This window comes from Coptis chinensis, chromosome 1, assembly GCF_015680905.1.
Source record: "Coptis chinensis isolate HL-2020 chromosome 1, ASM1568090v1, whole genome shotgun sequence".
Lineage (NCBI taxonomy): Eukaryota > Viridiplantae > Streptophyta > Magnoliopsida > Ranunculales > Ranunculaceae > Coptis > Coptis chinensis.
Window position 1 is genome coordinate 78,894,718 of NC_141456.1, and position 69,991 is coordinate 78,964,708.

Here is a 69,991-nt window from a genome sequence, read left to right on the forward strand (position 1 = left end):
TAAGCATCCTCCTCCTCATCAAAGAGATGAGGTTCCTTCGCATCCTGCCAGGCCATTATAACTTGCCAAGCTTGCCGCCATTTATCATCTACTAATGCTAGCCTGTTAAGTGTTATTATGTCTGATGGGATGTACGGGGCGACCAAATGAGGCTGCACCTGCCATCCCGGCCAAGTCATAATTCGCAATGAGCGAACCACCCAATTGGTGGGTCTCATGACTTCAACCCTTTTCCAATCTGTGAATTGGGCACATAATACAGGTAAACAACTACGCATGATGCGGCTTACCAAAACAGGCATAAGAAGATACTTACGCCTCATGCTTTGGGCTCTCTTAAGACTAGCGACTAAAACTCGGGGAATGTCATATCGGCGACGTCCCTCAGCTAAAGCGAGGAAAATGTCACCAGCAAGATCTTGTTTTTGCGAGAAGTGAATCATTCCCCCAAAATATTCATCAGGATGAATAACATGGTGGTGCCTACGTTTAGGGATAGGCTACCAAGGGAAATGTTATATCGCCCTTGGTCCATTACTCGAAATACCCCTCCCCCATAATATTCATGGAAATATGTATAATCATAAAGGTATGCATTATCGGTCATATATCCCCATGTGTGAACAGGATCAGGTATTGGTAATCCTGAAACTAAAGCGACCACATGTTTATTGAATTCTAGTGTCGTGTCATCGACTACGACGGAGAATTCTTGTTCTCCATCCTTATTACAATAGAAACTAACGTGGTCGTAGAAATAAGCAGTAAGCTGTGCTGAACATGAGTCGTCATCACTTACCAGTAGATGGCGCCATCCTAATTGCAGGATCCTGTTTCGGAACCAATGTCCATAGGTCTTGGTTCCCAACACGTCTTCGAAAGACTGTCCAGGTATGACTATAGGAGATGTCATCTCAACTACTCTTCTGAACAGCTCTAAAAATCCTGGAACAACCCTCAGAAAATTGGAAATTTTTGTGTTTACGGAAGGCAGGGCGCAGGTGCGCTCCGCTTGGCGTAAGTGCTCGGTGTTTTTGAGTTCACGGTGTTTAGGCGCAAGTCGCTCAACTGAAGCGAAAGTCGCTTCGGGTGTTTTGGATTTACAGTGTTTGAGCGCGAGTGCACTTTGAGTAAAATTTTTGGTGTTTTTGGATTTACAGTGTTTGAGTGGCCGAAAAGCTCTCGAGTAAAATTTCTCGACAAATGTCTAGGGCGCAGGTGCTTCGTAAGTCTTTGAAGCGAAGTTTAAGAGGAAAAAGAAGGAAAAGCTTGGAGTGAAAGGTGAGGGATGATGGTGGGGTGTAGTGTGGTGTGAGTGTAGAATGAAGGGAGTTTAAATAGGTTCTGAGCTTCCAAAATGAATCGGCAAGTTGCCAAATTGTTTAAGGCAATTTCCGGAAATAGAAAATTTCCAAACTTGAAAACGGAAACAAACCATATTTTTTATTTTATAACAACACTCATATCTTTTATACTGGATTTAGAATAGTAACTTCTAAACTCTCCTAGGTTTCATGCTACCACCACACATAATCATAGATATGCCGATATCGGCCAAATTCTCAACCTTTACTCCAAGACAACCTTACAGAAGATGATCATATAACGAATTATGCTCGGTATAAATATTACCACCCCAAAACAATTCGGGAAGGTGGGATTAATGATAAAAACACGCATAATTTGAAAATAACCAATTATATAAAAAATAAAATTTAAATCCAAACAACATAAAACAAACACATTAATATTTAAATTTAAAAACTGAATTAAAATCCAACTAATAAAACAATAAAAACAATGAAATAACAGCGAACACAAACTGATGGTGAACACCTAGCCATGTGATGAAGATGGACCCTGAGATGGAGATTGGTTCTGGGATGAAGAATGGCTTGAGCCATCTGTCCTTCGGTGACAACGCTCATGCCTCTCAGACTCGGCTGAAACAGAATCCTCCACGGGTGGCATCCGTCGTAGCATCTCTATTCGGAACAAGCGGCCACTTCCATCTCAGATCCCGAAGATCGCGATAATCGGGCTTGGTGATGCTGGTGGATAGTCTCCATGTTAGACAAGATATCTTCCTGACCACTTTCGAGCATTTCAACTCTCGTCTGAAGGTTTGTTTGCTTATTTCGAACTACAATCTGTTTATCTTGGATATCTTCACAAATACCATAAACGCAACGCAAGCCAGTTTGCAACACTTGCATACGTTCTAAATTAGAACTACAACTATCTAATGCATCATCATCCAGACATGTCATATCCTCCCTTTCATCCTCCAACTCAACCACATTTCCTTCAAACAACGGCCAAGTCTCTTGGATGCAATCCGTATAGATACTTGCATTAGAATGCAATTTGATCTTAATAGGAGCAGATTTTGCGACAGCTCTAAATGAGAGTATGATCTTAGTGATCAATACGAGAAGAGGCGCAATGCTCTTTCCCACTCCTCTAATCACATTAAAAATTAAATCAAGGATGCAGAAATTATACTTATTCGTTTGCAAAATCCAGAGAACGTGCAGACATTGCAGATCGATATCGCTGACTTTGTCTTTCCCGAGGACGTTCCTACCAATCTACTGAGCTACAGCCAGTTGATTGGTTCTCAGGGTTGACTGGCGGACGCAATGAGATCTCGGATTGTATTCACCCTCCACGACAGTATCTTTCATCAAAGCAGGAACTCCAGTATACTGCGATTCCTAAATGGTGGCTTCTGGGTTGCTTCCAGGCATAACGCCTAACAGCTCAGCCAACAACTGTCTCGTTACTTCCCTCCTCGTTCCTGCTACCTTAATGAAAATCCTATCCCCTCCATTCTCGCTTCTTATAAAACTATTCTACCAAATCATAGTGATAGAACTCCTCAGTCGAGTACCACAGTCCATTCCAATCCTTCCTAATCATCTCCGCGTCGTAAAATGGCACTAAGCGGTCGGCAGCAAACGCGTGCTCCGACAAAATTCTTCGTCGTAGCGCCATTGAAGTTTTTGAAACAACCAATGGTTTTGTAGATGGTGGAGGAGGCGAGTTTGATGTAAAACAACCTAAAACACTGGTGGTGGCGATGGTGGGTACGGTGGCAGGTTGGCTTGAATTGGTGGCTGTTTTCGGTGGTGTGGAAAATTTGTTTGAGAGGACTCGGCTGTTGGTTACAATGGGCGTGGTGTAGATAGGTGTGTTTTTGGGAAGGAAGGAGACGCACAGACATATGGTAGACCCAATTCCGAGGTCTGAGTCAAAAGATACGGCCTCCTCATTCCTACTACCTTTCCGAGCCGGTCGTTTTGACATAAGGTAGACCCAATTCCGAGGTCTGAGTCCAAAGATACGGCCTTCTAAGTTCTGGCGACTTGTGTCTTTGTTTTTTACCAAGGTTGACTTTGACTTTTTAGCTTTGACCGGGCTTTAGAAAGGCTTTGTCTTCTTGAATCTTGGCCTTTAATCACAGAACTCCTCAGCAACCGACCTTTGCTCCTTTATCTCGCTAAAGTGGCATATTTCTACACATAATGGACTTTGAAACCTGAAATGCATAAAAACACGTAATCAGTATTAACTCTTAATTATTACTCACATAATTGGTCTAAAAGTATGACTGTTACAGGGTTAAAACTACAGTTTTTGGCTCTTATCACCCTACAACTGTAGAAGTTCCAGTATGGACACCTAGATGGAAAACGACTAAAAATAACACAAAGACTAATAATCCTTTTGAACCTTATGCTAAATATAAAGATAAACCACTGTATCCCCAGAGACTAGTTATGTCTAAAAAGGACGAGAATTTTGATGAGATTAGGGAAGTGTTTAAAAATCTGACTATAAACCTACCTTTTCTAGATGCTATAAAAAGTCTACCTGGACAAGCTAAGTTTCTAAAAGAGTTGTGCACCAAGAAGAGGAAAACCAACATACCCAATGAAGCCTTCTTAACTGAACAATATCCCTTTTTATCTGAACATAACGAAATTGTTAAGTACAAGGACCCTAGTCGTCCTACTGTACAATACACCTTAGGCGATACCTTCATAACAACTGCTTTATTAGACCTGGGAGCGAGTGTTAACTTATTCCCTTTTTATTTATATAAACAACTAGGTTTAACAAAACTTTAACCAACCAAAATGACTTTGCAGTTAGCCCATCGTTTTATTAAGTATCTCAAAGGTGTCGTTGAAAACATTCTCATTAAAGTTCAGGATTTTTACTATCCAGCCGACTTTGTTATTCTCGACATAGAAGTTGCTCATGATTCCATTCCCATCATCTTAGGGCGTCTTTTCGTGGCAACCGCCAATGCCCAAATCAATTGTTGGGATGGCTCAATGACTCTTTTTTTTGGGTATCTTTCTATGGAAGTTAACATGTTTAGACAAAAGCAGGGACAATTAGGTTTGCCTGTAGAAGGAGAAGTGAAGTCCATTGAGAGTTTTGTACTTCACATTAGTGTGGCTGATGCTTTAGTCCCCACACTAGTAGATACCTCTCTTATGAAAGAAGACAAGGATCAGAATTTCTACTCACTACACGTAGATAACATCGAGGAAGATTTCCTACGACTCTTTTGCAACCCTTCTTTGCTACCTCGCGAGTCCCCTCCTATTGACATCCATTCATCTCTTGACGCCATGACGGAAGAAAAATTTTTCACCCTCTATCCCAGTGATTCTTCTTACCCACCTATTGAGGAATGTCTTGCATATCTCAAGGCCTCTGATGATATAGGACTAAGAACACTAGTTAAGCACCATTCACCCACCTCATATCCTCATGTCACTCATTCACCTTCCATCACGAATGTTCCTCTCCCTTTACCTTTTCAAAGAACCATTGAGTTTGTACTTGACCTTCTTGTTTCTCCTATGCTTCATAACTTTCTAAACCCTTTTGATGAAGAAGTAACACCCAAGGACAAGCCACCTGACACTTTTTTATTTTTTCCATTCCTTCCTTCTCAAAATTATCCACATCCCACGTATCTTCCATAACCATCCATTTTCTCACGTTCATTCACTTGGCCTCCCTTTCGTAGGAGGAAAAAGAAGAAATTGTATGCTCGATTAGGTTCTATATCCATCAGAATTCCTTCCCATTCCACTAAGCCCCGTCATAGAAAATTTTGGTGCTTGATTCTGTTTGATGGTGAATTCCGTGTTAACTATTTATGGAAAGATCCACAATTATTTAGATTATTGATATGTGGTAAAATGCATGTTAATACATATATATCACATTAAGTCTAGGGAATCTGACTTTAAAAGACCCAAGTTTTTGTACAATACCACCTTTCTAGAGTATAGGCCAAACAAAAATTTTCAAACTTAAAAAGTTTTCCAATTTTGTTTGGGGGTGGTGTATTTTGGTATTTCATTTTAAAACGTTTTGCCACCCATTGCCTGTCATGTTTACTCCAATTTAGTTAGTACGTAACAGTTTAGTTGTGCTTCATGTTATCATATCATCTTTATAATATTTCTGTTACAGATACTGCCAATTTTTACCACGTTTCTATGGTAAATTCTTTCCTTATCTCTTTACACTTTGAGGACAAAACGTTCGATTGTTTGGGGGTGGGATAAAAACATTTGCAAAAATTAGGCACTTTTAGGATGTAAATTACGCACTTTTCTTTATAAAATATTAAAAATCATAAATATTGTTTATACTAGGCACTTAGTGATAATAGTATTGTTCCCTTCTCCATGATGATATTAGTCTAGAAATCTCACGTAGTACTTGAATTAGGATTTAATTTTTGAAACTTAGATTAATACGTAGGTAATAGTCATTGCATCTTTTCACGAACATCTTGCATGAGCATCTTTGATTGTACTTGGCAGTAATTTTCTGAGACCTAGGTTAGAGTACTTAATACATATCCTGTGAGCATCTAGCCTAAAGCCTCATAAGAGTGAAATATCTGAGTGATGACACAAGGGAGAAGTCAAATCCGAGTAGAGAAATCACACATCCACTTGTTTGATCACCACACCATATCCTAAGCGAGAATTTAGGTTCTCTTTGGATTGATATAGCCAGAAATTCACACCTATATGAAATTTATTATCCGCTAGTTGCCCCACTGAACCTTTCATTAGCCTTTTCACAAACCACAAATCCTTTACCTAATAAAACAGAATAAAAAATAAAATCAACCTACCTATCTGGATAAGTCTGAGAAATAGGATAAGTGAAGAAAAGAGAAGAGAAAAACCTGTGTAAATAAAAATTAGTTAGTTGCTTTAGAAAAGAAAAAAAAAAAAAGTTTTCATCCAAAGAAAATAAAAGAAAAATATAATATAATAAAAGGAGTCAAAAAGCCAAAATAAAAAGGCTAAGGATGGAAACAAAGTGTAGAAGCAAAAAAACAATGTTTTCTCTAGTTACATAATATGAAGACCCTATTTTCTCAGACTTGTCTTTTTGAATATCCATTTCCTTCCTTCTTTAACCAACACATACTCCCTGTACCACCTAATAAAGACCTCTAACTCAATTAGGAATAGGTTGGTGTGATAGTAAGTGGTAGATGTGTTTGATCGACCTCGGCTTCCTTGGATTGTCATTGAGATTGTAAGGAAACGTGTGCCCACTATATACTGGAGTTAGCAAACTTGAGTGGAAAAATCAGAGTGTTATATGTTTTGACACATTCCTTGTGAAAACCTACTTGGGAACGCTATCTAAAAGTTTCAGAAACGGACCTACCATTGCATTTCATATCATCGTTCATTATATAGTTGTTTATCTTAAAAGGATTTGATTATTATGCATATATTAGTTTAAGTTTTAGAATGATCATCCTTGTTTAAATACTAGTGAGATGTATAGATTCTGAGATAAAATTAGGGAACAATTACTATTATTTTTTAGTCATTGTAGTATAAATGAAGTTTGTGAGTACCTTCTCTAGAAAACTCTCACGAGGCTATAACTCGTCCACTAGGGAATTCTTAGTGGTTTAAGGCCTTATTGCATATGGTCAATACAGTCGCACTCAGTGAAACAAGACTAGTTAAAAATACATTTTTGGCCAATTATTTTAATTTCACATATTTGCTTGAGGACAAGCAAAATGCTGTTTAGGGGTGGTTTGATAAGAGCCCAAAACTGTAGTTTAAACCCTTTAATAGTATTTCTATTTAGCCAATTATGTTATTAATAATATAAGTTTATCACTAATTACGTGCTTTTGAGTATTTCAGGCTTCGGAGTTGAATAAATATAAATTTGTTACTAATTAGGCGCTAAAAGGAGTTAAAGTAATTGCTATGAAATTTCTATGAAGAAAGCCCAAATTTCATGGAGAAAAAGCCGTTAAAAAGCCCAAGTCAAAGCTGTTAAGTGAAAGTCAAACCGGATTAGAAAGCTGAAGAAAAGTCAATAGAACTTCAAAAAGCCATATCTTTGGACTCAGGCCTTGGATTTGGGCCCAGTTTATATCAAAATGACCGGCTCAGAAAGCTCTTTCTAATGGTTTAGACCTTGACTCAATCATAGTAGTATAAGTTGGTAAAAACTCACACTACAGTAATACGACCAGAATTGGAAGTCTTGGATTCAACAAATTGGGTTTTGGACTTGATTTATTGGTCCATAACCTCGCCTAAAAGCCCATGCACAAAATTGTAAATTTAACCCTCTCCTATATAAAGAGGGTTAAGACAAAACAAAACTTGGCTACTCCCCTCTTAGTTTAATTAAATTAGCTCTCTCTCTCTTTAGTATAACCTAATTTATGTTTTCTTTAGCCTAGCCACCATTACTTCAATCCAATTCAAGTTATTATTATGTTTTCTTTTTTTTATTTTAGTTTAATTAATTAAACCAATGATATTAGGCTAATCCCCATTAGAGGGAGTGATTATGTTGCCTAATGAGGAATAGATTGTTTAGTATAATTATTTAATTGTGTATGTATTTCAATGAGTTTAGTTTATTGTATGACTTCTAAAATAAGTATATAGTAAATTAAACTAGGGATTATTACAATTAAGTCGAGAGACTTGGTTGTAATAATCCTACATGCTAGTAATAATGATTATAGAGATATAGGTTGTTGCTAGGGATGATAAAGATTGAGACTTTAGGTTGAATCATTGCGTGAAAACCTAAATATGATCTCTTTTCAATGAATAATTTGATTCTTGCATGAAACTAGTTATTAGGTGGATTGATTACTCTTCTCTATAACTTTCTCTTCTATCAAAACCCTATTTTTATTAGTTTAGTTAATTTAGATTTACTTGAATCCATAGTATAATCATAGAATAGAAATCTCTCAACATAACATTACTCTCACCATTGTTTCTTTGTGTTAGATTAGTTGGATTCTATTTAGTCTTGGTAGTTTAGGAGTAGAACGAATCCTGACTCTTTATATATTACTTCATTATTATTTGAGAGTAGGAATATTGATCTAAGCACTTGTTTATGTGATTGATTATTTGTGTTTACGCATAGATAGTTAGTTTACTTAACTTTTACGTTTATCATGACCCATTCGGGGTAGTCGACCTTCCTAATGAAACCAACTTTTTTTAGATTTTTTACCTCTTCATTAATTGCTTTCTGGAACCTAAGGGATAACTTTCGAGGTCGTTGGCGAACTGGTTTTACGTTTGGGTTAATATTTAACTTATGACATATAATATTGGGATCAATTCCATGTACATCAATATACGACCAGCCAAAAACATCTTTATTTAATGATAAAAAGCTTACAAGTTATGCCTTGAGAGTAGGATCAAGGTTAGCTCCTACATAGACGAACTTGGGGGGGTCATCATCAGTTCCTAGGTTGACCTTTTCCTTCATTTCAATCTGAGTAGCCGCCTCAATGGGTTGAGCGACCTCTGGGGTCTTGGTCTCTTGCGGTGTCTCTTCAACTTGAAGGGGTAGGGGGACCTCTGGGGTCTGGACGTTTTTACCAAGCCCCCAGTGTTCTCTGTAGCGAGCTCACTGCGTGGGGTATTGGTCAAGGTCTTGGCCTCAGAGATGAAGTCTTATGCCAGCTTGGTTTTGGCGATCTCTCTTTTGTTTTTTAGTGAAGCCCCAACGAACTGGTTTTACGTTTGGGTTAATATTTAACTTATGACATATAATATTAGGATCAATTCCATGTACATCAATATACGACCAACCAAAAACATCTTTATTTAATGATAAAAAGCTTACAAGTTATGCCTTGAGAGTAGGATCAAGGTTAGCTCCTACATAGACGAACTTGGGGTCATCATCAGTTCCTAGGTTGACATTTTCCTTCATTTCACCGAGTAGCCTCGATGGGTTGAAGCGACCTCCTCGGGGTCTTGGTCTCTTGCGGTGTCTCTTCAACTTGAAGGGGTAGGGGGACCTCTGGGGTCTGGACGTTTTTTACCAAGCCCCTAGTGTTCTCTGTAGCGAGCTCAGTGCGTGGGGTATTGGTCAAGGTCTTGACCTCAGAGATGAAGTCTTATGCCAGCTTGGTTTTGGCGATCTCTCCTTTGTTTTTTAGTGAAGCCCCAACGGGTTTGCTAACTGAGTAGATCTGATTACAGTTGTGAGCGTCGAGCTAGTTACTTCGGAGCTCCATCATGCCTCTGGGGCCGGGGAAATGCAACACTTGATGAAGTGTTGACGGGACCGCTTGCATCTTGTGGATCCAATAGTGTCCTAGTATACCAGTATAGGACGAGTTGACATCCAGCACACTGAAGCGTGCGTTGATGCTGACCTTGTCTTCATGTGACCCCACCAAGATAGGTAGAATGATGTCACCTATTAGATCGGCTCATGATCCATTGAAGCCATAGAGGGGGGCTATTGGATTGACCATAACTGATTTGGGCAAGTTCATCTCCTTCAGAGTTCAATAGAATAGGATATCACATGAACTGCTTGGGTTGATCAGGACGCGTTTGACAATCCAGTCGCTGATTTTGGCGTGGACAACCAAGGCATCATTATGTGGGAGGCACACCTTGTTGAGGTCAGCTTGAGTGAAGGTGATGTCTCCTGAGATGTGGCCATTTGTGCGTGGGATGGGGGACGCTTGTGAGGAGAATTGGTAGACTTCCTGGAGGGCGCCTACTCGTCTCCTTTTCTCTTTGGAGGACGTGACCAAGTCATCTTGGAAAGTGATCATGTTGATGGTTCTGTTGTTGTCTCTGTCAGAGGAGTGCTGGCGACGCTCGTGACGTGATCGCTCATTTGAACGTCCTCTTGCATGAGAACGTGCTCTGTTGCTTGGGCATGGTGGAGTTCGGCTTCGCCTCTCCCTGCGAGCCATGAGTTTGTGACGTAGGTCGATATCAGGTATATCAGTATAATGTTTGATACGCCCTACCTCGATGAGGTCTTGAAGGTAGTACTTTGCCCCCGATATTCATTGGTCTCATGGCACTTTGCTTTATGGAAAGCGCAGTACGGCTTTCCTGGTTTGTCCTCTGGCCGCTTTACCTCAAGTCGGTAATAGGCCGTGTTTTTTATTTTTTCCAGTATGTAACTTGGAGATCTTGTAAGCACAGCGAACTCTCTTTTGGTTTGGTTTCGGGTGCTGGTCTACTGATCCTATTGCCTGGGTCACTTGTTGGAAGATAGGGCGTTATCTGAGATTGCAGCGACCTCGCCTGCTGCCTTCAACCGTTCTTTCTCGAGGCCTTCAAGCTTGATGTACTTCTCCACGTGTGCGTACATTTTGGCCAGCATTTCAGGGTGCTCTTTCATCAGCAACCTAGACAGATCAGTGTTTTTTCTGATCGCATTGGTGAAGGCCACTGTGGCAACGACTCCTTGAGGCCGCTCTCCATGGACAGTAGCTATGTCTTAAAACGTCCTAGGAAGGTGTGAATTGGTTCGTCACTCTTCTGAGACAATTGGAAGAGTAAATTGAGGTCGGCTATCTTACATCTGTTGAGGACGTACTGTTTTGCGAACTGGTTAGTGAGCTTTTCAAAGCTGTCTATTGACTTTGGTCCTAGCAAGTAGAACTAATCAAGAGCCTCGTCTTTTAAGCTTGCTGGGAACAAGCGACACTGCAGGTGGTCGAACCCCTGTGCACTGTAAAGTGCAAGGCTCTGAATCTAGCGAGCTACATGCTGACTAGGGCACGTGCTGCCGTCGTACATTGAGAACCGAGGCTGAATGAAATCTTAGGGAGGGTTTATTGAGTACCTCGAGCGTGAAAGGGGATGTCTGGTACGTCTTCAGCATCTTTTAGACAACCTGAGTGGCGTCCTTCTTCGTAGTGCTCTGTTCGATCTGCTGGGAGAGGCTGTTGATCTGCTGGTTGACCTCATTGATCCCGTCCTCAGCGATAACCCCGTTCGGGTTATGGGACTCGACCTGGGTTTTGAGAGCGGCGTTCTCTTGTCGGAGCTGGGTGATGCTGTCGTTCATGGCTTCCATCTGGGTAGCCATAGCCTTCAGTTGATCTTGGAGGTTTTCCATGCTTTGTGGGTTTGAGATTTTGTTAGAAGGTTTTTTGTTTGAAGGTTTGTGAACTCAAGAAATCGAGCCATAGACGGCGCCAATGTAAATGTTATGTTTCGTCTAACCTTACTAGAGTAGGCAATTTGGGGGAGATGGATTGGTTAATTGGGTTTGACCGAGTTTGTATGGACGAACTGCCTACGTATCAAGTTCTCTCTCTGGGGGAGAGAACTTGAATCAGGTTAGACGTAGTTCCTTATCCTCTTTATATAGGCAAGGGATTGCGCCTCCTGCTCACACGTCAGGTCAGATCTAGGTCTTCAGGTCACTCCCGAGCCATGATGGCGAGTTATTGTGAAGCGTGCTTGAAGCTCCGGTCTTGATGGTATTAATAAAGACATATGTTACTGACCGTTGAGATGAGTGAGAGTCTGGGAGATCGCTACCAAGAGAGGTCGTTCGTGTGACAAAGACTTCCGGGTCGGTTGATGTAACGCCCGTATTTTTAAATACGTATTTTTCTATTTATTAATTAATTAAATTATTTATTTAAAAATTCGTCGAACTGGACTCGGGATACGTGGGCCTGGTTTTGGGCCCGAGTCTGTGTTGGGCTTGGGTTTCGGACCCAAGTATATAAACACATTGTTCTGGAAAATAGGGTTCAGAGAATAATAGAATATTAAAAATGGAGGCAGAGATGAAAGCTGGATTTCTGGAGGGTGGAGTGCGACGGCTCGGACTCGGAGAAATTCGTAAGAGCTGTTCATACAGGTGAGTAGCTCTTTTGCTATTTCACCGGAATACAAAAACCGTTTTATTGTCCTATGGTTTCACTAATTTTACTGTTCATTACTTCGGCGTCTGTGAAAGATTGTTAAAACCTGTTGTATTTGACTTCGTGTCTTTGTATTATTTAACTTTGTTAAATTTCCTTTTTTGTAATTAAACTGTCGAACTGGGATACTGTGTCTATACTGCCGACATTGATATTGGTGTCAATACTTTTAGTTGAACTGTGGATTTGGTTGAAATTCGTTGGTTGATATTGGGCTTTCGAAGCTCTGTCGAAGCTTACACAGACGACAATGGCGTCAGCCACAGAAATTGTTTTGTTTGTTTTTAATTTCATCGGCTTGAATGGTTTGTTGGGTTATGTGTGTGGGGATGTCGAGTGAGGGCAGTGAAGCTTGGAGAAAGCTTGAGCCATCGTTAATGGCGTTACTGCCATTACTGGGCTACTGAAGGTTTTGAAATTTGGATTTATTTGGTTGTGTTTGAACTGTGTTTATGTATGGTGGGTTGATGGGATGATGTTTGGTGGTAGTGGGGATGGTTGGGGTTGTCGACTTGAGCTTGGAACAAGCTTTAATGGCGGCGGAAAGTTGGTTCCAGATCTAGTTTGGTGATGTCGGATTTAAAGATTTGAGGAATGTGTGTTTGTTAAAGAGGTAGGGGGGTTTTGAGGGGAGTAAAACCGCCTAGTTAAAAAATGGGTGGTGTGTGGAGGAGTGGTGGCCGGATTTTGGTGGCTGTTGGTGGTGTGAAGATGATGAACAGTAGATTTCGGTTGGATTTGGGCCTTGGGCTTAGCTAGTTTAATTGGTTGGGCCGGATTCTATTTTAGAGGGTTGGGCCCGATTATGTTCTAAAGTATTGGGCCAGTTCATTTCTATTTTTTTGTTTGGGCCCTTTTCCTATTAGTTGATAACTTGTTATGGGCCAGTTCTAATTTTTGTAATTGTGGGCCGGTTTTCTTTTATTTTTGGACCGAACCACTTAACTGTTTTTGGGCCCGTATCTAATATTGCTTGGGACCAGTCCATTGGACTTTAAATAGATCTATATGGGTCTTTCAACTTTTAAACTTTCGGGTTCTAAGGTTTGGGCTCGGCTAGTTGGGTCCGAACCGTTTCCGTAGTCATGAGCCCATGAACCATGGACCCTTGACCTTAGCCATGAACCATGGCTATGACCATGAACCTGTTGAACATAGAAACGACAGTTTGACTTTGACAATGACAGTTTGACTTTGACCAAGACCTGTTGACTTTGACCAGGACATGTTGACCTTTGACCATTGACGGTTGACTTTGACTTTGACCGTTGACCGTTGACTTTGACCGTTGACTAGGAAACGTTGACTTTTCTAGTTTTTCACACGTTTGTTTATATTCATTATCTAATTATGATTTGACGTGAGTAGTGTGTAAAGCATATATATATTGGCCTTTGATTGTGGATTGTAGATCAGATAATTGTGCTACATTTTATTTTGTAAATGGTATGGACAAATTAAATGTGGAAATGCTTTGTGGAAGTCGATATAAATCTAGTTGTCATTATCTAATTAAGATTTGACGTGAGTAGTATGTAAAGCATATATATGTTGGGATATATATATTAAATGGAATAGTTTTAGAGACATAAATGTATAAATACTCCATTATTATATATGTGAGATGCTACTATGAGGTAGCATAGTATTGGTGAATATTTGCCCACGGGAGTGTGGTATAGTGCAATAATATATTGGCACGTGAAAGTATGAAAGTGGTTATGAGATATAATTGAGATATTTCTAAATATTATGGCTTAGTGCAATAAGGTAATTGACCTGCACATGATATAGTGAATTTATTATGAGTCATTAATGTATGACACTTGAATAAATTACGTAACGAAAATCCTAGAACCTGACTACCACAACTCATGTGATTGGCCCTTCCGTTTGCTTAATCTTAATGGAATGGCCTTCGGCGCCCTCTTCCGCATTTCGGTTAAAATTTGAATGGCCCTCTGGCGAGTGAAATAATTGGCTTGATTATTCCGTTCGCAAAATAGAAACGATGACGCCATATTTTTATCTGCCGAATAGTGGCATTACTTACATAATTGCTTCCGTGTGAGGATTTACGGTGTCGCGCATCCCGCCGAGGTGGCTACGCATGAGTGGTTCATTATGTAAGGAGGCATGTGGATGTACATGTTCGGTGTTGGGTAGCGATTGTGGTAGCCATGGAAACTAGGTAAGACATAGATCTGACGTGATTTTTTGGGGACACACAAAGAAAGCCTTAAATAATCTAATTATGGTAATATGTTGGTTATTTGTTTAGTTAGAACCTAAAAGCTTCGATGGAGGAACTATCCGCCTTTATTTATTATCGTATAGGTTGTTGTGGTGGTTAGTGGGAAGTTAAAGCTACCTCGATGGAGGAACTACCCGCCTTTAGTTATTGAACTTAAGGATGTTGTATTAGTCGTTAAAAGTTAAAGGCCTCGGTGGAGGAACTAAGCTATTTATGGATTGTGTATATATATGTATATTATATGTTGTATTTTAGGACTACTCACACCAAAGATTGTTTATAATGCTTGACCGATTTGCATGTTTGCTTATCGGGTGTGTTCATTCAATGAACATAGTTGATAAGTTTTAATGAGGTTTAGTGTTGAAGAAGAGTGGTTCTTTGCTTGTGGTTTTTGCGTTAGCGTTATCTCTCGAGGATTTGTTTTGTTTTCCTTGAGGTGATCTAGAATTTTAGTCTAGACAATGTTTTTGTATTTCATTTGTAAATTTTATTAAAGAGTTATTGAAATGAGAGTTGTAACCTAATCTTATTTGTGAATATTTGTCATGAAGAAGACTTTTGTTTAAGTAAAAATTTTATTTTTTTATTATTCTCATTTTAAAAGTTTTTATGGGTTTTGGGAGTTGAGAGTCGTCCACCCCTGGAGATCGAAGACTTCGAAACAAATAATGTTTTTTCCCAATTCAGAATCGAAATTCGGGGGTGTGACAGCTTTGGTATCAAAGCATTTGTTAACGCGTGATTTTTTTAATACGATTTTTTCTATTTATTAATTATTTATTTATTTATTTTCAAAATTCATCGGATTGGACTCGGGATACGTGGGCCGGTTTTGGGCCCGAAGTCGGTTGGGCTTGGGTTTCGACCCAAGTATATAAACACATTTTTCTAGAAAATAGGGTTGAGAGAATAATTAAATATTAAAAATGGAGGCAGAGAGAGAGAGAGAGTCGGATTTCGAGATTTGAGCCGACGGTTCGGACGACGAAGGATTAGTTGAGTTCTAATACAAGTGAGTAGAGTTAACTCTCACCACTAATCAAAACTATGATTTTCATCGGTTTAGATTTTACTTAATTTTCTACCCAAATAAACTGTTTTGTGAGTAGTTTATCTTTTTCGTTTTCCCCAATATAGACCGATGAATCGACTTTAAAACCATGTTTTGTTCATCCTTCATTGTCTGCTCTTTTCTCTTCAAAGTTTATTCTTACTGTGAGTGGTTAGTCTTGGTTGTTTCTCGCATCCAGACACAGACCACATATTTGTTTACGGAAGAACCACCGTTCTATTTCTTTTCCTGACCGTTTTTGTTCTGATCAACCATGGATTTTTTATGTACATGTTTGATACACTGAAGAATTGTTAGTACCGCCTACACCAGTAGGTGGTGGGGAAGGGAGGCGCGAGCCCCTAACCTCCTCCTCTGCCAAAAACGCCATTTCGGCCATTACTGAGTTACTGAGTATTTTGATTGTTTTGTTTTTACTTTGTGTTTGAACTGTTTTGGTATATTGAGGGTTGTTGGTATGAGGTATGGTGGTGGTAGAGAGTTTGTGGGGGTTCGAAAACTCCCAAGAACAGTGATGGTGGTCGGATCTAACAAATTTTTGAAGTGTTTTCTAACTAAAAATCGGGGGTGCTTGGTGAAGCAAAGTGGTGGGGTTTTTCACCCACACCATTTTAAACGCCAGATAGATTGGTGTGTGAAGGTTTTTGGGGTGGCTGGAAGGAGCCGGTACATTCTTCGCGGAAGGGATGACCGAGAGCGATCCGATCCAAAGGTCCCGTGTCATTTATGTAGTTTTGGACTTAGGACTAATTAGTTGGGCCTTTAACCCTATTAGTTCGGTTGGGCGGTTTTGCAAGGTTTATGTGGGCTGGTCTAAAAATTTGAATTAGGTCGCATGGAATCTACTTAATTTTGAGATTTTCAATTGGGCGGATCGGTTATGGGCGGGTTAACCCTAAGTCAGTTTTTAGCCCGTCGCTAGGGCCGACCTGGTTTGAACTTTTAAATATGGATTGATTGGGTGAGGACCGGGTGGAATGACCACCAGGTTAGGACCGTTGACCGTTGGGTTATTTGTTGACCCGGATTATTTGGCCGACTTTGACCGGACTGACATTTTGACTTTGACCAGACTCTCATTGACTTTGACCGGAGACACGGCTGACTTTGACCAAGACTCCGCTGACCTTGGGAGCGATGTTTGACTTTTTAACCGTGACATGTGGACTTTGACTTTGACCATTGACGGTTGACTTTGATTGACCATTGACCATTGACTTTTGACCTTTGACTTTTGACCGTTGACTTTTTCCAGTTTTCACCTATTTGATTATATGGACACATATAGTAATAAAATCTTTGTGGGAAGCTAGTATATATTTGGTTGTCATTATCTAAGAAAGATTTGACATTGATGTTGTGTATTTTTGACACGCGACATGATATAATATCTTTGGGGTAGTTATATAAATCACGATATCTTGAGAAATGTATATACACTCCATTATTTTATATGTGAGATCTTAATATAGTATTGGTGAATGTTTGCCCGGGGAGTGTGGTGTAGTCTGATAAGATATTGGCGTGAAAGTATGAAACATGGTTATGAGATATATTGAGATATTTCTAGAGATTGTGGCTTAGTGCAATAAGGTAATTGACCGCGACGTGATATAATGGAATGTTTATGAGTCATTAATGTATGACACCGAATAAATTACGTGAACGAAAATCCTAGAACGACTACCACAACTCATGAGATTTGCCTTGTGTGGGCTTATGTGATATGATTGACCCATGTGTTGGGTGTATATATAAGATGTGATTGACCCATGTGTTTGGGCAATCGTGAAATTTATAGTGGCTTGATATATTCCGTTCAGCAAAATAGAACGATGATCGCGCAATAATATTTTATCTTAGAATAGTGGCGGTCTTACATAGATTTGGCTTCCGTGTGAGGATTTTACGGTGTCGCGGCATCCCGCCGGTGGTTACGCACGGAGTGGCTCATTATGTAAAAAGGGAGGCATGTGGATGTACATGTTAAGTTGGGTTTTGCGATTGTGGTAACCGAGGGAAACTAGGTAAGACATAGATACGACGTGATTTTAGGGACACGCAGAAAGAAAACCTTAATTAATATAATTATGGTAATATATTTGTTAATGATGTATCCGTAGATAGATGATTATATATAGTTTTGCGAAGGGTGGGTCAAATTAATTACTTGAAGCAGAGACGCGACCCACTCTCTGTGATTGAAAGCGAGGGAATGAGGCACGATATAATACGTTGTTTGGTTATTTGTTTAGTTTAACCTAAAGGCTCTCGATGGAGGAACTACATGCCTTATTTTTATTATGAGTATAGTTTGTTATGTGGTTAGTGGGAAGTTAAAAGGCCTCGAGGAACTACCCCTAGATTAATGTACTTAAGAATGTTGTATTAGTCGTTGAAAGTTAAAATTCGGTGGAGGAACTAACTGCATGGATTGTGTATATATATGTATATTATATGTTGTATTTTAGGACTACTCACACCAAAGATTGTTTATAATCTTGACCCGATTCATGTTTGCTTATCTAGGTGTGTTCGATTAAATGAACATAGTTGATAAGTCTTGACAGTTTAGTGTTGAAGAAGAAGGTTGTTGCTTGTGGTTTGTGGTTTGCATTAAGCGTTACATCTCCTTCATCGTTTGTTTTTCCCTCGGGTGATATAGCTTTTCGGTCTAGACAATGTTTTTGTATTCTCATTTGTATATTTTAATTAAAGAGTTATTGAAAAGAGATTTGTAACCTAATCTTAATTGGGAATTTTTGTAATGAAGAGGACTTATGTATAATTGAAATTTTTATTGGTTTTAATTATCCGTATATATTTTAAACCTGTTTATGGGTTTTGGAAGTGGAGAGTCGTCACACCTCTCGGAGTCGGGGACAAATAATGTTTTTCCCAAGAGATCGAAGGGGACAAATAATGTTTTTCCAATTCATCGAAATTGAGGTGTGACAGGTTAGTAATTTTGGTTAGCTTAGACTAGGGTGAGTCTAGGTGATTCTCGGATCGTGGTTTATGGGTAGTGTTTAAGAAGTTTTATTTTCAAAACTATTTCCGCTTAGTTGTTTTATTTGTTTTACAAAGAAAAAATGAAAGAGATATAAAAATAAAGAGAGTCAATATTTTTCTTGATTTGATTGTATGTGTAATGTGTATATTTATATTAGTTAGTTGTGGAGTGCATATGGAATGCTTTTATTTTTCCTTATCATATGAGGAGTGGTTATATGTGTAATATCTTAATTATTAATTGATTTGATCAAAATGATGTGTCTTTGCTATAATATTGTTTTATTGTTGGTGTTCATTTTCATGTGAAGTATGGATTAAGTGTGATAACATGTCCGTGAACTTTGTATTTGAGTGTTATGTTATTATTCAAAAATAATAAGATATTTAATCTATATTGAATGAGTTGTATTATCGATGGCTTTGTGGACGTCTTGAGTAAGGAACTAATTGCCTCGGTGTTGGAGGAACTATCTCCTCACTTTCATTACATTTTAATGGATGAATAGTATTTTTTTGAGTATAAGAGATTAATCTGTTAGAGGTGATTAGTTAGAAATAGACCTAATAATAAATAAAATATATGTGTATTCTTTTTGAGATGTGTATACCTACGTGTGATACAGATGTGTATTCTTTTGAGGCGTGTATACTTATTATGTATATACACGTGTATGATTAAAATTGTTTATATGTATTCTTTGAGATGTGTATACTTTTTTTTAAACGATATACGATTTTTATATTATTGTATATAGATGAACTATTTTGTCTTATAAGTGTGTCCGTGCCTATAAATATGATTGATTAATATCGTTAAATTAGTTTCACATGATTTTTGCATATTCGAGTATTTACTCTTAATTGTTTTGTTTCAGCCTATATGATTTTGATAGAGGATATGAAAAAATATTTTTGGATACGTGCTATATTTGATCCAGTTGCAAGCATGCAAGGGTGGTTTTAAAATTTAATATTTCTGAGAGCATGACTAAAGTAAATATAAAGTTTTATTATAGTATCCATGACATGAGTAATTTTTATTTTAAGTGTATCAGGATACTAATTTTCTTTTATACATGATAATGAAAGACTCCCTAATGTTTTATATCGGGATGAACTTTCTCCATATTATTGATTAGTTAAGTAGAATATTAATTTTTCGTAGAGTTTGCTACGTGTCAAGAAACTGCATGCTTATGAGTAATGATATATTTATCTTGCGTTTAAGTGACAGTAATAATTTGTTTTAATATAGACAGTTAAACTGTAATAGGTTTTGTAATGGCATGAAGATATATATTCGGGTATTATTTAAAAAAAAATAATTAATACCAATGTTATCTTGCTTAAGTTTAACCAACGTTTTTGTTCGTATAGCTTTACTTCCGAATCTCGGGACGAGATTCTTTTGAGATGTGTATAGCTGTAACACCCGTATTTTTAAATACGTATTTTTCTATTTATTAATTATTTATTTATTTATTTTCAAAATTCGTCGGATTGGACTCGGGATACGTGGGCCTGGTTTTGGGCCCGAGTCGGTGTTGGGCTTGGGTTTCGGACCCAAGTATATAAACACATTTTTCTAGAAAATAGGGTTCAGAGAATAATTAAATATTAAAAATGGAGGCGAGAGAGAGAGAGAGAGCTGGATTTCGGGAGCGTTGGAGCGCGACGGTTCGGACGACGAAGGATTCGTTGAGTTCTAATACAAGTGAGTAGAGTTAACTCTCACCACTACTGAAACTATGATTTTCATCGGTTTAGATTTTACGAATTTTCTACCCAAATAAACTGTTTTGTGAGTAGTTTATCTTTTTCGGTTTTCCCGTATATAGACACAGTAACTGGACTTTAAAAACCATGTTTTGTTCATCCTTCATTGTCTGCTCTTTTCTCTTCAAAGTTTATTCTTACTGTGAGTGGTTAGTCTTGGTTGTTTCTCGCATCCAGACACAGACCACATTTTTGTTTACGGAAGAACCACCGTTCTATTTCTTTTCCTGACCGTTTTTGTTCTGATCAACCATGGATTTTTTATGTACATGTTTGATACACTGAAGAATTGTTAGTACCGCCTACACCAGTAGGTGGTGGGGAAGGGAGGCGCGAGCCCCTAACCTCCTCCTCTGCCAAAAACGCCATTTCGGCCATTACTGAGTTACTGAGTATTTTGATTGTTTTGTTTTTACTTTGTGTTTGAACTGTTTTGGTATATTGAGGGTTGTTGGTATGAGGTATGGTGGTGGTAGAGAGTTTGTGGGGGTTCGAAAACTCCCAAGAACAGTGATGGTGGTCGGATCTAACAAATTTTTGAAGTGTTTTCTAACTAAAAATCGGGTGTGCTTGGTGAAGCAAAGTGGTGGGGTTTTTCACCCACCCATTTTAAACTAGATAGATTTGGGTGGTGTGTGAAGGTTTTTGGGGGTGGGTTTGGAAGGAGTACGGTCTTTGCGGAAGGGATGACCGAGTGAGCGATCCAGTGCTCCAGGTCACTGTGTAGTTTTTGGACTTAGGACTAATTAGTTGGGCCGGACCCTATTAGTTACGGTTGGGCGGTTTGCAAGGTTAATGTGGGCTGGTCCTAAAATTTGAATTGGGTTATGCATGGAATCTACTTAATTTTGAGATTTTCAATTGGGCGGATCGGTTATGGGCCGTTAACCCCGGTCGGTTTAAAATCGCTAGGGCCGGGTTTGAACTTTTAAATATGGATTTGGGTGAGGGCCCGGTGGAATGACCACCGTTAGGACCGTTATTTGTTAGGTTATTTGTTGAATGGACCCGGACCGGATTATGACCCGACTTTGACCGAAGAACGGTTTGACTTTGACCAGGACACATTGACTTTGACCGGGACACGTTGACTTTGACCAAGACACGGCTGACGCCTTGCGACCTTGATTTCGACTTTAACCGTGACATGTGGACTTTGACTTTGACCATTGACGGTTGACTTTGACTGTTGACCATTGACGGTTGACTTTTGACCTTTGACTTTGACCGTTGACTTTTTCCAGTTTTTCACCTATTTGATTATATGGACACATATAGTAATAAAATGCTGTGGAAGCTAGTATATATTTGGTTGTCATTATCTAAGAAAGATTTGACATTGATGTTGTGTATTTTGACACGTGACATGATATAATATGCTGGGGTAGTTATATAAATGCGATATCTTGGAAAAATGTATATACACTCCATTATTTTATATGTGAGATGCTAATATAGTATTGGTGAATGTTTGCCCACGGGAGTGTGGTGTAGTGCAATAAGATATTGGCACGTGAAAGTATGAAACATGGTTATGAGATATATTGAGATATTTCTAGAGATTGTGGCTTAGTGCAATAAGGTAATTGACCTGCACGTGATATAATGGAATGTTTATGAGTCATTAATGTATGACACACGAATAAATTACGAATCGAAAATCCTAGAACGACTACCACAACTCATGAGATTTGCCTTGTGTGGGCTTATGTGATATGATTGACCCATGTGTTGGGTGTATATATAAGATGTGATTGACCCATGTGTTGGGCAATCGTGGCCGAATAGTGGCTTGATATATTCCGTTAAGCAAAATAGAAACGATGATCGCATAATATTTTATGCCGAATAATGGCGGTGCTTACATAGATTTGGCTTCCGTGTGAGGATTTACGGTGTCGCGGCATCCCGCTCGGGGGTGGTTACGCCGCGGAGTGGCTCATTATGTAAAGGGAGGCATGTGGATGTACATGTTAGGCGTTGGGTTGCGATTGTGGTAACCAGGGAAACTAGGTAAGACATAGATCTGACGTGATTTTTAGGGACAAAAAGAAAACCTTAATTAATATAATTATGGTAATATATTTGTTAATGATGTATCTGTAGATAGATGATTATATATAGTTTTGCTTGAAGGGTGGGTCAAATTAATTACTTGGCGAGACGACCCACTCTGTGATTGAAAGCGAGGGAATGAGGCATGCGTATATAATACGTTTGTTTGGTTATTTGTTTAGTTTAACCTAAAACCTCGATGGAGGAACTACATGCCTTATTTATTATGAGTATATAGTTTGTTGTGTGGTTAGTGGGAAGTTAAAAGCGCATCGATGGAGGAACTACCGCCTAGATTAATGTACTTAAGAATGTTGTATTAGTCGTTGAAAGTTAAAAGGCCTCGGTGGAGGAACTAAGCTACATTATGGATTGTGTATATATATGTATATTATATGTTGTATTTTAGGACTACTCACACCAAAGATTGTTTATAATCTTGACCGATTTGCATGTTTGCTTATCGGGTGTGTTCATTAAATGAACATAGTTGATAAGTCTTGGATGTGGTTTAGTGTTGAAGAAGGTTAGGTGCTTTGCTTGTGGTTTGCATTAGTGTTACATCTCCGGATCGTTTTGTTTTCCCGAGGGTGATATAGCTTTTCAGTCTAGACAATGTTTTTGTATTCTCATTTGTATATTTTAATTAAAGAGTTATTGAAAAGAGATTTGTAACCTAATCTTAATTGGGAATTTTTGTAATGAAGAGGACTTATGTATAATTGAAATTTTTATTGGTTTTTAATTATCCGTATATTTTAAACTGTTTATGGGTTTTTGGAAGTGGAGAGTGCGTCACACCTCGGAGATCGAAGAGTCGGGGACAAATAATGTTTTTCCGAATTCTGTCGAAATTCGGGATGTGACAATTTGGTTAGCTTAGACTTAGGTGAGTCTAGGTGATTCTCGGATCGTGGTTTATGGGTAGTGTTTAGAAAGTATTATTTTCAAAACTATTTCCGCTAGTTGTTTTATTTTTTACAAAGATAAAGAAAAGAGATACAGAAATAAAGAGAGTCAATATTTTTCTTGATTTGTTTGTACGTGTAATGTGTATATTTATATTAGTTACTTGTGGAGTGAATATGGAATGGTTTTTATTTTCCTTATCATAGGAGGAGTGGTTATATGTGTAATATGTTAATTATTGACGGATTTGATCAAAATGATGTGTGCTGCTATAGTGTGGTTTTGTTGTTGGTGATCATTTTCATGTGGAGTATGGATTAAGTATGACGACCTGTCTGTGAACTTTGTATTTGGGTGTTATGTGATTGTTCAAAAAGCAAGGAGATATTTTATCTATATTGAATGAGTTGTATTATCTGGTGGCTTTGTGACGTACTGAGTAAGGAACTAATTGCCTCGGTGTTGGAGGAACTATCTCGCCTCACTCGTACATTGTAATGGATGAATAGTATTTTTTAAGTATAAGAGGTTAATCTGTTAGAGGTGATTAGTTAGAAATAGACTGAATAATAAATAAAATATACGTGTATTCTTTTTGAGATGTGTATACTTGCGTATACACGTGTATTCTTTTTGAGGTGTGTATACTTATGTATACACGTGTATTCTTTTTGAGATGTGTATACCTGCGTATACACGTTTATATATTATTGTATATATAGAGGAACTATTACCGTGCGTATAGTATGTGATGATTAAAATTGTTTTACCAAGAAAACATGCATGGGTAGGTTGTTTTCTAAAGGTCACGTTATTAATGATTAATTAATATAATGGTGATAATTGTTTTTTTTAAACCAGATTGGAATTTATGTAGATGATGTCTTAATATAATGATGATCGTATTTCCACAACAAACGAATTTTTATTTTGTCTTATAAGTGTGTCGTGCCTATAAATTATGACATGATTGATTAATATCGTTAAATTAGTTTCACATGATTTTGGCATATTCGAGTATTTACTCTTAATTGTTTTGTTTCAGTCTATATGATTTTGATAGAGGAATATGAAAAATTATTTTTTGGATACGTGCTATATTTGATCCAGTTGCAAGCATGAATTAGGATTCAAGGGTTGTTTTAAATTTAATATTTCTGAGAGCATGACTAAAGTAAATATAAAGTTTTATTATAGTATCAATGACATGAGTGATTTTTTTATTTTTAGTGTATCAGGACACTAATTTTCTTTTATGCATGATAATGAAAACTCCATAATGTTTTATGCCGGGATGAACTTTCTTCATAGTATTGATTAGTTAAGTAGAATATTAATTTTCGTAGAGTTTGCTACGTGTCAAGAAACTGCATGCTAAAAAGATATGATATATTTGTCTTGTGTTTAAGTGACAGTAATAATTTGTTTTAACATAGACAGTTAAACTGTAATAGATTTTGTAATGGCATGAGGACCTATATTCTGGAATTAATCAAAATAATTAATACCAATGTTATCTTGTTTAAGTTTAATCAACGTGCATTCTTGGGTATGTTCTAAGTTAATAACTAACGTTATTTGTTCGTATAGCTTTACTTCCGAATCTCGGGACGAGATTCTTTTGAGATGTGTATAGTCATGAACGTATTTTTAAATCACGTATTTTTCTATTTATTAATTAATTAAATTATTTATTTAAAAATTCATTTGGACTTCGGGATCGTGGGCCTGGTTTTGGGCCCGAAGTCAGGTTGGGCTTGGGTTTGGGACCCAAGTATATAAAACACATTGTTCGGAAAAATAGGGGTTGAGAGAATAATAGAATATTAAAAATGGAGGCGAGATGAAAAGCCGGATTTCTCGAGGGTGGAAGGAGCGACGCTCGGACTCGGAGAAATTCGTAGGAGTTGCTCATACAGGTGAGTAGCTCTTTTGCTATTTCACCGTAATCGTAAAACCGTTTTATTGTCCCATGGTTTCACTAATTTTTATTGTTCATTACTTTCGGCCCGGTGAAGCATTGTTAAAACCTTTGTAATGGACTTAGTGTCTTTTTGTATTATTTAACTTTGTTAAATTTCGTTTTTGTAATTAAACCTGTCGAACCGATCTTGTGTCTATAATCATCGACATTGATATTAGTGTCAATACTTTTAGTTGAAACCGTGGATTTGGTTGAAATTCGTTGGTTGATATTGGGCTTTTCGCTCTGCTCATCGAAGCTTCGGCGACATCGATTGAATGGCGTCGACCACGTAAATCGTTTTGTTTGTTTTAATTTAAATTAGGAAATGGTTTGTTGGGTTGTGTGTGTGGGGATGTCGAGTGAGGCGGTGAAGCTTGGAGAAAGCTTGAGCCATCATTAATGGCGTTCTTGCCATTCTTGGAGCTCTGAAGGTTTTGAAATTTAGGTTTATTTGGTTGTGTTTGAACTGTGTTTTTGTATGGTGGGTTGATGGGATGATGTTTGGTGGTAGTGGGGATGGTTGGGGTTGTCGACTTGAGCTTGGAACAAGCTTTAATGGCGGCGGAAAGTTGGTTCCAGATCTAGTTTGGTGATGTCGGATTTAAGGATTTGAGGAATGTGTGTTTGTTAAAGAGGTAGGGGTTTTTGCAGGGAGTAAAACCGCCTAGTTAAAAATGGGTGGTGTGTGGAGGAGTGGTGGCCGGATTTTGGTGGCTGTTGGTGGTGTGAAGATGATGAACAGTAGATTTCGGTTGGATTTGGGCCTTGGGCTTAGCTAGTTTAATTGGTTGGGCCGGATTCTATTTTAGAGGGTTGGGCCCGATTATGTTCTAAAGTATTGGGCCAGTTCATTTCTATTTTTTTGTTTGGGCCCTTTTCCTATTAGTTGATAACTTGTTATGGGCCAGTTCTAATTTTTGTAATTGTGGGCCGGTTTTCTTTTATTTTTGGACCGAACCACATAACTGTTTTGGGCCCGTATCTAATATTGCTTGGGACCAGTCCATTGGACTTAAAATAGATCTATATGGGTCTTTCAACTTTTAAACTTTCGGGTTCTAAGGTTTGGGCTCGGCTAGTTGGGTCCGAACCGTTTTCGTAGTCATGAGCCCATAAACCATGGACCCTTGACCTTAGCCATGAACCATGGCTATGACCATGAACCTGTTGAACATAGAAACGACAGTTTGACTTTGACAATGACAGTTTGACTTTGACCAAGACCTGTTGACTTTGACCAGGACATGTTGACCTTTGACCATTGACGGTTGACTTTGACTTTGACCGTTGACTAGGAAACGTTGACTTTTCTAGTTTTTCACACGTTTGTTTATATTCATTATCTAATTATGATTTGGCGTGAGTAGTGTGTAAAAAAAAGCATATATATTGGGCTTTGATTGTGGATTGTAGATCAGATAATTGTGCTACATTTTATGTTGTAAATGGTATGGACAAATTAAATGTGGAAATCTTTGTGGAAGTCGATATAAATCTAGTTGTCATTATCTAATTAAGATTTGGCGTGAGTAGTGTGTAAAAGCATATATATGTTGGGATATATATATTAAATGGAATAGTTTTAGAGACATAAATGTATAAATACTCCATTATTATATATGTAAAGATGCTTCTTATGAGGTAGTATAGTATTGGTGAATATTTACCCACGGGAGTGTGGTGTAGTGCAATAATATATTGGCGTGAAAGTATGAAAGTGGTTATGAGATATAATTGAGATATTTCTAAATATTATGGCTTAGTGCAATAAGGTAATTGACCAAGCGTGATATAGTGGATTTATTATGAGTCATTAATGTATGACACTTGAATAAATTACGAACGAAAATCCTAGAACCCGACTACCACAACTCATGTGATTGGCCCTTTTCGTTTGCTTTAATCTGAATGGCCTTCGGGCGCCCTACGGCGTTTGATTTAAAATTGAATGACCCTCCCCAAAAAGTGCGTAAGCCCGAATAGTGGCTTGATTATTCCGTTACGCCAAAAAATAACGATGATGCTGTAACGCGATATTTTATGCCGAATAGTGGCATTACTTACATAATTGCTTCCGTGTGAGGATTTACGGTGCGGCATCCATTTCGGGGGTGGTTACGCATGCGAAGTGGTTCATTATGTAAGGGGAGGCATGTGGATGTACATGTTCGGCGTTGGGTAGCAATTGTGGTAGCCGGGGAAACTAGGTAAGACATAGATCTGACGCGTGATTTTAGGGACACACAAAGAAAGCCTTAAAATAATCTAATTATGGTAATATGTTGGTTATTTGTTTAGTTATAACCTAAAAAGCCTCGATGGAGGAACTACACACCTTATTTATTATCGTATAGGTTGTTGTGTGGTTAGTGGGAAGTTAAAACCTCGTGGAGGAACTACCTACCTTAGTTATTGAACTTAAGGATGTTGTATTAGTCGTTAAAAGTTAAAGGCCTCGATGGAGGAACTAAGCTGCCGTATGGATTGTGTATATATATATATATTATATGTTGTATTTTAGGACTACTCACACCAAAGATGTTTTTATAATCTTGACCCGATTTGCATGTTTGCTTATCGGGTGTGTTCATTAAATGAACATAGTTGATAAGTTTTGATGTGGTTTAGTGTTGAAGAAGAGTGGTTCTTTGCTTGTGGTTTTTCGTTAAGCGTTGCATCTCGGGATTTGTTTTGTTTTCCCTTGAGGTGATATAGAATTTGATCCCTAGAGACAATTTTTTTTGTATTTCATTTGTAAATTTTATTAAAGAGTTATTGAAAGGAGAGTTGTAACCTAATCTTATTTGTGAATCTTTGTCATGAAGAAGACTTTTGTTTAAGTAAAAAAATTTATTGGTTTTTATTATCCGCATATTTAAACTGTTTATGGGTTTTTGGGAATTGAGAGTGCGTCACACCTCGAAGATCGAAGAGTCGGGAACAAATAATGTTTTTCCGAATTATTGCATTACACGAAATTCGAGTACAAATTGATTGACTCTGATTAGTCAGATCGATTGTCATAATTAAGTCACTATGAAGTGAGCTATAAGGACGAAGATTGAGAGTCGATCTACATTCATATTAGTGTTTGACACGTGCTTGATATTTATTGGATGTGAATATTACTCCCTCACAATCACCATTCACACATACAATTACAAGTCACGAATTGGCAATTGCTGATTCATGTCGGTATACATTCAATGATATTAGACAACTCATGCACAAAAAAACGTATACCATTCGTTTTCTCAGTGTTACTCCCATGAAAGGAAACCGAAGGCTATTGGCACTGGCTGTACTTTAAGAAGTAGTTATCAAACAACTCGTGAACAAAAAAATGTATACCGCTCGGTACTTTTTAGCTTATACAAGGGCACATCTACTAACAGTCTAACACCATTGCTCTCGTCATCATATTACTCTCGTCTCATTGTTGTTGAGTCCCATTATTGACACCCTCAAATTGTATTGGGCATACCCCAAATAAGCCCGACCCAACTTGGGGTCTACAATTGTGTTAGGCACTACACACCATCCCGTACTCCCGAACATAGTACAAAATATCAGGATATGGGTATTTATCGATACTCAATTTCTGGATATGTATCGTGGATATATCCCTCTCTTTGGGGATATTTGACATTGTTTCACATGCAAATATCGTGGATATATTTAAAATATCGACAAATATCGTAGATATTGTGGATATTTCTTGATATATCATGATACATTATTTATATTTATTTAAAATATAATGGTAAATATTAAATAAAATTGTTATATACACAAAATATCGCTAAATATCTCCAAATATCTCCAAATATCTTCAAATATCACAAATATCGCAAATATCGTCAAAATATCGTAGATATTTGCAGTCGTATATATCTCTTAACATATCGTGATATTTATATATCTTTTTTTGAAATATGGATAGATATCCCCAAATATCGCGATATATCGGGATATTTTGTACTATGCTCCCGAACACTCCCACCAAAAAAACCCAACTTGAAATAAAACCGGCAGACCAATTAGAACCAGTTTCCTTCTTCTCCTCCAGCCATTATCCACCAGTTTCCTTCTTCTCCTCCACCCAACTTGAAATAAAACCGGACATTGTTTGAAGCTTAGTGATATAAAGATTATTTGGGAGTTTAAGCGTCCTGATGACATTGCAGAGAAGCAATATGATGCAGCTGGGGATGGGGATGTTTTGGTGGTATTGGATTTGTGTCCAGATGAGTTATTGTTTGAAGCAAGAATTGCTCGAGAGATTGTTAATAGAATCCAGAAATTAAGAAAGAAAGCTGATCTAGAGCCTACAGATGTGGTGGAGGTGTATATTGAATTGTTGGATGGTGAGAAGTCTATCTTGGACCAAGTTTTAAAGTCTTAGGAAACATTTATCACGGAGGCTCTTGGATCTCCTTTGCTCCCTTCTGCCATGTCTCCATTACGAAGTGTTATTCTCTGTGAAGAAAGTTTCCATGGTATATCTGGTTTGGCTTTAACAATCCGCTTGGCAAGACATGCGCTAAAATTTATCTCTGATGCTATTCTTGTGCTATATTCAGGAGATGAAAAGTATGCTGATGGTTTAATATCCGAACCCGACCAATCCGATCCGATAACACTAAAAATTCAAAAAACACCCAAAAATTATATTTGAACCCCTCTTCCCAATCCGATCTGAATAAATAAACATATATGAAAATGTATCCGAACCCGATATATTTGGTAATCGGGTCAGATCGGATTCGGGTCTATCCGATCCGATTCTCTACTCTAATCCTAAATGACTTGGTAGTATTGCGCTAGGGCTAATTTTCCATCAAACTCAGAAATTTCATAGATTAAAGATTTCAAAATGATGTCACATATTTCATAAGATTTTATTGTATTGTTTCTCAATTTGTGTCAATAATTTGTGTACGAAGAAATAGACTTGAGAGTTTTGAAAATGGGAAAGGAGAGAGAAATGCAAAGAAATAGAGTCTTTTAGGATGAAGGGCAATAAAAAGTTACAAGATGTAGTTGGGCAGATGCCCAAGACAAAATACAAAATATAATATATATATATATATATATATATATATATATATATATATATATATATATATATATATATATTTTTTTTTTTTTTTTTTTTTTTTGCAAAATGGATTGTGCCCCTAGCAATTACCTTGTTTAATTGGATTCCAAGTGACTACAGAATCTGATGCATTATACAAACTACAGCCTATTGGACCTTTCCTTGAGAGATACGAGAACATAGTACAAAATATTCCGATATATCGTGATATTTGGAGATATCTATCCAGATTTCAGATTTCAGATATATAAATATCACGATATATTTAGAGATATATATGACTGCAAATATCGGTGATATTTCGATGATATTTGCGATATTTAGGAGTATTTTGTGATATTTAGAGATATTTGGCGATATTTTGTGTATATAACAATTTTATTTAATATTTACCATTATATTTCAAATAAATATAAATAATGTATCATTATATATCAAGAAATATCTACAATATCCATGATATTTGTCGATATTTTGGATATATCCACGATATTTGCATGTGAAACAATGTCAAATATCCCCAAAGAGAGAGATATATCCACGATACATATCCAGAAATTGAATATCGATAAATACCCATATCCTGATATTTTGTACTATGTACGAGAATGCCAATATGAATCGAGCCATTAGTATCTAGTGTTCTTCCTTACTGGTATTGCATCGTTGTTACTTGCCTGGTGGTGTGGTGCTTCTTTGATTTGTGCAAAGAGTTTGAACTGGGTAGTTTATAAATTTTGTTTTGCTAATTGGTAATTTTTATTATAACGGGAAATATGTACAGAGAGGGAGAAACAAAGGGAAAATAATACACTTTATATTTTAGGTCCTGGAAATGGATTTCCAGGAGAGCTACTAAACTTGTCTGTAGTAGGTGGCTACTCATCTTCTGGCCCCTGCACCAGGAAGTGTGGTTTGCCATGCCACCAATCTTTAGTCCTTGTTGCCAGCATGCATCCTTGTCAAGCACTTGTTTCCGCTGAGAAATTAATCTCATTCAAAGTATGAGTGATGTTCAACCATTCCACTTTACTCTTTGCTTTGTGCCCTGAACTTTTGATTTTCCAGTGGACTTCATCCAACTGAAAAGCAATGACTCTGCAGCTTTTGATTGGGATTCAACCCTATGTATTTTTCCATCCCATACTGGTGGCTTTATACCCAACATCTCCCACCCTCCCCCTCCCAAGACACACACGCGCCACCACTATACCACATAAATACCTCATTCTGCATCATCTAGTCAGTGTATACATCCCTGATTCCCTGGCGTACTGTGTTAAATGATTTTTACAAAAATGAAACAAAGTCGTCCTTATTTCCTCAGAGTCATCTCAGTACTAGGAGAGGGCTCACTTTTATCTACTGATATGAATCAGTTAATGTAACTGCACATTACACCATGTTCAAACTAAACCATGCATTCTGAAGTATAAACATTAGATCTGGTGCAAGATGAGTTAAATTATATTGTACAAATCTACACATGTTTATACGAATATTATAAAAGGAAAACTACATTATTATATCATTACAGAATAATTCACATCCATTTTCTCGGCTACTCTAGACAAAGATTGCAGGTTGCACCTTATTATGGTATCTACAAATGAGCATGTGTCTTCCTCAGTGTTCCCGTCAGGTACATGGACTGTATAAGACTCCATTACAACTGTGTTCCTAGGTTCATCTTCTATCTCGTGCAGTGTCAGCGTAGAATGATAGTCTGTGAGGCGATGATCCCCACCAATAATACTGAACTCGATAACATGAAGTTTGTCATCGAGTTTGTCAAGTCGTTCAATACTCCAATGGGCTGGGAGACCCGACACCAACTTTAGTTCACGAACACTACCGACGCCTTCATTTCCACGGATCATACAACAACTCTTTACGAATTTCTTATAAGCTTGAGGTTTGCCAAATTGTCGAACTATAGACCATACCAAAACCAGTGGTGCATCAATATTTTGAACCACTACAGAACCACATTGCTTAGGGATATGGGAGGGTTCTTGAGTATCATAGTCACTCAACATTTTGAGTTTGCTGGTTTTCCTCTTGACCTAAAGTCGTGGAGTTTGAGTTAAAATCAGTGCAACAAGGCGCTTTAAATAACACAGATTTGCTCTATCTCATCTTGGTGTTTGCAGTGCTGTCTTTTCTGTACTTGTCACTTACCTCTATTTCTTGGATTTTATTTACTAAATTTACCTATTATACACTCTTCATTTCATCAGTAAAATTAAGGTTAGTCGGTTATTAGAGCTGCATGGATTCCAGCTCCTCGACACTTCCCCATCTCTGCTGCCTCTAAAGTAGATCCAAAACTGAAGTCATAGATATAGTGTTTTGAGTGTGGCACTAGCAATAATGGATCAATTTTATTGTATACCAAATCAAATCTCATCATTATGAATTTGTTTGATTTAGTCAGTACTAGTAGACTGGATTTACTTATTTATTGTAGGGTTAGGCAGACCCTTACCTGCATTCAGACTTAATTCATTCATGAGACGTTCCGTAACAGATAGTTGGCTGCCGATAAACGTCTGTATTTCTCCCTCCACCGAGTACTGTTATGTGATCGGTGATCCTATTAAACTGGTTTTAGGATAGTGTATTAAACTGGTTTTATTTGATAGACAAGGGTAAGGTTCAAGAAAAGACCATTTACAATTGTATATGCGGAAGCTTGAACACAATGTCAAAATCCAGTGATGAGAAACCTTTCCCAACAATCAAGTACTTATTACCAAAAAAAAGTACTTATTATCCTAGAATCCCTTAGTCAAACACCACCGAACTTTTCAGGATTCGTTGATTTTCAATACTATTGAGCTCAAACAGAGTTAGTCTAAAAATGGGGCCTAATAAGGCCAACGATAAAAATCAATTTCCGATGTCACAATCTCACTCTCTATATATGCTAAACAATCACATAAATATCACATGCCAGTACCATGGATTGATTCTGTTTTAACTCCCAGAATCCAAGTTAAAGAGAGGGAAGACACTTCCAATTCAATTACCCGAAGACAGCAGATAATGTACAGTTTAACTCTAGCATGCAGGGTGGAAGTATATATGAGCAGTTTGTGTTTTGTGGTGTTTTCTGCATTTTCTTCACAGAAGAAAGGATTTTTATTCATCATTTGAAAATAATGTTACATCACAGAGCAGAGATAACCTTTTATTAGTCCCAAATTCCCAATCTCATGGAAAGACTTAGACAAATATTCAACTTTTTTTCCAAAACGTTGCTTAATGCCTTAATTAATAATGTAAAAAAGATAGCAGAATTAGTGAGCTGATTTGTTACGAACGTGCCTAGTGGCACCTACTGAAGTGGGCATAGACATAGACCATAACGCTAACTGACAAGCTAATCTTGAGGAAGTGGCACAGGCTGTTAGTATGGAATGGAGAAACATATGGGTTGAATCCCACTCAAAAGATGTGGTTAATGTTTTTCAGTCGGATGAAGTCCACTGGAAAATCAGTAGTGCGTGGCACAAGGTAAGGAGCAAAGTGCAATGGCTGAAAATCACATACTTGGAAGGAGATAAACTTCTCAGCAGAGACCAGTGCACGACAAGGATGCATGCTAGCAACAGTGATCAAAGCTTGGTGGCATGGTATTGGTAAGCCACATTTTCTGATGAGAACAGAAGATGTACCAGCAACCTACTACAGACAATAAGTTTAGTACTTCCTGGAAACTCATTCCAAGGACCTAAACTATGAAGTGTAATTGTTTCCTTTTTCGTTTCCCCGTCTTTGTACATTTTCTGAATTATTTTTATTCATAAAAAATTACCCTTTAGCCAAAAAATAAACGCACCTACTGATTTCTTATGATAGCACCTATTGTTGGTAGTCAATTGTCTTACAACTCTTTAGTTTTTTATACCTCCAAGGCTCCAACACACCATACCCTTTTGCAGAAGGATTGTCCCAGCTAAACAACCCCCTGGAATCTACATTTGTGTTCTATTTGCAAAGAAAAGTCCTAGTTCGGATCTACATTTTTCTCTCTTTAAGTTTCATCTAATTCGGATGAAGTCTAAACAGAAATTGTTTACTATAACATTTTCCCAGTGGAAATTTCTCTTCATTTTTATGGAAAAATTGAACAGGGGAGCTGGGGTAAGACGTTGTAAATCTTCAAAACTGGTAAATTCATTGTTGTTGTCAACAAAAAAGAAACTAGAAAACGAAGGCGCTCGAATAGATGCTGATATTTTGATATGCTCTAGGCTAAATGTCAGAATTTTAGATAGATGAATCATGAATGTTTTTGTTTTTGCATGAACTTGCAGGGAATCTTACAAATCAAAGTGGTCAGTCATTTTATACTTTTTGAGCGGCATTAGGATAACTCACCTACTCAAGTTCACTTCAGGACTTGCACGTGTGCGGTTTCAGCCAGGTAGCCAAGTTCCAAAATTTCAAGATGGTGATCATGATCAGGCAAAAATATTTCTGCTGAGCAAGACACGACTGCCACAGGGAAGAAGAAAAGAAAACTATTTTGAATCGAACCAGTTATGACGCACAAAAAGCCCATTCTTGTTAATCACAAAGGATGCAAGTTCTCCTAGAGCAGAACTCCAATGAAGGATCTAATACAGGTTACACAATAACCATCACAAACTAGGCTTCTGGACATGAAAAATCATTGAACTTCACTTCTCAAAAATTATGTTGCTGTTACAAAAACCAAGTTAATAAGTTCACTCCAAGACTTCGGAAGAGACCACATAGGCATGAGCATGAGCCTCTCTGTTCATCTTTATTTGTTTTTTCATTACTAATTTATTTATAATAACCTCTGTTCAATATGACTGCTTAATGCACGATTATAATTTATATCTAATGGTAATTGTATCTTGAAATTCACAGTTCTTTCAATGATTCAGATATGGACGTAGTAGTGTCCTAATGGCTAGCTTGATACATATCCCCAGATCAGCAAGGTCAAATTTGATGAAATGTTATCCGGAAAAGAAATAGACCTTCTCCACCAAGTCTCTTTAATTCAGGAATTGTTCCTAGTTTCTTCCTACTAATGGAGTTGTCCCAATTCCTCTCCTGGGGCTAGGATTTAAGGTCCCAAAGCCGTAGCATGATGATTTATTTTTTGTTGTACACCTTTGGAGTGACTGAGAAACTTCCATGGTTCTTCAACAGGCCACTGTCCCTGGAAGCCACAGGTAACCTAAAAATTCCCTTTGTTGCGCCCCAAGTGCCCCACATTATAGCAAAGAGTACTCCAAATTCCCATCTCTGGAAGAGAATGTCCCTGAATGTCAGTCAGGAAGGAGATCCACCAACTGCCAGGAGCTCAGGACTAACCAGGATATACACTTGCCAAGAAAAAGGATAACGGGAAAATACATGGTGCACTTGGGAGTTGGGACAATGGTCTGATGTAGTACCATGTAAGCTTTGGGTTCAATTCCCACCTTCGCTAGATTAGAACACATCTATTCACCTGTTGAAAACCTAACGTATTCTGGATGTACTTGCGTATTCTGTTTATTTGAAAGTTTACTATTCTGTTTATTTGAAGGTTTAATTCTGACTCGATATTGTTTCCCCTGACTTGAGCATCCTTTTCTTGAATGCACGAAAACATTTGTAATTTTATGCTCACAAACGATATGTTGCATCATAGTTCAATCTTAATGGTGTCTTGCTTTGAATAGATTATGCCGTCTATTCTAACTTTTTAGCTCAGGCTTTTGTACGGTGTATCAATGTGAGTTGGAGTTTAAATCTTGTTCATTCTGATTCAGAATTTGTTCGTAACACTCCATTTAAAACACAGACACAGACACACAGGTGACACAACTCAAGGTCACGTGTGTGCATATGATCTGTCAAGCGATGAAATACACACGACACATGCCACCATTCACGTCTATGCATATGATCCAGAGGAATAAAAGTTGGAAATCTATACTTGTCGTTTTTGCAGCATACAATTTTTTTCGCTTCGATCTGTCTAGCGATGAAATACATCACGAATTAGATAGACTTGTCATCATTAACTTGAATATTACCAACAAGAACATTTTAATGCTCCGTTTTTCCGTTTGAGATCTCCCTTCATACATACATGCAAGCAAGATAGACATTTGTAAAGGTAAACATACTGGAACTGATAATAACTGTTAAAACACGTTCTAAGCAACCTCAAGAAGAATTACTTAAAGTTACTTATTTTAAATCAAAATGAAAACTCAAAAACTCTTACCAATCAAAACTGCAGTAATACATAACAGAGTGAAAATACTCAGAAGTTCCGCAGACCATATGTCAGGCTTCAAAACGACATTATCAATCCGGGATCTCTCTCCCGTTCAGTGCACCCTCAAAGCGACTCCACGAAGTGAGACGCATTTCTGTGCTCATATCATCTTCAGGCGCAGGATAGTAATCTTCTCTAAGTTGCATTTCCCTTAGATTTGGAATCTTAAGAAGAAACATCAGAAAATGCTCATGAGTAGTTCCATGGATGAAGAGTTTCCTCAGAGTACTACATTCTGCAAGAGATCCTACTGCTGGAAGAGAGAGACCTCTCTGGTTTACATCTCTATCTTGTGGAGGCCAGTAATCAAGCTCGTTGAGATTCAAGTTCCCAATCCCATTCAAGTAAAACCTGTCCCACAGGCTCAAATCCATCTGTCCACTTGGAGCTGTCAAAGCATACCCTATTACGTCACCGCAGTCTAGCTTCATTTTCACCAATTCGGGGTATCTTGCAAGAGAGAGTAGCCCAAATGCACCATCACTGGGCTTCGGTCTACTCCTGCAATCTCCTTCTACCTTTATTTGAATTTCTTCCAAAGCAGGACATATCTCCAACCCCCTCAAATGCAGTGGAGTAAGCAAATCACCAACAGCAATCCAAAGCGAAAGGGACTGCAACCTGTCCCAACTCTTATGCAAAAATCCACTGCCATTACACTGCAATTCTGACGAATATTTGCATTTCTTGTTCTTTACTCTGTCAGAACTATCTACATGCCTCTTTGTTGATGTTGAGAAGATATTGTCGCCATTATTTAAACCATTAGTTATGCTCTCATCCTCAACCAACTCATTGAGATCAAAATCATTATGAACTAGTCCATTATTCAAGGGCGCTCCAAGACTATGCCACACACAATCAATGTGTAATTGCTGAATTCTGCTTCGGATTGGCTCCATTGCTTGCAACGCAGAAGCAGCATCAAGAAACTTACAACATGAAATCTTTACGTCAACTAGAGTCTTACGAAGCACACAAGTAAGAAATTTCATACCCATTTCTGTAACCTTCTTACACCCTTGAATATGGAACTTTGCCAATCTTGGGCAGCCCAGGGCAATTCCCATCAAGCTAGAATCAGTTAAATCCGCAGAATTTTTAATAGACAACGATTCTAACCCTTTACAAGCCGCAATTCCCTCAATTCTAGTATCCATCGGTCTACAAATCCCATGAAAATGTCCTAATTTCAAAGATTTCAACCTTGGGCATTTCAAATTCAACGTTTCTAAAGTAACACCAACATCTCTAACATTATGACAAATATCAAGAACTAACTCCTCAAGCAAAGGAAGTCCAGTAAATACCTCTTCAAGAGTCGCACAACTAATCTTGGCGTCCTCAGAGCTATACCCTTCATCCTCCGGATCACCCCTTGCATTTACCATAGACAAAGTATCCGCTAAATGGAGATGAAACAATTTCTTGCAATTTGAAGCAAGGGCTACCAAAGCTTCATCCCCAACAAAATCAATGTACCTAGGATCAAACATACAAGTAACAAGAAACTCGCGGAGATTAGTACAAGCTGCAGAGATTGCAATAATCTCAAGTGACTTAAAGCCTTCGGTCGATGGTAATGTCAAAAGATTCAAATAAGTAAGTTTAGAAGCTGATAAAGAGTGAGATTCAAGTGCAGCTGGAATATCTTCAGTCCAACAATAAAAATTGGACAAATCAAGTGACTCCAAATCCGTACAATTCTCAAACAACGGAAACAAATCAGACCCGACAGGCATCTGCGACCTCTGATGCCATCTTACAAGCTTAACATGCTTAAGATTAGGCCATTGAGGTGCAAGTACCTGTAGGGTCGATGGCGTTCTTGAATAAACCGTTAAAGAATCCACCCCAGGGAAAGCTCTATGCATAACTTTAGCTAAAATGTGAAACTCATGTGACAAATCAGGAAAAAGTGAGTGACCCCAAGGTGATAGGAGTGAAAGATCAAAGTGGGTAATGAATCTAAAGCACTGAGGTATCATGAACATGTTATCACGTACGTTACCACGAAGAGTTAGTGATGTACGTGTTATACGTTCTATGTCTTTCCATTTTTTACATACTAGTGATAAAGCGTTGCGTGTTCTTGTGTCGTGAATTGGTGATAAAATGTTTGTTAAGATTTCTTGTGGTAAGTCATGTAGATGGGTTTGAGTTAACATTTTTTTTTTTCGGGTTTGAGTGAAGAGGATTTAAGGAGTGGAAATGAGGAAGAAACAAGAAGAAGATGAGGAGGGTGATAGAATTGTAATAATGGAACCCGATTGCTTTGTCGCTACTTGTGTACCCATGTGATTGTGATGGTGATCGTGATCCGTTTGCTTTTTTTTTTTTCTTTTTCTTTTCTTTTATTTTTTTTTTTACTTTTAAGGCATCGAATTAGATAAAAGAAGGATTGTTCATGTATATTTATCATTGGGTTTAGGAAAGATTGGTTATGTTTATTTTTTCGAAACAAATTAATTTAATAAACTAGAAAATGTGCGCTTGTTTATTTCAATTTTGGTACGAACCTACTGGGTTAATGCAATCCATATGTGACTTGAGTAGTTGTTGTTGATGCGTTCATGGACTCAGGCCTGTGAACAGGAGTTGTGTGAAATGAATGTCACAATTTATCTGAATTAACATGTATCTGCCCCGTATTTTAGGACTATTTTAATATATATATATTTATAGGATAATAATTTATTTCTTAAAACTTGAAAAAGTTAGTAACCGGTGAACAAAAGGCTACTATTTTTGGCCTGTATTTTAGGACCAAAGCGATTATCCAAAAGCAAAGATAAAACAAAAGAAAGGCTAGACTGATTAGAGCAAGTCCAATGGGAGGGTATATGGGCTGCTAAATATAAATATAACACCTCAACCACAAACTCAACCATAAAAAAGTCATTTTTCAATGGGACTGCTAATAGGGTCTTAAATTTGGAAAGAGTAAAAAATCCAGCCAAAGTTAAGACATTCGCTAGCAACTGCAATAATAAGTTCGGGAGATGGACGACCTAGTTTCTGCCGTCTATGTGTTAACTTTCGACAGACAACAGAAACTGTATCATCCGTCTAAAAAAATTTCAATTTAAGTTACAAAATAATGGACGGACGGCAGAAACTAGACCGTCCGTATCATTTAGCATTTCAAAACAAAAAAAACGATTGTATTGGTTTTTTTATTTTGGAGAGCCAAATTTGGCTGGACAAGCTAAAAGACCTATATAGCAATTATGTGGCACTTTTAACAACCCAATTTAACAGCTCTCTATTAGACTTGCTCTTAGCTATAATTATTGCGTGTTCACCTTGAATTAGCGTTGGTTAATTTCATTTCAATTGTGTCTGCACCACAATTCACTGTATAGTTTGTATAGTTTAGCACTTGTACTAAGCAGATAGTAACTTTGCTAATGATATCTGGACCCTCCTCTAATCTTTGACACTATTCTAAATTACGCATTGACAATCGTATTAGTTGAATTAGTGGTTCACAACTTCACAATATGCCCACCTACACAGAAAACTGATATTTTTGATGTGGCAATTATATATAGGACCAGAAAGTTTTGAATTTGCGTGTTACAATTGAGTATTGCCCACTAAGACAAGTAAACAATGCTATATTCATTATATATATATATATATATATATATATATATATATATATATATATATATATATATATATTATTTTATGAGCTTATGGTTATTGTTAGTTTGTTTATATGTTTGTTTATGCAAAAACAGCCATATTGATTAGTTGTGGAAATTTATCAAAAAAGTTACTTGTGGAAATCGGCAATAGACTTTCTTCCTAGTTCCTATCAGCAATGTGGTCCATTAAAATGGATGAGTATGGGCATTTGATACTCATGTCTTCTAGTGTATACGATTCAGTACAATATGAAGCACGGCACTCGTGTCTCACCTAACAATGCAATTAGTAGGATTTATGTCATCGTTTGGCCATGTGATTCTGTGAGTTGTGACCATCCTTCTTTTCTGAGACATGGCCACAGTAACTAACCCTCGATCATTAAAATGGGAGTTTGATCCTAAATTGTAAATTGGATCATTAACAAAATTCACATTTGTAACACTCTGGGATTCCTAGGAATAACCGAATACTACACAAGCAGTGCACCAGCAAAAGGGCTGAACCGATGATGTTGTATTTCAAAGAGACCATGCAATGAGTATTCGATGAACTAGTTGAACATTTTTTAAATCCCAAGACAATTTACTACACAGCAAGATTTCCTTAATTTACACCCGATACCTAAGCTGCCTGCTTTAATTTTTACGCTCCATCACCACCCGAAGGAGCTCATGCGTTCGAGTTTTATTCTCTACCTCTTGTGAATGATGCTGCGCTAGGGGCTGGTTCCAACCTAACTGATTGGCTCATGGTAGAACCCTAGTTCTGTACATTCAATAGAAATCAGGCTAAAGATATGGATAAGACCTTTTGACAAATTGCAAAAGTTCATGAGCTATTTGTACCTTAAAAAAGTTCGTCCCCGATAAACATGTGGGTACTGAAAATGATCAAATAACCTTGGCCATGTAATCGGATTCTTGATTTCAGATAAATGGTCAACACTTAATGGATTATGCACTTTGTACAAGGTGGTGTAGGTAGTGCAAAATCTTGAAATCTAGAACTAGAAAGCATATATATATGGAATAAAGTTTACAAGACATGTATGTATGTATTGTTTCTTGAGTTGGACTTTTAGAACAGGAATCTGATTGTGGATCCATGGATAACGGTCGAAAAACAAATTAGACGACATATATTACTATGGTTCAAATTATTACATATATTGAAGGCGCATCGAAGTTAATCTGTTAGAGTAAAGAAATAGTTTATTCGTAAGTGTGTGGAGAAGTATGTTAAATGTTCCAGGAAATGAACAAAAGCACATACATACCTCTAACCCGGCCGTCATAGCAAATCCTTGTTGAAGTCTTCAATGTTCCTAAATCATGCCTTATCTTCATGTGGGGATTCTCTTAAGATTAGGCTTCATTTTTATCTATACCTAAGATTGTGATTGGTGTTGATTGATGATGATATGGAATTGGGAGTAAACAAAGAATAGAATGGGGATTCAAAAATACAACAAACTTATGTGCGTGGTTTCAAAAAATACAATGTATTTTTCTCTCTATTAAAAAATACAACTAACTTTCTGATGCAGTACAGGTAATGGCAGATACGAATGTCGAGGAACTTGAAAAAAGGGCTATGAAATTCCAATGACTTGAGACCAGGCCACTTGATATATTCCTGCATTCTATTCTTAACCTGATCATGTAGAGATATCCCATATTTTACTCTTATAATTCTTAGATTTGGGCTACCCCGAGGATATCCCTATAGGGATGAGTGCCGATACCGTTGGATCCGAGATCCAACGGTTCGAAAATCAAAAACAAAAAGGAAGAGAGAGAATGTGAATTTGTTTTTTATTTTCGGACCGTTGGATCTCTAACGGTATCGGATGTCGTCCCTATGAGGATATCCTCGGGGTAGACAAACTCTAATTCTTAAACAATAATCCAGGGGGATCCAGGCCTCTCACTGTATCATATATTTCAACAAGTATTATAAAGGAGATATGCAACTAAGCATGCTTTCAAGAAATTAGGCACGGTACATTATTAACCACATGCAGAAGTAATGTATGTCTAAGTGCTCTTTAGCTCTCAAACAATCAAAATCAAATAATCGTTCTTTAACCAAGAAACGATATGATAAAATAAATTGATATAATCCAAAAATGGTCTTTTACAACCCTCAAAACGACCTTAAATAGTTAACCTAAAACTTAGAAATAATACTACGATGACCGAACAGAAAACAGACGAATTGAAACTAAAGACTGACTACGCAAAAGCCCAAAACAAGCCTAGAGCCTCGCGCTGGTCAGGCAGCCAAACCGAGCGCGTGCGCCCTTGCCACTTAACTAACAGTACTCTCATATTTTTAGGACACCATCTTGTACATCCAAATACTTCTCTGCCAGTGCCTGTACTGCACCATTCCCCCCTGGATTGAAGGAATTCGTCCTCAAATTTAAGTCATCCTCATCATCAGATGAGTCACCACAGAATGGAAGGAGATATTTGACATTGAAAACATCCGAAGTCCGGATATGACTAGGCAAACAGAGACGATAGGCATTGGAGTTAATCTTCTCAACCACTTCAAGAGGACCAATCTTGCGATGTTTTAGCTTATTGTAGTCACCAACAAAAAAACGATCCTTAGTGAGCACCGCCCAAACAAAATCACCAACCTCAAACTCAACATGACAACGATGTTTTTCCGAACAGCGGCTTTATACTTGGCATTAGACTATAACAGATTTTTTCGAACAGCGGCATGAACATCCTGGAGCTTTTGAACCATGTCAGACGCAGCAACATGAACAGGTTGCAAACCAGGTATAGGAGCAAGATCAGCAACGACTCTTGGATTAAAGCCATATAGAATATGGAAAGGACTGTAACCATAACTGCAATTAACCGAATGATTAAAAGCAAATTCTGCCTGTGCAAGGTGAGAATCCCACTTTTTCACTTTAGAACCCACCAAACTACGCAAAATATTACCCAAGGACCTGTTACAACCTCAGTCTGTCCATCTGTCTGAGGATGGTAGGGCACTGCTAAACTCCAAATCAGTATGTAAGAGCTTCCAGAAACATCGCCAAAAATGACTAAGAAAACGAGTGTCATGATCTAAAACAATGGAGTCTGGCAGACCTTGCAAACGATAAATATCACGAAAAAACAATTGGGTAACATTGACAGCATCTGTCGTTTTCTTACATGCTATAAAATGAGCCATCTTGGAGAACCAATCCACCACCACAAAGATAGAATCAAAACCTCGTTGGGTACGGGGTAATCCAAGGAAAAAATCCATACTAATGGCACACCATGGACGATCTGGTACAGGCAAAGGCATATACAATCTTGCATTAGTAGCGTGGCCTTTAGAAACCTAACAAACCTAGCAACGAGCAACAAATTTCTGGACCTCCCTGCTTAAACTAGGCCAAAAATAAGAAGCTGATAAGAGTGCGAGAGTCTTGTCACGACCAAAATGTCCGTCGTTATGTAACTCGGTGAGGAGACGAAGTCGTAGACTACAATCAGGAACACAAAGGCGCCGACCTTTAAAACGTAAAAACCGTCCAGTAAAGAGAACTCGATAATCCGTCCCTCCCCGAATAGAAGATAAAACTGTTGCAAAGTACGGGTCAGATGGTATAACTCAGGGAAAGAATCAAAACCCAGAACAGTAGAACGCATGGAAACCAATAAATAGGAACGATGACTAAGAGCATCAACCACACGATTTTGGACACTAGACTTGTGTCGGAGAACAATAGTGAAGTCCTGTAAATAACTGGACCAACGAAGTTGCCGGGCAAGCAAGCACTGACATTATTCTGATTGCCAATATGCTTGAGCGCTTCATGATCAGAATAAAGAACGAATTCAGCATGGATCAGATAGTGACGCCAATGCTTAAGAGTCTGAATAACAGGATAGAACTCCAGGTCATAGGCATTATAATTATGCTTCGCCCCGGTCAATTTCTCGTTGAAATAAGCGATTGGATGGCTCCCCTGGCTGAGAACAGCACCAATGCCGATTTTAGAGGCATCAGTAGAAACCTCAAAAGGAGAAGAAAAATCCGGTAACTTAAGGATAGGAGCCGAAATTAATAGTGCCTTGAGAATCTGAAAACTTTCCTTAGCGGCCAGCTTAGAGACTAGAGGAACTTGCCACCTCGCAAACAGTCAGTGATAGGTACTGTAACAGTATTAAAATGAGGAACAAAGCGATGATAAAAGGAAGCAAACCCATGGAAACTACGTGCCTCTGTTAGAGTCACTGGACTAGGCCAAGTACGGACGACCTCAACCTTAGAACTGTCCACTTAAATACCCTTGCTTGACACCACATAACCCAGAAATAAAACAGAATCAGTACAGAAGTCACACTTAGGGACCGCAGCGTAAAGTTGGGCCTGACGTAACACTGTGAACATTAGATGAAGGTCCTGGAGATGAGACTGAGTGTCCTTGCTGTAGATTAAAATGTTATCAAAATAAACGACCACACACTTTCCCAAGAACGGTTTCAGGACTTGGTTCATGACTCGCATAAAAGTGCTAGGAGCATTAGAAAGACCGAAAGGCATAACCAACCACTCATAAAGGCCTTCCTTTGTTTTAAATGTCATATTCCACTCATCCCTAATACGAATCCAGATCTGATAATAGCCCGACTTCAAGTCAAGCTTTTTAAACACCACAACACCGTGTAACTGGTCAAGAAGGTCGTCGAGCCGTGGGATCGGAAACCGATACTTCGTAGTAATCTTATTAATAGCCCTGCTGTCCACAGACATACGCCAGGAACCATCCTTCTTGGGCACTAGCAAAGCGTGCACTACATAAGGGCATAAGTTTTTACAAATAAATCCCTTGTCAATCAAATCTGTAACCTGTCGTTGTAACTCAGCATGCTCTTTGGAACTCATACGATAATGTGGCCAGTTAGGGATCTTAGAACCAGGCACTAAATCAATCTGATGTTGGATGTCCTGCATGGGGGGCAAGCCAGTAGACAACTCAACTGGAAACAGATAAGAAGATTCATGTAATAAACCCTGGACACACTCGAGGACTGCAGCTGGTAATGAGTTCGGTTCACACATTAAAATAAACACCTGATCCACAACAAGCAATTTAGCCTCAAAACTATGCATAGCCAAGCAAGAAGGCTTCGATGCGGGAGTAGTAATTGGGACCGATTCTCTACTTGGCACTAACACAATTTTAACATCGTCGAACAAGAAACTATATGTATTGCGCCAACCATCATGGGATACCCTGCGATCAAACTGCCAAGGCCGACCCAATAATAAATGGCAAACATCCATAGTGACGACGTCACACCACACCTTATCTGTATACTTAGACCCAATGGAGAAATCAACCAAGCAGCGTTTAGAGACAGTGACCTCAGTTCCTTTCTTAAGCCAAGACAAGGAATAAGGGTTTGGGTGTTTCACAGTTGGTAAACCAAGCTTGCGAATTGCCTCAGAAGAAATCACATTCTCATAGCTCCCAGAGTCGATAACAAGTTTACAAACCTGACCCTGTATAGTACATGTTGACTGAAAAATAAAGTTACGGAGCCAACCATCACCATCAGTTTCCTTAGGAGCCAAACACAACCTGCGAACAACAAGAAGTTCACCTCTGTCACCCTGTACGAGCTCTTCAAGCATGTCCTTAGAGTCGTCATCAAAAAGGGGTGTGCCTAGGATACCGCCCACAGGATCCTCATCAACATCCTCATTCTCAACAAATAAAATCTTCCCAGGAGTAGGCGACTTAGAGCATCGATTAGCATAATGACCGATCTCCCCGCATCTAAAAACTTAATTGAATTAGGACCACGAGCCACATCGTCCGTAACACCATGCGGCCTAGGGAGAGGAGCATTTGGGGTTCGCGTAGGAGGATCACTATCACAGCCCAAATTTCTAAACAATTAAAAAAAATGAATATTTGAAATATAAATATCTCAAACATCACTCGGTTCAATTGTCTAAAAACCCAGGCTATGACGGGGTGGATACAACACATTTCAAAACCTAAAACCCACATCATAAAGAATCTTAACAACAAAAATAATCTCCAAAAAATTCTCTTTATTACTTTATGCAAGTCTATCTTCCATCAAAAATCATCAATATAACATTCTAAGAATAGCAGGTCCTCAACATCGTATTCTCATGTCATATGAAAAGAAAACTACGTTATTACATCCTTCTAATAAGAATCAGACCTAAAAGAAAACTAACGGACTGCTCCAGGCAAGAATCCCAAATCAAACGCCACGGTTCCACTGCCTTCCGCCTATGTTCCCAAGAACACACCCACGTTGCCAAAACAAAGCAAACATGGGTCAGCAAAATGGAATTTGCTGGTATGAGTAGACTAACCACATATAAACCTTTAAAATCTTTTCTTATCCAACTAACACTTTAACTCTTTCATAACCTAATCATTCTCAGCTGGGAAGAAAGGTAGTTCCGTCATCTCAACCGGCATAGTTTCTTCCCAAGTAAAACTTCCATTATATTAACTCATTTTAATAACTCGTTTTAATATCTAAAAACTTGAATTAATACTTACCAATATCCATTGCTGTATAAGGGTAGGACCGCGTCCCTGCACAAAATATTATTAAGTCCTACCCTCCTGCAAAAGAAAGTTAGAACTTGTATATAACATATGTAGATATCCTATATGTATTCAAAAGTAAACCCAAGAACGCTCGCATAATCAAATCAATACAACTAACCCGCAAGGCGAATACCTTAGTTCCTCTCTAGGGCAGTCCAAAGAATCTGGTCATTCATGGCACATTCAATGAATACCCGGGTCATTCCCGCCACATTCAAGGAATACCTATCATATCACTAACGGGCCATTCATGACACATTCAATGAATGCCCTAGGTCATTCCTGCCACATTCAAGGAATACCCAATCCTACATTCCCGTACACTCAAGGAATACAACTAACCCGCAAGGCGAATACCTTAGTTCCTCTTTAGGGCAGTCCAAACAATCTGGTCATTCATGGCACATTCAATGAATACCCGGGTCATTCATGGCACATTCAATGAATACCCTTATATAACGCTAACGGGCCGTTTATGGCACATTCAATAAATGCCCACCTAACATATGACATCATCAGTCATAAAACTCAATTCCAAAACTTGAGGCGTGGAGAGTTCTAAAAGGGTGCGGTAAGTTTTGTTTACGCATTATTGAACTTTATTGTATATATTATTTCAGAGAACGAAGGAATATTTGGATTCAAGTATTTTTGGTTTACGCGTTATTAATTTCATGGATGTATAAGTGTCATAACGTTGTGTATCGTAGAAGATTGAAAAATCACAAAGCAGTAAATACACGTACACAAGTATATTTAGAAAGGTCTTAGCGTAAGTCAAACATGTTAATAGTCCTAGACTTATCCTAATAGACCGAATCATAATTTTAGGAAAAAGTCAAATTTTGGGTCAACTGGTCAAAGTCAACCCTGGTCAAAGTCAAAGTCCACTCTGGTCAACAGTCAAAGTCAGCCATCCCCAAACTCTTCTAACCCAAAGGCCTAAAGTCTAAGGCCCATAGTCTAACTTAAGCCCAAAAATAAAATCCAAAGGTTAAAACATATGAGCCCATCACGATTTGGCCCAAGCCCAAATCGAATTGCACTGTTCATCTCCTTCCTCTCACAAAACTTCCACCACCGATGCAGCCACCACCGGCCATCTATGACTAAAAAGAACCCAACGGTTTTCATCCTTTTTCAAACCCCTGCACACCTATCCTAACAATTCATGATTTCATCATACTGCAAAAATCGCATCCCACGCCATTAACGCTTCGGTGACAGCTTCACCATCATTCAAACAATAGCCAACCACACCGAAACCACTCGGTTTCCATCCCTAACTAAAACCCCAACAATATTGTGTAATCATCTTGCTTTTTCCCCCACTCCTTACCATCGCGTTTTGACGGCAATTACTACTCTGTCAGAGCTTCACAGCCCTCAAACAACAATCATTCACTACCACAATCAAACATCATCAATAAAATTCAAATTTAACAGTTCAACATCACCACAAATCAAACCAAAAACATACTTCAAACACAAAAAAAAAAAAACAAAAGAACGGTTTGGTGCTGATGGCGGCGCCATTGACACCGGTGTCCAGACTTCCACAGCTCAAATGCTAAAATTCATCCTAGTTTTATTTACTGTATTGTTTCACAAATTTTGTATCTAACAGCCGACAGAGTTGACAATATCACAATTAGGGAAAACGGCATTACTGATATGATTAATAGAAACAAATAAAAGAAATATAACATATTATGACTACTCACCTTTTATAAACCGAACAGCGAGAAAACCCGAAAGACCGAAGTCGATTGTTGCGCTGTTGCGCGAAACGACGATCTTCCTCGTTCAAAACCTTTTTTGATTTCAGTAACTCTTTTTTTTCTAAAACTCTCGCTGTGATTTTCCCCCAGAAACTCTTGTGAGAAAACTCTATTCTGTTTCCTTTCTGTTGAAAACAAAACCCCCAAAATAGGGAAGAAAGTTTATCCCATAAACCCACGTCTCCTATTTCCACTAACACTTATCCTATTTTATTTTATCTATTATCTATTATTATTATCACACTACTAAAAAAAGGGCTTTTTATGACGGCTATTTTTTTTCTACCTTGACGGCTTTAGTATAAGCCGTCATTATTTCTATCTCACCATTACTTTTATGACGCTTGATGTCAAATGTTGACGGTTATAGGCTAGCCGTCATAAATATTTTTGACGTTTTTTATCAATGTGTCAAGTTTGTGACTAACAATTGTATACTTACCGTTCACTTTATGACGCATGATGTTAATGTTGACGGTTATAGGCTAGCCGTCATAAATATCTATGACGTTTTTTTTATCAATGTATCAAGTTTGGTGTCTAATTTATGAGTTCTTTAATTTCTCACAAACATCAAGTCACAAATTGTCTAACTTTTTCCTTCTAACAAAACCGGTGTTTAATTAATTGTCACTACTAAAAAACTATCAGCTGATATAGTTCTATTTTTGACGAGAGTAAGAAAGGCATCAAGGATTATTTTGACGGTTCAAGCACAAGCCATAACTCCAATAGTTCCTAAACCGTCAATACAATTGGCTGGTTAACATTTTATTCTAGGACTCTTAAATTAGTGTTTCTATTTTATAGTCAAGCGTCAAGGCTTACATAACGGGTACGCTTGGTGGGTTTAATCAAATTGAAACGTCAATAACTCAAGGCTCGGGTCCTAACTGAAGAAAACCCTTAATCAGTAAAAACCCAAACCAAACAAAAAAAAACAGAGAAAGCCTTATTCCGCCATCTTCTTCTTGAAAACCTTTGATCAGTTCGCTTCCTATCTTCTTCCCAAATCTCGATCTCTACACTCTTCAGTGGATTAGATCTCACCACACTAAGGAACCTAATCAAAATGGATTGAAGCCCTTTCTTCTTGAGCTCTTTCTTCTCGAAATCGAGCGGGCAACAATGAGTTGTAATAATACGGAACTTTCTCAAGGACATTTCGGTAATATCGCCATGGCAGGTAATGTATATGGTTTAATTATTTTTATTGTTTGAATTATATACCACCTATGACGTTAGTGGGCCTATTCAATTGTATTGGGCTTGTTTTTTATATTAGGCTTGTTATATTGTATTGGGCCTTTTATTTATATTGGGCCTTTTTATTGTATTTTGTTTTATTGGGCTTGCTTTTGTCTTTTGGGTTTTTTTATTTTGTATTTGGTTTTTGGGCCTGGGCTCTTGGAAAAAAAAGAGGTCGGCAGGAGAGAGAAAAAGGGGGGAGGTCGGTAGGAGAAAAAAAAGAGAGGAAGAAAGAAAAAGGGAGGATCGGACTCTGCTGTCTCTGGGGGGTTGGGAAGTAATATCGTTCGGTTTTGAATCTCCCAAAATCCGTCTCTCTCTCGCTGTCGGGATTGGGGAAACTCGAAGAGACCAAAATCCAGACCCATTTTCAGTCGGCTTCCACATCAAAATTTTGGGATATGAACAAACAAGATAAAATAGTTTGGGAACACTTCTCAATGATGGTTTCTTCTTCTTCAATTCATGTAATCAGTACCAAGGCGGAGGTGTAGTATGAAATGATGGTTTCTTCTTCTTCAATTCATGTAATCAGTACCAAGGCGGAGGTGTAGTATGAAGTGATTTGGGTTTCGAACATGTTCTTCATCACCACACTTTATGAAACTGGATTTGAAGGCCTTTCCAATCAGGGGAAAGCTTTGATAGGTCGATAAGGCAACTTCATGGCTTTTGATAAGTTTTGTGGGCGTTTTCCTTACTGCTCTTCAGGATGAATAGTTGAGTGATTAAGGACAAAGGAGGGAGGACTACTCCACTACATCCGAAAATTGTCCAGCTCCTGATGTTGGGTATCATTTGCTTCCCTTCTATCTATTTGATTATTTTCATATGTAAATCATGACATCATATCTTTTACTTTTGGTCATTTTTGTTTCCTAGTAGAATTCATGATGTGGTTGCTGATCTTTGAATGCACACTAAATGCCTCGTAAACATTTACCCTTTTTGTGTGTTAAATAGTCATTTCTATGCATAGTTATCATATATTCACAAACCAGGCCACGCGTAATTTATTGTTTATTTTCTCGCGTAATTATATTTTGGATAGTTTAAATATAAATAGGTTAATGTTCTTTGTTGGTATTGAGAGTTGTTTGTTTGATTGAGTTTTCGGAGAAACCTCGAAAGATTAGAAGTGAAGTGACGTACATGTAGTATACCGATTCAAGGTTGAGAATCAGTTAATGGATGTTACATGATTGGAATAGGAGTGAGGAACCCATGCCACCTTCCTCATCGGAACGGCTATATCCTTTCCTTAAGCGGGTACGTAGGCAGCCACCCGGCTCAGCCGCTTCCATAGGAAAACCCCTACCCCTTTGAAGAACCGGATGTTTTTATATTATTTTACCATTATTTAATTTGGACATGATATATATATATATATATAAGTGTACGTGTTATGCATAGAAAGATTAATTTATCTTGAAGTCTAATGCTTTTCGTGGGTTTATGTTAATCGATGCACTTACGATGACTTAATAAGCAAACGGTAAGTTTTTGTAATCAGCTAAAGGTACGTGTCAACCTTGTCATTTGTATTCAATTTCTTTTCAAGTTGATTATTATATATTGACTTCGTATCTAATGTTGATCATCGGAGTGTAAATGGACAGGGACGAACAGGTCCCTCCATATCGAGATCTATAAGGTGAATACATACTAAGGAATCAAGGCGAAACCTTAAAAGGAGCGTCTTGGAATCATATGGGTTGTTAAGTGACCTTAATATTTGTTACAATTAGTGGCTTCCTATTTCTGTATATTATATTGATTCCTTTTCGTTGTACATAAATTATTGCAGCTTGTTTTGCATGACTTTAATTTATATATGATGTCATGGAGGGTTGTGCATATATGTGAAAGACCGATCTGGGGTATGAGATTGGTTTCGGGGCGCTGCAGCTACTTGATTTAACTGACATTTGTCGAGATGGTTAAGTAGCCAGTGCCACGAATCAATATCTTTAGTAGTTGGGTTTACGGTTGAGGTTTTAATATGATATATGGAAGTGTAATATTTTATTTTCAGGTTATGACAGGTTTTAGGTATATGAAATGTCAAAAATACAGAGGAAACTCTGCCGGTTTTTTTGTAGAAAAAAATATATGATTGTTTATCGTTGATTTTATATTATTAATATGGAACGTAGTCTTATTAATGCCTCGTAATCTTTATTGAAGATTTTGGGGCGTTACACGAGTGGTCTCAGTTCAAAATGGGATTGCACATGTTTATGCGGATTGACGAAATTCAAGCTGCATTGATCAAGGTATGCATCTCTATCTCAATTTCTTTAAATCTATTACTGCTTCAATACATTTTCGAGTTGATTGGGGTGCCATCTTGATGGTTTATTAGTTTCGTGGGTGCTATAACCACGTAGTTAAAGAGAATAATCGAGAGTTGTGTAGTTGGATTCTTTTAAAGGTCCAAGGGCATAGGACAATGGAATCATGTTACAAATGGTGATTTTTGAGTGTCACGGCTTATTTGATATCGACCTGCACACACTTCTCTTGTCTTTCCTTCAAAAGCGATTAAAGTTGCCCCCTTTTCCCTAAATCTAAGATTTAGCTACTCTTGTCGTTGAATTTACACTGATTTTTTTAATTCAATTCAATGATTTTTTGGTAGTTTTAATTTGGGGGATGAAAGAGAGGAATAGTTTTGTTCAATAACATGTCATTGTTTCTATGAGAGTGTGGCCTTTGTCAAGATTTTTGGAGAAATGAAATTACTGTATCTATTATTAGTTATTGGATTATTTTTTAGTTTACTTGTTGATGCTTTTGCAATTCTAATCTTCTTTTTGGTTTCTTTTGTATACGACGAACCAGTTTGTAACACCAACTCTAATCGACAGGGAAGCTTAGGTGATAATGCTCAACAAGGCTCGAGTTTGCAAGTGAAGAAGATGAAGAGTTTTGGATTCTATAGGATCGTTCACACATCTCTTATGCTTCCCTGTCGATAAGTCATGTGTGATTTGGTAGGTATATATAATTTTTTTCTTGTTTTTAGTTAATTGCTACAGTGCTTGGCAAATTTTTTATAAAAAATGATTTCTTTTCTTATGTTAACAATCCAATTCGAAACTTTTTATTGTAATTTCTCGGTGGCTTGATTTTGATTGTTGGTCTATATTAGTATCAGCAAGCTTGTCCATAAGAAATGGTATTGGCACTTTTTAGATATAAGATGTATAGACATGTTAAAATATGGTTTAATCTTGAAATATTATTTCTATAGCATTATAACTTATCTCTGGTTTTTTTGGGGATAAACCTTGTGGCGCAACACTTTTACCTCATTTACAGATTTTTTGTCTTGTGTTTTTTTAATTTTTTTTTTCTTATTTTGTTATGAAATTCAGGAACTCGTTCATGAAGCAATGTGAAACCGAGTTTTGAATAAACAAATCCGACATTCTTGTAAGTTCTTTCTTCTACATGTTCTTACATATCGCGGTATGCGTTTAAGAACAGGTTTGGGATGTAGGTGTTAGATGTCAGTCCTTAAACAAGGACTTCTTCCATGGTTTAGTAAGTCACGACAAAGTTTTTAAGCCACTAGCTTCATCCATTTCTACTCTGCCCAAGTGTCGTATAATAATGATAATTTTTCTTGCCACGCACAATTATGTGTGTCACGCCCACTACTTAGTTTTAGCAATTGGATTGTGAAACACTTTAGATGCAAGGTGGACTGGTCAATTAGAATATCTATATAGCTATTTTCTGGTAACTATAGATCTTATGTTTGTTACTTCTTTGTTGGTACATCAGTTTCACCCTTGAACTCTTGATACCTATTACCTTAAGCATATATGTTTTGAGTTGTTTACTTGGTCTAAGAACCTAGTATATGGATGCATGACCTCAGTGTATATTGACTATTTTCTCAAATTTTCGTTCGTCAATAAAAGTTTCACATTAACTTAATTGTATATTTGTATGGTTATCTTGTTCTGAGTAACACGTACCATTGGTAAAAATTGAGATGTGGACTGGTTTTGCTGGGAGGTGGTGTGTATGTGAGTGTGTGCTGGGAGGTGGTGTGTATGTCGTGAGTGGACTTGTGGTGTGCAGTGTGTGGTGTTAGACTATGGTGATGCAGTGGTGTGACAAGCTAGTAGTGCAGTGGACTAGTGCTGCAGTAATGCTGCTACTACTACTACTACTTCCCGGTGTTGGTGTGACAAGCTAGTAGTGCAGTGGGCTAGTGCTGCAGGTACTGCTGCTGCTACTACTACTTCCCAGTGTTGCTTCTAGCTAGTGTGTGAGTGTGTGCAGGTGGTGCTGTGAGTGCTACTAGTTAGTGTGTGGACTGGTGGTGTGCAATGTGTGGACATGTGGTGGTGCTGTTGGTAGTGGGTGCAGGTATATGTGACTGCTTCTAGTAGTGGTGATGTTGGTAGTGGTCAGATATATGTTAGGATGCTAGTGTGTGTATGTGAGTGTGTGAAGAGTTGGTGCATATATATATATTACTATTGTGAATTAAACAACTGTGGGATAGTTGTTTAACCTATAGTTGTTTAACCTATGTCTACATTTTTTAGACTAATTCGTTTTGCTTACTAATGACTACCATTGTAACATAGCCGTATAAAAGAGAAGTGCGCACATCCTTCACTTGTCCTTTAGCTTAAAAGATATGGTTAGCTGTATATTTTTATATTGCTTATTATAGACTAAAAGGTGATTTTTCTGTTACAGGGAAATGGAAGTGCACTCTGGTTGATGCAGAGAATGTTCATATCTTTGCATTAGTTCATTTTGCAAAGGAGAGAGTGAACAATGTATGCATGGTTGAGAAACGAAAGAATCAGAGCTTGGCAGAAGACTCATTTAGATCGATATATAGTTTATTAGAATATTTGTATGATGTGTTCAAATTTAATTAGTTTATGAGAGTTTGTTGGACCATGTAAATTATATAATTAACATACAACTTTTTGAGAAGAGATTATATAATTGAGAAAGTTTTTGAATTTTATATAGATTATGTTATGGTTCAAGTTTCTACAATGGAGTTCATTGTTTACAGGTTTAAATGCTTTCTATTATAAATTATCTACAGGTGTGTGTGTGTATATATATATATATTGAAAAATTCAAATTATTATTTTTTTTTTGGAAAAAAAATATAATGTTACGATGGTTGAAGAAAATTAGTCAAGAAATACTGTCATTTCTTGACGTTTTTTGCTAAGAAATCATGACGGGTAGAAAGAACATGACACAATAACTCACCCGTATTATGACATTTTCAGATGAAAAAATGTCATTAGAGCATGACCTTTTAAGACTGCTTTCTAGTAACCGTCATAAATTTAATGACAGTTTTGGTAGACTTTTTATGACGCTCCCAGTAATGACGGTTTTTTTCTCACCCAGAAGCCGTCCTCACAAGCGTATAATGACAACTTTTAGCTGTCATTAAAAGCCTTTTTTTTAGTAGTGTCATTAGGAAAATAAACGAAATAAAACACGGGGTGTTATAATCACTACCCCGTCGGTTCAACTACTTCTCCAGAATTAATGCCCTTTGATGAACCTCAGACACAGAAAAAACCTCAAACAGATTTAAGGCATCTTGTAACGAAAACCCCCAATGTATCGTGCCACTAATTGATAATCATATTCGGTGAGTTCTACACGAGCCAATAATTGGTAAAAATCCTTCGTATAGTCATCCATAGACTTAGCACCTTGGCGCAAGTTCTGAAGTCGTTGATACAATTCACGTGTATAATTAAAAGGTAAAAATGCAGCACGAAGATGTTTCTTAAGTTTCTCCCAAACAACAATATTAGATTTACCTCTTCGTGTACGAGTTGCCTTTAACTGTTGCCACCAAGCCATAGCACGACCACGAAAACGCGTTGCCACAAGCGCCACCTGTTTGTTGTCGGACACTTCTTTGAACTCCATAACTTCCTCTACAGTACCGAGCCAATCAATCAATTCATCCGGTTGCAAGCTACCAAGAAACTCGGGCAAATTAATTTTCAAGCCTGATTCCCAGCATCTGTTGTCTCGGTGAAACGGAACACGTTGGAAGTTGTCAATATCCTCCAAATCGGCAAAGGGGTTATCATCCTCTACTTCCAGATCGTCCTCCACTAGCTGTGGTTCACGATATTGTGGTTGGTCGGGTTGCCGATTAAAGGCCTCAAACTGGCGGGTTAGCACTGCTACCTGCCTTGAAAGTTCAGCCATTCGATCATGAGCATACACATCGTCCAGAGTTGAGTTCTAACACACCTTCTTCCTGCTATATGAGGCATATCCAGATCATAACTGAATCTGATACCAACTAATGTATGTCTAAGTGCTCGTTAGCTCTCAAACAATCAAAGAATCATCCTTTAACCAAGAAACGATGAAATAAATTGATATAATCCAAGAATGGTCTTTTACAACCCTCAAAGCGACCTTAATTAGTTAACCTAAAACCTAGAAATAATACTACAATGACCGAACAGAAAAACAGACGAAACAAAAGACTGACTACGTAAAAGCCCAAAACAAGCCCAGAGCGCGTGCACACTTGTCAGAAAGCCAAACCAAGCAGCGTGCGCCCTTGCACCTCAACTAACATTACTCTCATATTTTCAGGACACTATCTTGTGCATCCAAGTACTTCTCTACCAGGACCTATACTTCATCAAGAAGTATAACTAATTAAGAGGTATAGTGGTTAATTAGCTAGATGCCTAGCTGGTAGTTAAGAGATAGTGGTGCTAGTAATTGAAGAAGTTGAGGCCGGAATACTTATTCTAGCCTATAAATTCAAACACAATTCAGGTTATCGAAAAAAAAGCCTATAAAACACAGTAGTACTGAAAAATAAAGAATATACGACATACAAGATTATGGACCTCCAACATTCACTAGTGTCATTAGAAAACCATTTGATGAAGAGATGGCTAGAATTTTGTCTTACACTCTTTTGCTTCATTTCCGTAAGGTGGTATCTCAAACACAAGAACGAGGTCCTGGTGCAGTGGCCCATTCTCGATGTAATGCCATCACTTCTCAAAAACTGCCATCGAATTCATGAATGGAGCGTTGAGCTCGCCAACTCAGTTGGCAACACAATAGTAGGAAGGGGACCGGTTTTTGCACGTTTACATTTGGTATACACATGTGATCCGCGCAATGTCGAGTATATTACTAAAACCAACTTTACTAACTTCCCTAAAGGTGCAGACTACACTGAGATCTTTGATATACTCGGCAAAAGGATCTTCAATTCAGATTATGAGTATTGGCATGCACAGAGGAAGGTGGCCAATATGAAGTTCATGTCAAAAGATTTTAGATCTTACATAGCTAAAACGACCAGGAAGGTGGTAGAGAATTTGATGAAGTTAATAATGATCTTGTTTTCATTCATATGCTTTTTCATTACAATCAATACACCTTATATAGTGTTCCTATTACATTCACTCATCTAACTAATTCTGTTCTCATTCATTCACTACAGAATGCCGAAATGGGCCGGATTCTTTGTAATCGTTTTTCAATCTTATGTTCGATGCTCCCGACTTATACATTAATACCCCCGCAAGTGGGCGGGGAGGTCACTGAACCGAAGCTTGGTCTTTAACATTTGAAATCTTGCTGCCGCCAAAGCTTTTGTGAAGATATCTGCGATTTGATATTCTGTGCATAGATAGTTTATATCAATAGTCTTACTAGTGACAAGTTCTCTAATGTAGTGGTAATCCACCTCGACATGTTTGGTTCGAGCATGGAATACAGGATTGGAAGAAAGGGCAATGGCAATCGATGTTGTCACACCGATGAAAGGAGGTTTAGAGAGTGTAAACCTTAAGTCTCTTAAGAGGATGCATAGCCAATACAATTCTGCCGAAGTGTGAGCCAGTGATCTATATTCAGCCTCTGTACTGGATCTAGCCACTGTGATTTGCTTCTTGGAGGACCATGAGATGGGATTTGATCCTAGAAATACCGCAAACCCTCCTGTTGATCTCCTATCAATTGGACACCCAACCGGTCGAGTCACTATAAGTCGTAACCAGAGTTGGTCCTTTTGAGAACTTGATACCTTCAGTAATAGTACCTTTTAAATACCTTAATATTCTTTTCATGGCTGTTAAATGAGCTACTTTTGGTTGATGCATGTGTTGACAGACTTGACTGACAGAAAATGCAATGTCAGGCCTAGTCCATACTAAATACTGTAATGCTCCCACAATTGACTGAACTCACAGCATCGCATGTGAAGTCGGATGTAGAGGAATCAGCTTTTGTTGTAGAGATAGGTGTAGAACAAGGCTTGACATTCTCCATCTTGGCTTTCTTTAAAAGATCATAAATATACTTTGTCTGACACATGAATATAGCATCTTTACTTCTATGAATCTCAAGACCCAAAAAGTAGCTCAACTCACCTAAATCTTTCATAGAAAATGTCTGACTGAGTTGTTTGACGATTGAAGCACAAACTGCTGCTGAATTTCCAGTGACTAAGATGTCATCCACATAAACAAGTACTATAGTAATAGTATTGTTATAATGTCTGACAAACAGAGAAAAATCGGCATGGGTAGTTGTGAAGCCAAGAGCAAGCAGAGCTTGATACAATTTCTCATACCAAGATCTGGGTGACTGCTTCAGACCATAGAGTGACTTCTTTAGTTTACAAACATGATGAGGTTTAGTAGGATCTTCAAATCCTGGGGGTTGCAACATATACACAGCTTCTTTGAGATCTCCATGCAGAAACGCATTGTTTACATCCAACTGAGTAATTTTCCAATCATATTGTAAAGCAAGACATAGAATAACTCTGATCGTCTGTGGCTTGGCAACTGGACTAAAAGTTTCTGTGTAGTCAATGCCCTTCTGTTGGTGGTATCCTTTTGCCACTAACCTAGCTTTGAGCTTATCTATCAATCCAGTGGGCTTGTACTTAATCTTGAATACCCACTTATTTCCAACTAGATTCATTGACGAATCATAAGGAACTAGCTCCCAGGTACCAGTATGATGTAAGGCATTAATTTCTAATGCCATTGCTGCTCGCCACCCTGGATCTTTCATTGCTTTGGAATAGCATGTTGGTGTTACAGGGAGATCTTGAACCTTTGACAACAATGCCTGAGGTAAGGGATGCTTAGTTACAATGGTATTATGTGCATATCTTGGATTATGCTTAATAATACCACTCTTTGATCTTGTGTGAACTGATAAATGCTGAGCTGGATTCTGAACTCGTGCTGATGGATGCTGAACTTGTACTGAATCTGAACCAAGAACTGTTGTTGGCATTGAGACTGAAGTTGGTTGTGAGGTTTGAACTTGAGCTTGGGATGATGTTGATATACGAACAGGTTCTAGTTGTTGAGTTTGAGATGATGGGTCTGTACTAACTGCGAATGGTTCAAATGTTTGAGGTTGGGGTTCTGACATGTGAGTAGAACTGAGTGGTTGAGATGATGCAGAGTGATTTAAGAAGAAAGGAGGATTTAATTGTATAGGAGTGTAGCTTGAGTTTGAAGGACTATGAGTTCTGACAGATGGAGATATGACATTTTGTTTTATGAACAGAAATTCTCTTTCATTAAACACCACATGTCTGGATATATACAACTTGTTTGTAGCTATATCCATACACCTATATCCTTTGTACTGAAGACTATATCCCAGAAAGACACATGGAGTGGTTTTTGATTGAAGCTTATTACTGGTATATGGCTTGAGCCAAGGGTAACAGGTGCAACCAAAAACTTTAAGGAAGGAATAATGTGGAATTCTGTGAAAAAGAAGTTGAAAAGGTGATTTGTTTTGTAGCTTTATGGAAGGGAGTCTGTTTATTACATAGACTGCTGTGTTAAAGGCTTCAACCCAGAATTGAAAAGGGACTTGAGAATGGGCAAGTAGAGTTCTACCTACTTCAACAATGTGTCTGTGTTTCCTTTCTACAACTCCGTTTTGTTCAGGAGTATATGCACATGAAAAATAATGGCCAATACCATTTTGTTTTAGAAAATTTTCAAAAATATTGCTAGTAAACTCCCCACCACCATCTGTTCTAACAGCTCTAATAAAATGAGACAATTGCTTCTCAACAAACAATTTAAAATCAACAAACACTTTTGCAAAATCTGATTTATTGACCAAGGGATAAATCCAACAGTACCTAGACCAATCATCCACAATACTGACATAGTATTTACAACCAGTGACAGATGCAAAAGGAGCTGGACCCCATAGGTCTAAATGAAGTAACTGTAAAGGTACATTTGATCTAGATAAGGACGAAATAAAAGGTAACTTGTGACTTTTTCCCAGCTGACATGCTTGACAAAAGCTGTGGAGATTGGCAGAACCTTGCAAGGTTAGCTTGTTAATAGAAAGTACTTTAGAGAGAGTCTGTTGAGCAGGATGACCAAGTCTCTCATGCCAAAGTAAAGCATCAGCTTTAGCACTTAGAAAAGCAGTAGGTTGGATATTGGTCTTTGAACATGATGTAAGACTGATAGGGTAAAGACCACCTTTAGTTGGTCCTTGGAAAAGGATCTTCCCAGAATTGAGATCCTTCACAAGAAATTTACATGGAGTAAATTCAATGGAGCAATTATTATCAATAGCAAATTTATTAACTGATAATAAGTTTGTTGAAATATCTGGGACATGAAGTATATCTTTAAGAGTAAAGTTTGAATCATGTGTATTAAATGAAGAAGAACCAGTGTTTAGAATAGGCAAACCTTCCCCATTGCCAACTTGCACTCTATCAGCACCATGATATGGAGAATAGTTTGTCATGTTTGTAGTTTCGGCAGTGATGTGATTCGTAGCTCCTGAGTCAGCTATCCAATGAGTATCTTTAGCATTAGAATCCCTTGTAGAAGAAAATGCAGCATAATGTGAATCATTGGAGGTACCAGTAACCATTGCAGAGAGTTTAGAAGGTGGAATCTTGCCAATGTAGGTGTAATTCATCCTATTATAGCAATCGATGGAAATATGACCAAACTTCCCACAGATTTGACACACAGGTCTTGTGGAAGAATTAAAATCCTATTGATTCAAATTGAATCCTTGTTGTTGATTAAAACCTCCCCTGAATGATGCTCTACCTCTGCCTCGTCCTCTTGTAGGACCTCTGCCTCTGTTGGAACCATTAAACTGAGTATTTTCATTTGAATGTGTAGTTCCACTACTCTGTCCAGGATAAACATTTGGATTCTTCCAGCTTGAGCTTTGTGATTTGACTGATGAGAATGCATGAGTAGTAGGTTCAGCTGCCATGGCTTTATCCATTTCTTCCACTGTTATTTCTTCAGTCAAAAGTAGACTATGTAACTCATCAGCTGTGATATGATTAGACCTGCTCACTCTGATAGATGTGGTGAAGGCCTTATATTCACTTGAAAGACCCCTCAATATGTAATACACCATATCACTGTCAGATACTAGAGTTCCACCAATAGCTAAACCATCGGAAATTTGTTTGGCTTCTTGCAAATATTCAGACATAGACTTATTTCCTTTCTTTAGTGCTTGTAACTTGTCTTTCAACTGATGAACATGCGCAATAGTGATAGCAGAAAACCTTTGTTCTAGAGTACACCATAAATCCTTTGCTGTCGAAAGACCAACAATATACGGTAACACAGCTTCAGAGATTGTAGCATTGATCCAAATTAGTAGCATTTGATCAGTTTTCATCCACTCAATATATGCTGGATTGATACTGAAGGAGTTTCCCAGATATTTAGATGGACAAGGATTACTTCCATCAACAAATCTCATTAGATTGTGACTATAAAGAACAGGTAAGAATAACTGTTTCCAAACCATGTAATTGTCTTTGCTGAGTTTGACATGGACGAAATTTGCAATATTTTGGATTTGAAACAGATTTGACGTTGGAGTTAAAGATGGTGTTGAAGATGGAGTTAAAACTTGTTCAACTGACGAAGTCATATTGATGAACAAATCAAGATTCACTGATGAACAACTCAAGAATCACTAATCACTGATGAACAAATCAAGATTCACTAATGAACAAATCAAGATTCACTGATGAACAACTAATACAAATTCCACTCGTAAACAACCAAAGTTCTCTTACGAATTGATTTCAAGAATCACTAATCACAAAGTAAACTGAATATGAACAAAGTAAACTTATCTTTTGATGAACTTGAAATCGTGAATGAGTTGAGTGAGATGAGTGAAATTGATGTTTGAGACTCGATCTCGAGCTTCCTTCATGAAGCTTTCATGGCCGTATGGCACATGGCTCTGATACCATGATGAAGTTAATAATGATATTGTTTTCATTCATATGCTTTTTCATTACAATCAATACACCTTATATAGTGTTCCTATTACATTCACTCATCTAACTAATTCTGTTCTCATTCTGTTACAGGAATGCTGAGCTGGCCGGATTCTGTTGTAACTGTTTTTCAATCTTATGTTCTGATGCTCCTGACTTATACATTAATAGAATTCACTACTTCCATTTCTATCAGAAGTTGCTATACAGTCATCTGTTACAGATTTGGAAGATATTTTTATGAGGTTCACTTTTGATAGTGTCCAACATTATTTTTGCGGAAAATTCCAACTCCGTTTCTATAAACCTCCCAACTAATGATCTAGCACAAGCAATAGATGATGCAACTCAAGCCATATTTTACAAGCATATATTGCCTAAGCCATGGTGGAAGTTTTGTCGTTGGTTGATGATCGAATCAGAGAAGAAACTAGTTAAGGCATGGAAAATTATTGATCATCATCTGAAACAATACATCTTGTTGAAGAAAGATAACTTGCGGAAAGGAGACAGGGAAATTGATATGATAACATCGTACATGATTTCCCAAGAGACGGGTAATAGTGGATTATTACCCGAAGGCAATGGTTTCCTTAGAGATATTGGACTGAGCTTCTTTTTTGTTGGACGAGATACAAGTGGCACGTCTTTGGCTTGATTGGTTCTTTTGGTTTATCACAAGGAACCCATATGTTGAGGCTAAGATCTTAAATGAACTAAGACAAGTATATGCAGAGAATAACGACAACGGGGATCTCAAAGGAAAGGGACTGTAGCGGCCCAATTTATGATGACCGAGAGACCGGCGGGCAATGGATCCAGGAAGAGGACTGGATGTGGGACGAAGGGCCTGTTATTTAAGGCCGTGGACATGGGAGTCAAGTATGGAGGCCGAGAGCCGAGGAGTGACAGCGTAGAGCCACGGCGCGGAAGGATAGCTGACTTGGAGTTGTACCATCCGACACCGCGCCCAGCCAGAGAGCATCGAAAACCCTAACGTCGTACGGGAACTTACCACGTGGCAATCCATAGACCGAGAGATGAAGGGACAGATGGAGGGCCCAAGGGAGAGTAGGGGGATTATAAATAGGATAGAAGGGGAGGAGAAGAGGTAGGTCACAACATTTGGCGCCGTCTGTGGGGAAAGAAAGAGAGAGAGAGTGAAAAATAGTGAGATGGCAACAAAAAGAAGAGTGGGGCGACCAAAAAAGACGACGGTCGCCGAGATGGATGTGGAATCAATAAGGAACGAAAGGGAGGAGCAGGATAGGGAAGAGACAGTAATGTCTGGAGCAGAGGAAACAAGGTTGTTGCATGAGGAAATATCGAGGTTGAGGGAGGAAAATGAGGGGTTAAGGAGGGAGAGAGAAACAATAGAGGAGTCGGAAAGGGAGGTGTCTAGAGCAGGGAAAGAGGAGGAAGGGGGAACGGATGTGGAAGAACAAACGGTGGTGGGGCTCACCAAGGAACAAGTCAAGGAAATGATCGCCAGCGATCCGGAAGGCTAACCCCGGGACGGACGGCATGGGAGGTACTGGCGAAGTCGGTGGTGGCGGGTTGAATCGCAACCCACTGGCAGATTTGATATGGAAGTCGGAGGTGCCGAAGAGGTTCAACCAGCCAAGGTTTGAGAGGTATGATGGAATAGGGGACCCAGCTGACCACATTCATCATTTCCGGCAGCAGATGCCGTTGTGGCAGGAGCCGCGATATGACGGACTAAGATGTATGATGTTCCCGGCAAGCTTAAAAGGGGGAGCATCCGATTGGTATTACAGGTTACCTTCTAAGAGTATTAATAACTTTCAGGAGTTGGAGCAGGCGTTCATTGATCACTTCATACACCAGAAGAAGCGTGTGGTGGACATCGCGGCCTTGTTCAACGTAAGGCAGAGGTCCGCGGAATCAGTGAGGGATTTCTTGTGTAGATTCAAGGCGGAGACTTTGAAAGTGGAGAATTTGGACGAAAGGACGGCGGTGATAGCTTTCGAGAGAGGGTTACGCCCGGGAACAAGGGTACATGAGTCGGTAGCAAAGAATGAGATAGCAACATTACAGGACCTGTACCCTAGGGTGGAGAAGTACATCAGGTATGAAGACACCATACAGAAGGAGGTGAGAAGGCCAGGGAAGGCGGTGTTATCGTTGGAGAAAGGGGAGGGGCGTCGGCGATATGAGCCCTCTGACAAAGGGGGCAGCGGATATCGAAGGTATTCGTCGCGGCCCGAGAGGAGCCGAGAAGAGGCTAGGAGGGAGAGTCGAGACAAAAATCCCTATCGCGAGGAAGAGCAAGTGCCACTGAATAAATCGTTGAGTGAAATACTACCGTTGATTCAGAATTTGCAGGGGTATGAGGGTCCACGAACCAAGCCAGTGGAGGTACAAGGCAGACCCTATTGTGCCTATCATCAAATACACAGTCATGAGACAAACGGCTGCTATCGCGTTAAGATGGTTAATTCCAGGATGATAGGAAAGGGGATTGTTGAAGGAATTTATAACGGAAGAGGAAAAGGGAGAGCAAGCGCCTGCCCAGGGGAGGATACTGGGAACGATCAATGTGATCTTCAGTGGAGAGATATTGAGCCACAATGCACACCGAGACAAAATACGGCGGGCGGCAAGTGTACAAAGAGTACATGAGACAGCGGAGATACCGCGGCGGATTATCGGGCCGCGAAAGGAAAGAAAAGTATAACGTTCACCGACGCGGACCTTCGAGCCATCGACTCCCCGCATGAGGACGCGTTGGTGATCACGGTGGCTATGGGAAATTACATAGTAAAGAGGGTGTTGGTGGACTGCTGCGCGGTCTTTGTAGATTTTACCGTTTAGAGGGGCAATGGAAGAAATGAAGATAGAAAGGAAGCAGTTGAGACCCTCACCAAAAAATTTGTATGGGTTCAACGGAAGCATGATGGCGGAACCCCCGGGGAGCTTCGCCCCGTGACCACGGACCCGTTCATGTGTTTTCAAGATTTAAGGTGGTGGATGCCGACTCGCAGTACAACGCCATCCTGGGGAGGAGGTGGATTCACGAGATGAAAGAAGTTCCCTCTACCTACTACCAAGTGATTCGGTTCCCTACCCCTACCGGGGTACACGAGGTCCACGGGGATCAGGTGTCGGCAAAAAACAGCCACCAGAGTACAGTGAAGAGATTGATCCGCAGATCAGAGGAAGAGACCTCACGTTCCAGGAAGAGGCAGGCATAGCAATTACAGTGCCCCGTCGGGGAGGGGTTGGCGGAGTTGACGGAAGGACTGAAGACCTTGGACGAGATAGAGGTAGTGAATTTGGGGGAGGACGGTGAGAAGAAGTTCACATCAGTGGGGTCCAGTCTGTCTGAGGAATGGAAGAGCAAGTTAATACGGTTCTTGTCTGCCAACAAAGATGTGTTTGCATGGATGATTGAGGAAGTCACCGGATTAGACCCAGAATTCGCATGTCATAGGTTACATATGAGGGAAGACGCGAAGCCAGTAAGACAGAAGATGCGAGGAATCAGACCGAGGTACGCCGAAGGAATCCGCGAGGAGGTCACAAGGTTGAAAGGGGCAGGTATAATACGAGAGGTGTCGTTTACCGACTGGTTGTCAAATGTGGTAGCGGTACCTAAGAAGAATGGCAAGGTGCGGATGTGCGTCGACTTCACTGACGTGAATTCAGAATGTCCCAAAGACAGCTACCCCATGCCGAGAGTAGACGAGCTAGTGGATAGAACTGCGGGGTTTAAAGTATTTTCTTTCATGGACGCGTCAATGGGATATAACCAGGTGGCCATGTATGGGCCAGATCAGGAGAAGACAGCCTTCGTAGTGGAAGGTGGGATGTATTGTTACACAAGAATGCCGTTTGGATTGAAGAACACCGGGGCCACATTTCAGCGGCTAGGGGAGAAAATGTTCGAAAGCAAGATCCGAAAGGGGATTGAGATTTACATAGACGACATGGTGGAGAAGAGCATGTCAGAGGAAGAGCATCTAGAGGGTTTGAAAGAGACGTTTAAAATACTACGGTTGTACAATTTAAAGCTTAATCTAGAGAAATGTACGCTCGGCGTTACTACAGGGAAGTTCCTGGGGTACATAGTTACTCACCGAGGAATAGAAGCCAACCCCGAGCAGATAAGAGCCCTAGTGGAGATGCCGTCTCCTCAGGATGTCAAGGAAGTGCAGAGACTTGCAGGAAGGGTCGCGACTTTGAATAGGTTCATCTCAAAGTCATCAGATAAGTGTAGGCCGTTGTATCGGTTGCTGAGAAACACTCAGAATTTCGAATGGACCACGGAGTGCGAGGAGGCGTTCCAAGAGTTGAAGAGTTATTTAGGTAAGGCTCCTATGCTGTCGTGATCGGAACAGGGAGAGAAATTGTACTTATATTTGGGGGTCACGGAGTATGCCATTAGCTCGGTACTAGTCAGGATTGTGGGTAAATTAGAAAAGCCGGTGTACTTCCAAAGTAAAACGCTGCTGGAAGCCGAGACCCGATATAGTAGAATAGAGAAATATGCCTTGGCATTGGTGTTCTCGGCCCTGAAGTTGAAACCATACTTTGAGGCGCACTCCGTAGTGGTGGTGACAAATTTGCCTTTAAAGCAAGCATTGAAAGCAGAGAAGTCGGGGAGGATGCTGAAATGGGCAGTAATGTTGAGTTCTTACGAGATACAGTATCAGATTAGAACAGCTGGAAAAGGCGCAGGCGGTGGCAGAATTCTTAGCAGAGTTTTCAGCGGAGGACCCCACTTGGGGAGAAGAGATGGTCATGGAGCCGGAAAGGGTCATGGAACAGGACTGGTTGGACCCCTGGGATCGAAGGAATGGATGGAGAGTCTTCGCTGATGGGTCAGCCACAGACACTTGTAGTGGGATAGGAGTGGTATTGGTCACGCCGGAAAACAACAGAATGGAATTAACCATGAAGTTAGGGTTCACGGCATCAAATAACGAAGCAGAGTATGAGGCAGTAATAGCGGGCATGAGGATGGCAGAGGATGTGGGGGTGAAAGAATTGACAGTGTATTCTGACTCAAATTTGGTAGTGTGCCAAGCAAATGGGGGGTTTGTAGCGCGGTGCCCACGCATGGTAAAATATTTGAAGGTGCTGCAAAAGAGGGCCGCCGGGTTTGCGAAGGTTAAGTTCATACACTTGGGCCGCGGCGAGAACAGACATGCCGACGCCCTAGCATATGTGGCGGCCGCAATCCCTGAATCTGAAGAGAGAGTGATAAAGGTAAAACGATTGGAGAAACCTAGTACAGAGGAGGGGGAGGAAAGAGTGGCGGAGGTATGTCAGGCAGAGGAGGAAGAGGGGGGTTGGATTAAACCCATCAAGAGTTTTTTGTCAGGGAACGTGGTGAAAGATAAAGGGGAGAAAAGAGATCGGAGCGTCACGCCCTCGAGATAACGTGCTCATAGAGGGGAGCTATATCGAAGGAATTTCAGTGGGCCTTTGCTAAAGTGTCTCGGGCGGGTTAGCCCTAGAAGTCTTTGGCGGAGTTGCATGGGGAGATTATGGGAAGTCACTCAACGTAACAACAAATGCATCGCAGATTGATAACACAGGGCTACTTTTGCCCACACATGAAAAGAGATGTCGTGGGCTACGCTAAACGATGTGAGAAATGCCAGAAGTTCGCTCATATGATCTTTGCACCAGCGGAACCACTACATAGTGTGTCAAGTCCGTGGCCTTTCGCGATGTGGGCAATGGATATAGTGGGTCCGCTGCCCATGGCTACCGACAAAAGGAGATTCATGTTGGCGGCCACAGATTATTTCACCAAATGGATCGAGGCAGTGGCCTTGCAACAGGTCAAGGAAACTCATGTGATCAAGTTCTTGTGGGAGAATATCATCTGTAGATTTGGGTTGCCATACATTATCATAGCGGACAATGGAACCCAGTTCACCGGATCCAAGGTGAAGGCGTTCTTGCAAGCATACAAGGTGAAGCAGGGGTTCTCGGCCCCATACAATCCAGAAGGCAACGGGCAGGCAGAGTCTTCTAACAAGGCCATTATGAACAATCTCAAAAGGAAGCTAGAGGATAAGAAAGGAGTGTGGGCAGATGAACTGAGTCATGTTCTTTGGGCATACAGGACCACGCCTCGAACGTCAACCAGGGAAACTCCATTCTCTTTAGCTTACGGGGTCGAGGCCGTGATTCCCACGGAAATGGTAGCAGCCACGACGAGGACAAGAGCGGTGGAAACAGGGCTGAACGAGGGCATACTGGCAGCAGATATGACTTTAGCAGAAGAGAGAGGAGATGCGGCGCGAATCAGACTAGAGGAATATCACCGCAGCCTTCAGAAACATTATAACAAGAGAGTCAAGCCACGACAGTTCAGAGTAGGGGACGCCGTATTACGACGAGTGACACACAATACTAAGAGAGAGAATGACGGAAAGCTGGGTCCGAACTGGGAGGGGCCCTATACGGTGGTCGACGTAGGAGGAGCTGGTACTTACAAGCTAAGAACAGCGGAAGGAAAAGTACTAGAAAAGCCATGGAATGTGAGAATGTTAAAAAAGTTTTATGTTTGAATGTAATGAAAGTTCAGATCGATACACTGGAGCTGTTTGTAAATATATAATACAATGGCACTTTTGAGGAGTAAATTTCGCCATCCTGCATAAAATGTAACAGTCAGGCTAAACACGGTTTGAGGGCAAGAGATGCCCAAGGACGAGAGGTCCACCTCGAGTTAGAGCCGCAGGTCTGAGAGAGCCTTCCACGGAAGAAAGGCATACGCTGCACCGGGGGCAAAGAGAGAAGCCCAGCAGTCGGCAAAGCCACTCCAAAAGGGGCCACGGTGCGGAGGAGCCTTCCGCGGTCGAATTGTTTAAATCGGGTCCATGGCAGGTTGAGCTGCCCCGATGGAACTCGAAGTCGATGAGTGACTCCGAAGGCAAACGAGACATTCCCAAGCGAGAGGCGTGGATCGCACGTGGGGACAAGAAGAGAGAAGGCCCCAGTGTAGAGAATGACCAAATGAGAGAGAGTAGAGGCAGGAAAGGACGAACAGCAACATGTCAGACAAAATAGCAATTAAAGCTAAGAGATCATACATACAATAGGGAAGAGTGAAACAGTTCCTAATCAAACCAACACACAAGTAAAAAAGGAAAGAGAAAAAAAAAAAAAAAAAAAAAAAAAAAAAAAAAAAAGATCAATAGCACACATAGTTGGGAAAGTCAGTTACAAGATAGCTAGCACAATAACAGACAGCCAACGTGGGGCTAGTCTAAAGTCTGCAACAAATCTTCGACAAGAGGAACATGGTCGAGAACACTCGAGACAGGGCCCGGGGAGGTGGCCTCACAGACAGAGTCTTCAGGCAGCGGATCGAGGGGGGCAACATCAACTGACCCAGAAACAGGTTGCTCTGCGGCAATGGGGACCGTGGCTACTGGATCTTCCGACATGGGAGAGGGAGGCTTTTCTGGGAGGAGTCGGCCTTCCTTGAGTAAACGCACGTGTTCCTCAGCGAGCTTCTTGGCCACGCGTTTGTCAGCTTGAGCTTTGAAGCTTATCCGCAGCTGCTCCATGTCCTGAGTGTGTTACAGAAGGAGAGCGGCCATATTCTCCTTATGTTGGAGGACAAGG

At 39.0% G+C, this 69,991-nt stretch overlaps 2 protein-coding genes, 2 long non-coding RNA genes and 2 pseudogenes across 7 annotated transcripts; 4 read left to right on the forward strand and 2 right to left on the reverse strand.

The window, feature by feature from the left end:
• Positions 1-31,274: 31,274 nt before the first annotated feature.
• Positions 31,275-33,083, reverse strand: LOC147525303 (abscisic acid receptor PYL12 pseudogene; annotated as a pseudogene).
• An 882-nt stretch (positions 33,084-33,965) lies between these two features.
• Positions 33,966-38,901, forward strand: LOC147525304 (uncharacterized). Its single transcript, XR_015221238.1, has 2 exons — positions 33,966-34,568; positions 34,742-38,901. It is a non-coding gene; the product is annotated as an uncharacterized LOC147525304 (long non-coding RNA).
• LOC147525305 (F-box protein MAX2 homolog A pseudogene) lies at positions 36,453-38,985 on the reverse strand (annotated as a pseudogene). Its single transcript, XR_015221235.1, has 2 exons — positions 36,682-38,985; positions 36,453-36,531 (listed from the first exon to the last, which is right to left on the reverse strand). The product of XR_015221235.1 is annotated as an F-box protein MAX2 homolog A pseudogene (transcript).
• Positions 38,986-50,247: 11,262 nt separating this feature from the next.
• Positions 50,248-55,055, forward strand: LOC147525306 (uncharacterized). Of its 3 annotated transcripts, none has more exons than XR_015197939.1 (4): positions 50,248-51,760; positions 52,234-52,322; positions 52,891-53,042; positions 54,772-55,055. It is a non-coding gene; the product is annotated as an uncharacterized LOC147525306 (long non-coding RNA). The 3 variants fall into 3 exon arrangements; XR_015197938.1 differs by having other exon boundaries at positions 50,248-50,534; positions 50,595-52,322; XR_015197937.1 differs by having other exon boundaries at positions 50,248-52,322.
• Positions 55,056-63,904: 8,849 nt separating this feature from the next.
• Positions 63,905-65,023, forward strand: LOC147525307 (uncharacterized). Its single transcript, XM_086579027.1, has one exon. The coding sequence runs from the start codon at positions 63,905-63,907 to the stop codon at positions 65,021-65,023; it is 1,119 nt and encodes a 372-aa protein (XP_086435153.1).
• Positions 65,024-65,841: 818 nt separating this feature from the next.
• LOC147525308 (uncharacterized) lies at positions 65,842-67,786 on the forward strand. Its single transcript, XM_086579034.1, has 2 exons — positions 65,842-66,284; positions 67,051-67,786. Exons 1-2 carry the CDS (start codon positions 65,842-65,844, stop codon positions 67,784-67,786), a joined length of 1,179 nt encoding a protein of 392 aa, XP_086435160.1.
• Positions 67,787-69,991: the final 2,205 nt, after the last annotated feature.

Excerpts from the sequence above, each read along its gene's own strand:
- LOC147525308 (XM_086579034.1), top strand. The coding sequence starts at position 65,842 with ATGAGGGAAGACGCGAAGCCAGTAAGACAGAAGATGCGAGGAATCAGA. Across the intron at positions 66,285-67,050 it reads CAGCGGCTAGGGGAGAAAAT|TATCAGATTAGAACAGCTGG; the intron begins GTTCGAAAGCAA and ends TACGAGATACAG.
- LOC147525307 (XM_086579027.1), top strand. The coding sequence starts at position 63,905 with ATGGGAGGTACTGGCGAAGTCGGTGGTGGCGGGTTGAATCGCAACCCA.